Consider the following 71452-nt stretch of genomic DNA (forward strand, 5'->3'; position numbering starts at 1 on the left):
CGTTGAAGCTCTTCTCCTTCACAGCTAAGCTCTTCCAGAAGAGAAAGATGTGGTCGTTTTCTGAAATGATCTTCAGAGATTCTGGTGCCGAGAGTGGGACTAATATCGGAAATACAAAGAGCCATCACCAGACTTGTACAATTACAATTATTCTGCAGTAATTACAATTATATTAAAAAGCAACAAAGAACTCCCCACGTTAACATGTTTACTGTATTTATTCTAAATAACCAAGCAATAAATCACGGGTACAAACACAGAACCATACTATGTAATTGCTTCACTAAGTGGCTGAAAAACGATCGAATGACACACAAATGGATCTGTAATTGATCAATTATACGGTATAATTACAATTCCGCACGTGTGCCAAGGTTGAACTCCATCAGTAATTGCAATTACTTCCGTATTGCACAAGACTGATTGAACACTAAGCTTCATATAAAGAAGCAATCCTCGCTGGCTGGCTGTGCGTTTGCTCTTAGTTTTATTGAGGATGACGCTGGCCTCTTTGCTCATACCTACATTGGAGGATGACGCTGGCCTCTTTGCTCTTACCTGCATTGAGGATGACGCTGGCCTCTTTGCTCATGTTTGACAGGCGTACAGAGATGCTGTACCTGCCTCCTGGCTCCAGTGATTTCACACAGTACTCCACTGTGTTGTTGCTCGTAGTCACCTTGTAGCTGCGCTCCTGCATCCTGATGGTGTCCCTCACCTGAACAGCGTAGGTCTGGACAGAGAACACAAGCAGGGTTCAATCAATCAAACAAGGTCGTTCAGTCAGGATCTGATTTCACCTCCGTGAGCATGGCTGGGTTTCATGGCTAAGACTGGGGGAGATTAGGAAACGCATCACAGCTAGCGAGCAGCAATGAAGAGTTAAAAACTCTGACAAAAAATAAGTTTGAAAGAGAATAGGTGTCAATTGTTTTTGAGTATTAAAAAGTTTGATCCTAGAAATAACCACAACACCTGCTTTCCCGTCCATTTGTGGATATCATAAATAAAGACCTGACTCCAGAGAATTTATCCAGGTATATTTTTGTTAAATTTTTATTTATTTTTTTTTAAACAAGAGCAGAGCTGGTTGTATTTTTGTAACTAAGACACATCTTGTTTAGTTTCTTTACATATTGTACAATAAAATGTGTATTGTCTGAGTGCAAGTATAAAGGTCAATACAGCTCTCCCTGTGGGCATCAGGGCGCTAATGGCATTCAAACCAAATCGCATGACTCCCTGCACTCCAAGAAGCAGCAGGGATACAAATAAGACTCCCGCTGCACAGCAGTTTGACCCATTCCTGGTTTCACTAGGAGTTTAACAGTAAGACACACCTGAGCTTGTTACCTGTACTCTGTGGCTAACCAAGCTCGTAGTAAAACCTGGAATGGGTGAAACTGCTCTGCAATGGGAGTCTTATTTTCAACCCAGGCCAGTGCTTTGAATACACGGAGCTGACCTGTATTACTGAAATGTGCACAGCGTGGTCAGATGTTAGCTCAGCGAGTCTTGTCTCTGTGGTGACCTACCAGGCTCTGGTTGGGATAGTCGTATGGGGGCTGCCACTTCAGCACGGCCTGGCTCTTCCCCACACTGACCCAGTGAAGATGGCGGGGGGGCAGCCTGTTGTTGGGAATCATCTTCACCACCACGTATTCTGAGGGGGGCCCCAGGTAGGGGTGGATCACACGCACCTGTGGAAGGAGGAAGAGGAGAGCAACGTCAGCGTTGAGTCTCCTCTCTCTCTCTCCCCTGCTAGTCACCCCAGAGCTCCAGCAGAGACACAGCTGTACTGAGCCATGCTTGGGAGTCACAGCTAGCACCCCTGCTAGTAGCAATAGCAGAAACAGTGTTCCTTGCAGAACCAATAGCATTTGTAATATCACTAGTCGTACTAATAGCACTGTATAATTCTCTATACCGACGCACAATTAACTATGGGAGCTGCTTACCAGAAAGAGGAGCTGCTCGTCGCTCTCCACAGTCACTGTGAGGTTGTGGGAAGACGTAGATTTGGTCTTTGGATTTTTATACAGTTCAAAGAAGGAAGTAGCAAAGAAGACACCATAAACCTGTAGAGAATAAATAAACACGCACCAAACGGAAACGAGTGTTAACGAGAGCGACATTAAACATGGTGTGATAAGCGAGAGTACCAGGAGCTGCTTCCCATTGACTCCTGTGATATTCCACCTGACTGAATGGCATGAGGAAGGCCATGACAAGCACAAAACCAATAATAAATGGAAATGTAAAAAATACCAAAAAAGGCAATTAAAACGACATTTGATGATGCTTTTAAACTGAGACTCACCACGTCCTCAGGGCCGGTCCAGCTGCAGTCCACGGCGCTCTGGTTGACAGCCCTGGCTTTGAGCAGCGGACGGGACGGTTGCTGATTCGTGGTCTGCACTCGGGTGAAGGAGGTGGGGCTGTCACCCAGCCTGGTTATAGCCCATACAGCAACCTCGTAGACTGTTCCTGGGGTCAAATTCTTCACTAGGGAAAACAAAACAGTGCAGCATCTTAGAGAAAAGCCAGCCTGTTTTTAAAAAAAGAACTGTCCAAACATCCTGGAATGTCTGGGACACAACCAGGAACCGCGTGCTGGTTCCAGCCACACTTCCACTGTCACTGTGAGCACTCGCTGCAGTCCGTTTCCATAAATCTTATCCACTTTGCACTTCGCTACGTAGATTTGAAAATGTGTGTTTAATTAATTTTTTTTTATTTTTTTTAAAGAAAGCACGTTATAGCAAACCTGTATTTTCATTTTTAAAACTTGGGTGCTACACAAAGTTCTCGGTTTGCTTGTCTTGCCTTCCAGGAAGTCTTTTGCTGCTCCTTGGTTATTTGACCCCATCAGTATCTTCCGGGTCATGTTATTGGCTGAAAGCATGTCAGGTAACATGGGAAGCAGTGGATTGGTTATCGACAGGAAAGAAGCCAGTGACAGGGTGGAGACCATCTCACCCCCAGGTGAAATGAGCCAGAACGTGCAAAAGAGTCTTCGAGCATGCCTTGTAAACAGTGTGGCAACAGATATCGTATTATAAAACGAAAATACAGGTTTCCAAAAAAAATGTTTTTTTACTCACTTGAAAATCAAAGCTGGATGCATACCTGATAGTGAAATTGTTTGGGGCTCGACCGTTAGAGTTCTGTTCTCTCTGACATGTGCATCGAACACCCAAGAGACATCCACCACATACTGCTCCACCTGGGAAGAAAATATTACAGCTGTGAACATGAGAGGATAAAACAGCAAAACGGCACTCGACTTTTCAATGAGTCATCCCCTTTAGGTGACGCTCCACTCTCAAAGTATGAAACTTAATACAACCTAAAAAATGTCTACAATAGTGTATTGATACCTTGAGTACTGCCTGCAAACAGCAAGTTTGCATCAAAGTCTCGTTGCACATGCGTGTGCAATGTTCAGTTTTGTCATCTCAGATGCTAAGTACTAATTGAACCAGACACTTCACAATCAACATTAATTATCCCCTAACAGTCGATTCCAACACACTTCAAACTAACCTGTATTTTGGAGTCCAGCTTTATACTCAAGGTGACTGAATTTTCTGTGGTGCTGTTGATGTACACCCTTGGACAGGGGAGTGCTGAAAGACAGTAGGCCATACGATACAATTAAGTAGAAGAATTGAAGCTGCAGGAACTCCAAGTATCCATCAGATGGTGCTAATGTGCTAAAAAAAATTGATTCTTGTCCAAATATCACTATAATTGCTGCAGTTTGAAAAAATGACCACTAGGGGGAAGCCTGGTGAACAATGTTCAACAATAGAGAATGCACATTAAAAGGAAAGACTTATAAAATGTAACTGGTATGCAGTGGGGTAGCACAGAGTATTTGATTAGTGGACTAGTCAAATAGAAAAGTGACTGCTGACCTAAGAAACAAACAGCAGTGTTACAAAACAGATCAATATTTAAACTCAGTAAAACATCTAGTCCTTACCAAGTGCTCCTATAGATGCATGACAGACACAACTTACAGACTTGCATTCATTACTGTATAACAAGAATAACAATGCTAAGCATGCTTACCTTTGCAATTTTTGGCCATGATTGATTTGGATTCGCTCCAGTTTCCGATGCCCCTGCTGGTCACGGCAGCCACCTGCGACCGGGGAGACAGAGGGTTGAAATTGCACTGAAGTGGAAGACAGCTCTCTGAATGAATTCAAAAATACAGCGGTGTTCAAGGTGACCTGGGATTGGTGTCCGGTTTAACACAAAGAGGGATCTTTCTGCTTGGAGCAGAATTCGTTCTCAAGCACAAACACAACAGCCAACCCTGACTGATCACTGAAGGATCTGTTGTTTCATTGGATTATTTCTGCAGAGTGCTGCCAAGCTCCTGATAAAGTCCGCTCCGCTTGCTGTCGTCGTGTTTGCTCAGTACGTTTGAAGTGGCACTGAAAGGATTTGACTGGACTAAGCAATCCCTTTACCTGCAATACCACCACAGCAGTTCCCTCGTTACCACATGGCTACTTATGCCCTGCAGTCTAAAGTGCTACCCATGAGATTTCCCTGTGTGCGCACCGGTCAAGCCTCGCCCACTTACTCGCACGCTGTACAGCTCGTTCAGCTGCAGGTTTCTGATCTCCGTGTGGTTGGTGTTCGGGCTCCTCTGGGATGTCCACTCGTTGCTGTCCTTCACACTGTACTCAACCTGGGGGAGCAGAAAGCACAGATGAGCCTCTTTCTTTGATCACACACACTACTCCCTGCCATTCAGTTCTGGGCCTCTGTCAAGTAGATTGAGAATGGTGCTCAGGACAGGAGTGCAACGCTATCAGCTTTAGTCCACTGTGCCACCCTGTGTTCACTTACGCCTAAACCATCCACAGCATGCCTGGGGGAGGAAGGGTACTCACGATGTACTCTCGGACCAGCCCGTGGGTGCAGACAGGAGGCTGCCAGCTCACAATGATGCTCGTGCTCTCTTCAGCATCACAGGTCAGCTGCAGTTTCTGAGGGGGGTCTGGAACTGAACACAAAGATCAGCAGTGACAGGGAGGCACCTGCCTTTGTGAGCTACAGTACTGACAATGCAAAACGGGGCGAGCATTTCATGCCAGCTGGAGATTAACGTTCACTGTGCCTGGGCACTATGAACTGAATCACTGTGACTGGAGACAACAGAAATACAGGCCATGCATGTTGAGAGCTCTCTCACTGATCATCCCATTCGTATTCAGCGTGGACAGGTTTATTTTATTTTGGTATCTAATCCAAGGACAGGATGACCACGTGAATCTTGCTGTTCCATGAATATTCTCATGCCTAATGACACTTTATAACGCTTTTTGTTCTCCGTCCGTAATACCCTAACTCTTTCAGCACTAATTAACCTTGAATAAAAACAACCCTACAAATATAATTCAATAGTACAAGATTGTACAAAAATTCTGTATGAGGCAAGACTGAGACCAGTTAGCCAGTGTTTCATCAAGTCACAGACTGGAAATGTATAGATCTTGCTGTGCTGAAACAGTTGCACCATGCCCTGTTTGAAAGGTAAATGCCCAGCTCTGTAGCACACTGTACAGCTGCGGAGTTACTCACTTCCCTCTGGTGTTCGGAGGGTGATCACGTCATTGCTGTTGTACATTTTATTAATGCTCTTCACCATCACTTTCACCTGGTATGACGAGTCTGGCTTCAGCACCCTCAGCACATAGCTGCTTTTATTGCTGTGGGTTTCCAGCACGTTCCAAGCACTCTGACCCACTAACCTGGGGGTGCGACAGAAATGAATATCAGACAGAAAATACAGCAGTGAGCACAGCAGCTTCTACACCGATCATCAGGAAGGGAAAACAGCTGTCTTAATAGTAGCAAAGACTGCGATGTCCAGTGTGTATGTGCGCCATGTTAAAACACAACGCAAATTTCTTCTTCGTTAGAAGTCGGCCCTTTATACAGAACACGTTATAAGAAGGCATGACCACGGCTCCCATCATTCCTCATAATGCCGTTACACTAGTACTCTCGTTAGAAGGCAGAACAAATTCCTAGTGTCTTACCTCTGGCTCGAGACTGCAACATTATACAGGGGAAGCATCGCATTTGCATTTTGTCTCTCCTTTGCTTTTATCTAAGACTAGCAGTCCACTTCTGTACCAAGAGAGACACACTAGGATGCAGTCTAGAGTTCTGACACCGATCTGGAACTCACCTGTAGTGCACCACATAGGTGTACATGGATCGGGGCAGGTTCTTTGGGCGAGACCAGGTCAGGCTAACATTGCCGGAGAAATCTGCCGTCCACTTCAAATTCTGAACCTTGTACACAAGGGTAGCGTCTTTGACAGAAAAATGAAAACACAAGATTGAACAAAGATCAGCTTCAACACGAAGGGTAAAAGCTCCCCCTCCCCTGCACCCCAACCCATAATATATTTGACATTATTGTGTGTCCACATACAGACAGGCAGTCAGATGAGGCAGCCTCCATACACCCCCATATTACAGTACAGCCAGCAACTTGGGCTAAAGAATTACAATGATGTACTTCTCTAGTTACAGCATATGCAAAAAGTCTGACGTAACTCCGGCAGCACTATAGATATGCTGCAAGGAGGCGGCTACTTTTAAAGGTGAGAATGCACCCATCCAGTTCTAATTTAAATGTCTGAGGAGCAGGAAATAGACTTCAGGCATCTTCTACAGCCATCACAATCCCTGGACCTCAATCCAATTGCCTACCTCTCCGCATCAATTACATGACACGTGACTGTCTCCCTTGAGACGCCTTCCAGTAGCTCGTGGTGTCTCTGCCACGTCGAGGCTGCGATCAGGGTCAGGACTAATATCAGGCAAGTGTCCTGGAAGTGTCAGGGGCAGTGCATGCAAAAGCTCTGAAGGTACATACAGGTGTAACTCCACCCTTCCCACCTGTGCAGTTGCGCTCGTCGCTTCCATCCGAGCAGTCGAGGTAACCGTCACAGCGCTCGTTCTGCAGGATGCAGGTCTCCCTGTCCTCACACAGAGTCCCGTTCACACAGGGCAGGGGGCTGTGCGTCGCTGTGGACACACACACACACAGAAATAAACAGGGAGCACGATTCTCAGCCATTCGCATGAACACAGGGCAGGGGGAAACAAGAAAACCAAGTAAAAATAAAACAAAAAAGATTTAAAACAACAGTAAACCGGACATTTAAATCCTATACGGCTAACATCTTACTAAACATTTAACTGAAAGCGTCCAGGTTGTATGGGGATCTTTCATTGTTTTTTAGCTTGGTGTATATCAATACATTCAGAAATTCTAAAACACATATTCAGTGACAAACGTCTTCATTGAAGATATGAGGACTTCTAGTTCAAAACATGCTACTAAAAATGTATTAAGTTAGTACACTTAGCACCAGTTAGTGTTCTTTTTTACATTAGTTATGGATGATATATTGAAACACGACAGATTTCAACGCAAACTCCACTAAACCATGAATTTTCCACTAGCAAGTTCATACTTATACATTCCAGACCACACTTTGAATTGTTAAAAGACAGAACTCCTTGTTTCCCCATTGTTTCTCTCTGGGGTATAAGACTAAGCCCCCCTCCATCTCGGAGCGTGCATCGGCAAGCCTTGCTAGCTGAACTCCACTCACGGCAGCTGGCCTCATCCGACGCGTCCTGGCAGTCCGTGTGTCCGTCGCAGCGCTTCCAGTACTGGATGCAGTGTCTGTCCCGCTGGCACTGGAACTCCCCCTGCCTGCAGCCTCCCGGGGGCCTCGTTGGGGAGGGAGTGGTGGTCACGTTTACACCTGAGCCAGACAACAACAAAGACATGGTCACTTCATTTCCACATCACAAGCATACAGGGCTGGCTAGAACAGAGACCGGATATGCAGTGCAGCCAGACTCTAGGAGCCAGTAGCCAGTGTTATTAAAAGAGTCCCAACCAAGATTTTAAAACCCAATTTCTTACTACTATTAATATTATTACTGGCCCTATTCTGTTGAAGACATGTTGGTTCTTTGTGCTCAGTTTGAGATATGCAGATCACTCTACTGATGGAAGGTTTCTTGTGCTTCCTGGTTCCATGTCTCCATGTGAAAAGAACATGTGATCTGCGGCACTGATGCAGCAGCAATCTAGAGCAACTGAAAATACTCTCATCACAATGAAAAGCAGCAAGCAGTTACAACGTGAAGTAGTAAGGAAAACTGATTTTGAAAGCGTCTGTTAGCACCCCTTTTAAATGTCTTGGTTTACAAGACATTAATTCACATTTTAAAAAGCATGAAAAAAAAAAAAGTAGGATTTTACATACAGTATGTGTGTGCGGCTGGGCAGAATGCCCTCCGTTTATCCAAGGGCCAATATAGCCTGTGGTAAAGAATAGCAAAACCAGCCTGACATGCCAACTGGGGAAGCAGCTATATCTCTGCAAAACTATGTATGAAATGTGAATTGAATGCAGACAGGAATCACTGAACACCCCCAGACTCTGATAACCTAGATTTATCCCCCACTCATCTTCTACCTGTCTCAGTGTGCACGAAGTTCAAGCATTTTAGTTCAATAGACCCCCTCACCAGTGGGACAGCCCTCCTCGTCTGCCCCGTCTGGACAGTCTGCATAGCGGTCACACACCCAGCTGTTGATGATGCAGGCCCCCGAATTACAGAGGAATCGATTAGGGGGGCAGGTGGTGGGGCGGCTGGTTGTGTGGGGGATCAGCCCCGAATCTGCAATGGGAACAACCCTGCATGTCAGCAACAAGGGTACAAAAGGTATTACAGGGCCTGTACGTTACTCTTAAAATCCCACACAGCCAGTCAGTTTAATTAAAGAGGGATCCACGAAACAAAGTAGACACACACACACACACTTAACATCATCCATTCTCACACACAGTCCTCACTGGTCAGTAATAACATTTACTTTGAACAATAAAATCAGATCTGAAATGTGCACAGTTAAGCTGCACTTCGACCGTCAAATGGTAACCGATTACTGAACTCGGGAGCGAGAGGAATTTTCAGTTTGCATTCAGTGTTCCTTAAAATAGAAGAGTCCTTTATTCGACTTGCTAACACGGATCGCAAATATCTTGGACCATCACCGTGCAAAACTGCAATGGTAACAGAACCATTTTAGTATATACATCAGGCAGTGATGAGCTGGACCACCAGAGACAAGTGTGGGTACCATATCAGAACAGCCCTACATACAGCTGCTTTGTAATTTGATATTTTTACAATAGTAGTTGTTTCGACAATAGATCCCCAATCTAAAAAGGCATTAATACATATGTGATTAAACTGAGTAGGACCTCCTATTTCTATTATTATTCCCAACACTGGATTAAAAAAAAAAAATGCAGTTATGGTACATTATGTTGTAGACAATTAATAAATTTCACTGAATACTGGAAGCAAGTGATGCAAATCTAACTGCAGGTTTACAACGTGTGTGTGTGTGTGTGTGTTTCACATGTAACCAGTGCTGATCATACAGACATTGTGTGTCCTGTATCACACTGTGTTACAGCGAGCTCTGCGTTACCTCCACACTCTGCCTCATCAGACCAGTCTCCGCAGTCATTCTCCCTGTCGCACTTCCACCAGGACGGGATGCAGCGCCCGTTCTTGCACTGGAACTGGAAGTACAGAGAGCAGCCAGACACCTCCGTCGGGGTCTCTGAAACACAGGGCCAGGGACCCACTCAATATTATTCCCGCACTGCTTGTTCAGTTACCTTAGCGCTAACCACAAGTCATTTTAACAGTGTGTGGTACGCAGCAGACTCCGGTAACACTCTGAACAAGACAGTAGTTTATAGTTTGTCTACTTGAGTTTTGTAACCTTTAAAAAAAGGTATGTAACATGCATGAGACTGCCAACGACAGCACATTATCTACTCTGTCCTGCAATCAAGTTCAGGGTATTGCAGGTTTATTCCTGACCTGGAAAATATAAAAAGGGGCTTTTTGTATCATGCATGTATTTCTGCCCACAAAACAAATAAGCAGGTCCCAGTTTTAAAGCAAAGAAAACCTAAAAGCCCAAATTAAAAACTGAGCAATACCTGTAAACAAATCTATATAGTGTTTGTTTTGCCAGTTCTCTTTCTTTTTAAAAGGGCAAACAGCACAAACAGGCTCAATAGAATAGCCGACTCTTAACATCTTGTATTTCACCGCACTGATAAGTACGTGTTAAATCGGCTGGCATCATAACTCACCACAGTTGGCTTCATCAGAGTAATCTCCACAGTCATCCATGCCATCACACTTCCACTCCATGCTGACGCACATCCCGTTGAGACACTGGAAACTGGACGAGTCGCACGTCTTCTCAAACTCCGGCCGGGTGGCTGAAGATACACGATTAGAGTACTGATCAGCTAAACACCCAACAAGATCTCGTGCTATTCACCCTCGCCTCCAGCAGCTAGCAGGTTAACGGCACAGACAGATGTGGATTTTCTGGGCAGAGGAGGAAGTGAGAGACTGGGACTTACAGCAGCCAGCATAGGCAGAGTCCTCATCGGATCCATCTTCACACTGCCGAACCCCGTCACACACCATGGACTGGAACAGACACTGCCGGCGATTCTTGCACACAAAGTCCATGTACCTCGTGCACAGGGGGTCTGGACAAGGAGCCACAGGCACATGTGAGAGCAAGCAATACTCGGGTCAGAGACAAGCTTGTACTGTTGTTTAAATACATACCACTCCATAAGGGACTACAATGGAAAGCCCAACCTGGAGAGGCAGCTGATAAGTTTTCACTGAAGATGAGCGGGAGATTGTTGAATTTTAATTGAAAGAAATTTGATTTCCATTAGGATATTTATTTTGATTTAAAAAGTAAAAATTAGACTACACTAGATCCCTCATCTTTAAGATGACTTTGTTTTTGGGACAAAATGTGAATGTTTGATAGAAGGGAGTCCACTGAATTTGGTAAAACAAGAGGACTTCTCTAACAGTGTGTGTGTGTGTGTGTGAGAGAGTCTTAAATATATTTCTTTGTCCTTAAAATGAAGTACACGGAACAATAAGAGTGATGTTGACATTGACATGAAAGTGTTTTGCTGTGAACCCTGCAGTCTACCGAGTCACACCCAGCCCCAATGGAGGCCCACTGTTTAGGCTTTGTGGATGCCCTGGTTGTACCCACCACAGTGTTTCTCGTCCTCCCCCTCTGGACAGTCGCTGACCCCGTTGCAGTGCTTGCTGGCTGAGATGCAGGTCTGGTTGCTGCACTGGAACCCATTACAGCTTCCCCTGGTATCTGAGAGGAAGAAGAAGAACAAGCCAGCTCAGCCCCAGGGAGAGGAAGACTTACCCAGAATATCCACACTGAAATCCCACAGTGCGCTCCCAACGCTTAGGAGTTCACTACAGCTAGCATACCAATATACCAAGCTTTTCAGAACTGCAGCAACGAGCACGAAGAGGCAACTCCTCAGCCAGAAATAATCTGAAAAAAAATACCTGAGTAGCTGAAATAACACCCACTGATAGAAAACAAAGGATTTCACTGATAAACAATTAACCATTAACTGAAGTTCAGTTACATTCAAATAAACAATCAGGTGAGCCTATAAAAAAGGACAAGCTATCCGCACTAAACAGGTTTTACACAGACGTCATTTACGTCTCTAGAAAAACGAACAATTCTCAACATGCACACATGTGTGTAAGCGCTAAATCACAGTGCTCATGCACTGCAAGATACACACGGGAGCGGTTTTATACACGCATTGTGTTATGCATATTACTGAACTCTCCACTGAACCGCGTCATTTTCCAGGAGGATTCTGAGAAGGAAGCACTCATTTGGGCAGGGAGACTCCTGTTTCCAGGGCTTCTCACCACACTGTTTTTTGTCCTCGTCCGAGCCGTCCCGACAGTCGTCATCCCCGTCACACACCCAGCGCTGTGGGATACAATGACCCGTCAAGCACAGGAAACTGGACGCCTCGCACGTGCGATGACCGACTGGAAAACAGAGACGGGAAGAGGAGGGAGAGAGAGAGAGCGGAGAGGCGAGAGGAGCGAGAGAAGAGAGAGAGAGAGAGAGAGAGGTTATTCAGGGTACTCTGAAGAGCAGCTCATTAGTCACAGGCTCGCTTTGTATATCATTTTCAGTCATCAGCTATTTTTAAATGCAAACCTGTGGCATCAAAGCTCACAAACATGTCTTCTCTATGACTAGAGTGTAACCATTTGCATGTGCAACACTCTGCCCCCAGCGGATGCAAGAAGTGCATCATAAACCAATGGATCACAGCCACAGCGATGGGTGTCAGGGCAGAGTGTTGCAGGGGGGGCTGGATAATGGTTACACTGTGCTTACATTACTCTTGGATCACATCCTTACCAAATAATTTTATAGCTAGCCAGTACAAAATAATAATTCTTTTTTATGAAGGAAAATTAGAATTTGTAAGTTTTTGAAAACGTTGAAAATGCTGAACGACCCCGTAACTATGAACGGCTTCTCATTGGTTGAAGCAGAGGGGGGAAGAAAGGGAGGACTCTGGATGTGAACCCTGGCTCTCTCAGGTCTCTTCAGAACGCACTGACCAGTCAATAGCCCCCTGGATCACCTGTGCAGTTGGCTTCGTCTGACCAATCCCTGCAGTCGTTGTCTCCGTCGCAACTCCACGCTAATCGGATACACACCCCTGAGGCACAAGTGAACTCGTTCTCCCCACACTTGTGATCATCTGCAAACAACACACACAAACTCAAGGAGGCAGTATAAACAGCATGCTGGTCCATAGATTCAATTTTAAAACGTGATATCTGGTACTACACAAAGTCAAAGAAAGTTCTTAAGGCAAGCAAACTGGGACCTTTCTTTAGCCTAGTGTAGCACCAGATGTCTGTTTTAAAATGAAAAACATATGTTTGCTCCAATGTGTGTTTCTTTCAAAACTGCACGTCTGAGATCTTTGAAGCTAAGTGCGAAATGAGCAAGATGTCTGGAATGATTGTTAGCTGCAATTACTCCAGCCAAAAAAAAAAAAAAAGTAACAGATTTGTTTCCTAACAGTTTGAATGTGTTTTAAAGAGTACAGCTGTGCTGCTCCTGTTCTACTATCTTACTGCAGTGTTCTTCGTCGCTGTTGTCCCCGCAGTCATCCTCACGATCGCATTTGAAGGCCAGGGGGATGCAAGAGCCTGAGACCACACAGCGGAACTGAACTTCGGGGTCACACACGGTGGTGGCTGTGAGAGACAGGGGGGGAGACGGGGGTCACGTTTCAGTCTACACTGTTAATCCACTCTGTAAAACTCTTCTCATTCAAATATCTGACTGGGGCTGCTGGCAGTTTATCTGCGTGTTATTCAAATGTATACATTTCTGCGTTTGTTTCACGTGCACTACATCACAAAGCAGAGCTTCACGTACGGCACTCCTGTTCATCACTCATGTCTCCACAGTCGTTGTCGCTGTCGCACTGCCAGATGCTGCTGATGCAGTTCCCATTGGAGCAGCGGTACTGATTCGGCAAGCAGGTGCTTTCTGCATGAGGACACAAACACAGCAAATCACCAACATGTAGTAGATAAGTGCTGGACACTGCAATTCAGAGCAGGGCAGACTACCTGAATCCCCCCCTCAAGTTCAAATCTTAGAGCTTATTAAAGCAAATCCAGCTCTCCCTGTCTGCTCTGTGCTACAACAGCGCTCTGCAGTTCCGTGCGGGATTCTATTTGAGACCTGCATCGAGCCTGCTGTGTTGGAAGAGCTGCAGCCTACAGTAGATGCACTGCTATTTTTTTCTACTGGGAGTGTCTGAGGCCAGGGCCCCTGCCTCTCACCTCGTTTGACGCAGGTGTGGTTTTGGAGCTGGTAGCCAGCGGGACAGTCGCACTGCAGATCGCCGGAGGGCAGCGTGGTGCTGGTCACTCCCTCCGGACACACACACACATGTCCGTGGTCGGGTCTGGGCAGACACAACAGTCTGCAGGGATTGTGAGCACATGAGTTGTGGCCTGAGGAGAAAATAAATAGATAAAAAAGGTTACGACTTTGCGAAAGCCTTTATAGAAGCATGCTCTCATCCTTTGCTAGTGCTGCATGCAATCATTCAGACTGAAATCAGGTGGTGTTGATTGTGAACGTAAGACCTTTCAACTCGGACAGCCCCTCCTGTATACAGGCAGTAGTGCTGCACGAAACGATCACTGGATTATTCGGATGATCTCTCCACACGCAAGGGTCGTTGCCGTCGACTGGGTTAATTTAGCATTCCAGCAACAGCTGCTTGGACTTAGTCAAGAAGCTAGCAAAGTCGAGACTTCACCTTCTATTTTGCCTTTGTAGAAGATTTTCAAGTCCATGACTCCGGTCAATCTCCCGACCAGCAGTTCGCTGCCCGAGGAGACGGTCTTCAATGCCTTGAAAATACCCATTCGGGACCAGTCATCCCAGTAGATCTCGTTCTGAAAATGGGTTAGGATTAATACCATGGTAGAGGTTTCCACATGTACAGATAGAGACTACCATTTAGGAGGAGTGAGAAATGCGCAGTTTGATCAGCTGTTAGCTCATCTTTAAATACGCAGATGTGAGAATGCATCCGGCGCGACTATCAAACCAGTGTTTCATGCCTGCTTGCATATTAAATAGCATCTCTGAAATATTATCGATGTCTCTTGAAATGTTTGCAAATTATTTCAAATAACCCGCCTCATTTTAGGAATGTAAAACTCCAATCAAATGTTTTACCCTTGACGTCATTATGTATTTCTACAAACAGTATGTTTAGGAATACTAAGCCTCATATGCCTCCATTATGATAACACAAGTCAGGGCATGCTCTCTGTAACATAAGTGTAACAAAGCAGCCGTTGTCCGAGTCCCGCACCTTGAACACTGCGATGGCATAGGGGTGTGGCAGGTCCTGCTGCAGCACGGTCCTCTGCCCCCCGCTGAAGTCGGCTCGTTCAATCCGGTCCCCGAAGGCCTCGGTCCAGTAGATCCAGCGCTCATCCACGGTGATCCCGTTCGGCCACCTGACCCCGTCGGACACGATGCGGGAGACACTGGAGCCGTCCATAGCACTGCGGTAGATCCCAGCCGCGCTGTCCCCCCAGTCTGTCCAGAACATCAGACTGAGTGTGGAGAGAGAGAGAGAGAGAGAGAGAGAGAGAGAGAGAGAGAGAGAGAGAGAGAGAGAGAGAGAGGGAGGGAGGAGACGGAGAGTCAGACTTGACATGGCCTCGACAAACCTTGTATGTACCGATCTCAAGCACACACCTTCGTCTCAGTGCTGGGTTAAGAAATATGAAAAATAACCTTTGCCCAGGTATTAGCACCAGAGCCCTGGGGTGCTCCAGTACTGTGGAGTTCAGCAGTGTATGGCGGAAGTCCCCATCTGGATTAGATACCTACAAAACAGGAAATAACAGATGACGTTGTGTGCTGTTGACAAGGAGCTAGATACTGAAATCAGATGACAAAGTTTCTGCAAACTATATCATTGGCAGATATGAACAAACTAGGAGGATAATTCCTGGACTGCACCAGAACAGTTTAGAGGAAAACCATATATTTCATTAAAACTCCTCATGTCTGAAATCAACAAAAAAGCTGAATAGCAAATGGAAAGCTGGGGAGTAACAACAGTACCTGCCGATCCTCTCTCTATTTCTCTCTCCCCTCCCTCCATGCCTCACCTCGATTTTCTGGGCTTCAGCATCCACCCAGTAGAGCAGCTGGCTGACCGGGTCGAAGGCCAGAGCCTCCACATTCTGCAGGTCACTACGGACAATCACCTCCTGACCACTGGTTCCGTTGAGACACAAGCGCTGCAGAAACACAAACAAAACTGACTGCTTCATCTGCCTTTAGGCAAAACAGAATCCACTTTTATACTCCTTGATGAATTACTCCCCAGAAGAGAAAGTGAAACAAAGAGAACTTGTTACAGGGAGGAAACGTGTTGCTGTATACATCGTCTTGTTGAGATACACTGTGGATCATTTTCTGATTCAGCCATCACATCATGGTCAAGGCGACTTTAAAAGTTAAAGCAGGAGTTCAAATTGAGATGAGACTGAATCAGTGATGACTAAAGTCCAGGTAATGGACCCCGGGCGTGGCTCCAGACAGGCTCACCTGTATGGTGTCCAGCGCGATGTCAGCCCAGTACAAGCAGTTGCGCTGGAAGTCGAAGTCGAGGGCAACAGCGCTGCGTAAGCCTGTTAGAGGCAGGGTCTCGTCAGCCCCGGTGGACAGGTCATAGCGGTGAATCGCGTTGCGCAGGGCATACAAAATGAACTCATTCGCCTCTGTGATAAAAAAAAAAAACAGGACGGGCAACCACATTCAGCAGGGTTTAACCATGCAAAGACACAAGCTCAGAAATGTAAGCCTCTGTACGGGGATAAACAAATACTGCGAGCACACTTGGGAACACTGCACTCAAGCTCAGCTGCAAGGAGGGAGGATGTTTCTCAAATGGAACAGCATTGTAACTCACGCCACGACATTGATAGTGTTAGGAAACCAGAGTGTAAGCGGAGGTCACAAAGTCCTGCTTCACACACACACGCAGTTAGGTAGGATATGTAAGACAGACACTTGAGAGTGTTCGTTGGCTCTTGGCATTTAAGGGGTTATAGCGAACGAAATAATTCCCCACACTGTTAGCTCTGTGCTCTTCCCAGTTCATTTTATTCTTACCTCCCACAGGACAGGGCAGCGTCTGTCCATCCAGGCGCAGCTCCACATCTCCTCCACTGCAGGTGTCTCCCGAGACCTTGCGATACCTGAAGATATTGGGGACAGATTTAACAAACGGCACCAAACCAGAGACTGAGAGCACAGTAGTACAGGGTGATGGCAGCAGTTCCCCTCTCAATACTTTGCTAGATTTCAGATTATTTTAGATGGCTTCACTTAACCGAAGGCTTTCGTAGTAAAGGTTTTAATTTAATTTGCAAATCCTTAATGTTTGCATCCTCACTGAGCAAATCAGTCCAAAAGCAGGTAAAGGCAGAGCCCAGAACAATAAAGCATAATAATAAAGCAAATGTAGAAAAAATAATTATATTTAAAGCCATTTAATAAAATTGTTATTGTATTAAAAACGACAAATAAAAATGGACAAGACAATTATTGTGGAAATCGAACCAAATTCTTGGGTGGAAAATAGAAGCTTCCAAAAAAACAAACAAAAAAAAAAAAAAAAACAAACAAACACACACAAACCGAAAGTGTCATTCATGCCTACTATTTAAGGAGGCTAATAGATACCACTAGACGCGTATTCTCTTTCAGACACACGGTGGCACTGTTGCACAGGCCAAGGAAACACTACAGGCAAAAAAAACATGGGCTCAGAAACTCTTCAGTAGTGACTTCACCAATGAATAGTGGAATGGTCCAACTTGGGGGCGGGTGGGGGGAGCCGTGCTGCCCTGAGCTGGTGACTCACCCTGTGCTCCTCCGGTATGTGGAGCCCACAGGGCAGGGCACGGGCGGGGCGTACAGCTTCCCTGTGAACTCTGGATCTGGGATACACACCTCCATGAACAGGTCCTCGCTCAGCTTGAAGCCATAATCACTGTGGGGGGGGGAGGGAAGAAGCGGGGTGATTCAACATGCACTGGAAAAGCAATGGAGAGGACTCCCCCCCCAATTCGAGCTCCTGCTAGTCTCACCCATGCTACAGCCACGCAACGCAATGCATGCGGAGAGCAGCCGAAAGAAAATGAACAGGGCTTTCAGAGTTTCAACCACTTTTGGGGGGCGCATCTGTTTGAAAAGAGCAAGTTATACATCATGTTTCTGTATTCGTGCCTGTGATTACTGCTTGGGTTAATTAGAATAGAGGAAACATGTTCAATGTGTGTAGTTACTTTTCAGTGTAATCATTATTGGAATGACTGCAGCATCACTGCAGCTGAACACAACGGCACTGTAACTAATTTCAGCAGAGAGTTCGGATGTAATTGGCCCCAGGGCTGGTATACAGGGAAGTACCATTCGTAGTCCTGCCGCGTGCAGGAGCAGTTGCTGACAGTGATTGGCCGGTCGAAGTCCTCTCCGTTAAAGCAGGTGGCGTGAGCGGTTCTCCTCTTGAACACAGCCTTGCGCCCCAGCAGACAGTCATTGCCGTGCTCGTCGGAAGGGGACCAGGTCTTGTAATCGTTCTCCGTGCACGGCACTCCTGCAAGTGGAAACCAAGAGCATCACCCTGCGCACTTGGTAACAGCGCTCGCTGTTTCAGAGTCTGTGCCAAGTCATCTCTACAGGCCTTATTCGCTTGAAGGCGCAGCCGTGTCTAATCTTAAAAGCTTCCAGTCTCATGTGCAATCCGGATCCAGATGTTTTCTTCATAAAAAGGTATCATATTTTCAAAATCATCTTTGGAGATATAACTTGCAGTTAACTTTTTCAGTCGTATGAAACCGCATTATCTTCAGGTCGCTTTTAAACACATTACTGAATTCTGAAGCTGCTTATCGAAACTTAAACTAAATGGCAAACGTTTTAAATGTCTTGCATTGGTCTATTAACCCGTCCCCTTGTCACTGATCCTGCTCCCAGCATTCCGTCTCCAGCGCTGGCTCACCTAGTGCGTCGGAGGTGTTGAGCTGCAGGAGGAGCCAGCTGTGCCCCTGGTCCGCGTAGGAACCGAAGATGGTGAAGACTGTGCTCTTCTCTCCCGGCTCGGTCAGCAGGCCGTACACATACACGTTCTTATCAGTGAAAGTGAAGCTCGTCCATGTCTCCCCTTCATTGGTGCTGTACCTGAGCAGAGGAAGGGGGAACACACACAGAATCAGACAGCCCTTTCAAAAGTGTGGTGCAGACAGACAGGCAGAGAAAGACACAGACTAAAAGTGAAAAAAATACAAAAAGGTAAATTTTTATAATGGCTACTGCCAAACAAAAACCTGTATGTCAGATCACCGGTAATGAGCTTCAGAAAACTAATATAAAAGCAAGATATTGCAGAACAAAAAAAAAAACGCATCCGATCTTCCAACCGAACTGCAGTGGAAGACTGCTCCCCTTTTCAGGGACTCACTTGAGTTGTTTGGTGGGTCCTCCCTGAGCGATGGCCACCAAGATGCCCCCGTGGTCTCCCCAGCTGTAGTAGTGAGGACCTTCTAAAGCCTGGAAAACAAACCGCATGTGGCATTTAGGATTCTCCAGGCAAGCTGAACAGGAGCTCAGCGGCAGGTAAAAGCAGATCCAGCTACAAGAGCTCGGTATTGGAGAACCTGGGAACCACTCAGAATTACCACTGGCCCCTTTTCTACTCCTGAAGATGGCTGACTGAATCTCTCCTTCAATTTGGAATATGCCGACAGTAATGGAAAGCTGGTCCTTGGTTCCTAATCTGTTCATGTGTTGTGGTTCAAACTCACTCACAATGGTCTCGCCACTAACAGCATCACCTACAGCAAAGGTGCCAGGATGTAGCACTTTATCTAGATTTGAAATATTTGTAGATCTGAAAAAACATACAATGACCTAAAAAGAACCAGATGATTCCTAGTACAATAAAAAAAAGGGGCCATAAATAAATGTTAATAAAAATAATAAGCAGCAACTAAATTGATTTTAAACACACGCTGTAGGAAACTATAGGTTCCTCAAGTTAAGCAGTAGTTCTTCAGTACTATCTTTGTGCGCGCACAACCAGTAGGAACACAGGCCTCAGTGTTCAGTTTTGAGCCAGTGTTGAGGCAGCAGGCTCACCTCCCTCCAGCGGGCTCCGGCGCTGCTCGAGATGTAAACGTTAGGTTTGTTTGCCAGGTTTCTCCCCACAGAACCTGAAACAAAAATCGAGGAAGAAAAACAAGGAGACACTGAGCTGGGAGCTCAAGGCAGCTTCCCTTCCCCTTCATGCATTCAGAGATCACTTCAGTGCTTTCAAACAAGGCTTTATTTCAGCTCATAACACAGCGCGCCAGACCTCACTACTGCTTGTAATTCCGCAATCCGTAATTAACTGCAATTGCAATGCAATTGTAATTGAACCAGCTGCTTCCTATAATAACTGACATGCTTTGCAGCCAGTAAAAGAGGCTTGACCTGAAGAAGTTCGATTTCCTGGATAACAGCAGCAAGCAAACCGGGAACTTTCTTTTGCAAATGGTAGCAGCAACTGTCTGGGTTTTTAAAATGAATACAGAACCTCGCAGTATCAGATCTCCTTTCGAAAGTACGCATTTGGGAGACATATAGAGGATGGACAGGCACAAGAGGAAACATCTACTTTGCGATTAGACTAATACACAGACAGCACCACAAAGCCTGCTTTAACCAATGAATACAAAAGGAATTTCTTCTAAAAGACAGTACACACGACAGGAGAAAAGAATGGCGCTTAACAAGTGTAAAAGCTTAATGATACCGTAGCTAGATTAGATCTGTAACGCTGCCATCCCCGCGGTGCACAGAACTGACTTTTAATATCGTCTGCAATGCCCTCTGGGTGTTTGAGGGAACACAGCAGCTGGGAAGAGCTTTAATTAGAGCCTCTGTAGCAGAACTGCAATCCTCTATCCCACAGACAGGAATGCGGTTTTGATTTTGGGCATGGAAAATGTTTTGTCTGCCTCTTTTCTCTAATAAATTATTCTTTCATTTAAAATTAAACTGTGTGGCGTGCACCTTGAGATTGTGATGTCTAAGCAGAGAATTCAACTGGACAGATCATCCTGAACTGTTTTCACACCCAAAACCAAAAAAGACAAAAAAAATAAAGCTGCGTACACAATTGATTTTCAAAACATAAAACAACAATAATAAAAATAATAATAATAATAATCAGATCTCCTACCCTACTACCAAGCTCAATGCACATAGAAGTTTATATAGGTTCAACTAGCCCCTCCCTAATATATGACTGGCCAATCACACTTGAAGATAAAAATGTAGCACTGACGAACACTCTTGATTGGCAGCAGCCACTGAATTGTATGAGGTCACAGTATCCGGTATTTAATGCAATCCCTGGTGCTGTAAAATGCTCTAATTCAATCCAGCTGTGCCTTACACAACGGTGTTCAAACCCTGACAACCCGACCACAGCAAAAACGCTCCAATTCCTTCTGAAAATCTGATGAGAACGAAGAAGAATTCACGGCGTACCTGTGGCCAGGATGAGGCCAGGCGCTGACTCCTTGGACAGGATGGGCACTCTGCGAAGCTGGATGTTGAGGAGTTGACTCCAGCGCTGGGCGAGGTGCAGAGAGCAGCCTTCGGAGAGCTGGCATGAAGAAGCAGCCACTTGTATTATCCACAGAATGCTTACATTCTCAACAGCATGTGCGTCCGCTACAAACTGTATTACCTGAGATACTGACTGGAGTTGAGGCTCACAGTTAAAAATTACTGGTAGTTTCCACTATAATCTAATCTCACAGGTTTAATAAAACCGGATTTTGACAGCGGTGTTCAATTTATAGTGGGAAACTGTTCCCCAGTTTAGCACAGCCAGGGAATACTTCTCTGTCAGACCGAGGCAATAGTTTCTGACCAAGACTCAACTCCAGTCAATATTGGTGTAATATCCCGTTCCGAGTTATTCTGTACTGGAAGTAGACGGATGTTATTAGGTGTGTCATTGTAGTTTCTGATTAAAATCTCTAGTTACAGTACACTATATTGAAGAGAGGGCAGTTATCTATGTCAGGGTAATAAAGAGATTTAGCGAGCAAGAGTTTTGAGTGACAAAAAACAAGCCACAAATACCCAACCGTAAATCATTCTGCATTTATGTCTCTACACATGTCGGCAGAAAAATGTCACAATAATCCTGCCATCAGGAACGATCCAAACTATAGATTGGCTGTGAACTTGTGTGGTTTTGTGTACAGCGTTATGCACAGCAACCACATCCTTCCTTAGAATTAACACCCAAAACACGGTGTGCTTTCTGCACTGCAGGAAAACAACTTGTTTTTCTGTTTTTGAGTTGTTTCAAGGTTATTCTTGAAGGATACAAATGATATCCTATTACAGTATACAACTACAATAAACACACACACAGTGTTCAAGAACTCTTGTAACTGCAGTAGCTCAACTTATTTGCAGACTGTACACTGCTAATGAAAAATGGGGAAGGGCATATCGGATTGAGTGGTTTGTAAAATGAAGTAAAAAGAAGAACAATAGGTTTTATACGTATCTGCTTGTCTCACTGTGATGAGGACATTCTTCTGCATAAGCTGTTCAGAGTAGCACAATTTGGGGGTATATACAATTCTGTCAATATTTTATGTGTGCATATGACTGATATACAGCAGGTCACGGTTTTACAACTGGGATGGATGATGTAAAGACACAAAGAAAATTAAATTAAAAAGAGAAGACTGCAAGGGCTTATTAACACCACAGGCAAAAATCAACAGCCTCACAGGTAAACATTTCAAGCAGAAATCTCAATGTATTCTAGTCGACACTCAATTGGGTGCACCCCATTTGCAAGGTAACTGCACTGAGAGTCACAGCTCTGGTTACTATGCTGCAGCCCCCCTACCTCACAGTTGACTGTGCCCCCCAGGCTGTCGTAGGCAGGGGGCTGCAGGAGCTCCCAAGTGCCCCCCTTGTCGAAGGTGATGACGGAGCGCATGCTTTCCTCTGTGAAGGAGCCATTTATCAGCGTGGCGATGAACACGCCCCTCAGCCCCTCCACGCGGTGCAGGTCAGCGAAGGGCTCGTTCGCAAAATACCTGGAGAATCACAGGGAGGGATCAAATGTGGAAGAATACAAAACTGCAAATACAACCACCAAAAAAAAAAAGAAAAAAAAGGGAGAAGCCATTGATATTCAGTAGTGGTGTGCTGATATGAGGCTTTCATTGTCAGTTTATGACCTCGCTATGCTTTTCATGCTGAAAGTTAATTTCCATCAACTGGTACTGAAATGTATAAGGCAAGGGAAGGACGGCGTCTCTTGTTTTGAAATCAGCAATGAATGGATGTATTTAACACCTGAAGATAAATACTTCTTAAAAAGCATGCCAGACATAAAAAAGGTCTACAGTCAAGGGGTCAATAGTGCCCTCTGACATCACCCTATAACCAAACAGACCGGACCAGCCACACCATTACAGATTTCTCTGGAAGAAAAACATCAGAAGAGATTAACAAGTAACAGCCTAAATAAAAAAAAACGGACTGCACCATTCAGCTTATAGTAGAACACTGTGGCCTTACAGCTACATGGAGGTCATTTCTTCAACCGATCTTTTCTGCAGCCTTAACCTGGCTGATGGAGAATAGATCATTCTTCACCTGTCACTGCGATCAATGCACAGGCAGCAGCGTGCAGTGCTAGCCCCGCTAGAACAAGCGAAGCCAGTAACTGGAGGGTAATGGATTGAGGTGATCCTCCAGTGAACCAGAGACAGACAGTCATTTCACGCAGTTCGATCTGCCCACACTGCAGGAGACTATGTCTCCCACACAATGACAGAAGCCCTTACGTGCGATTATAAAATGACGCTGATGAACGGAGTACCTCACAAGGGTGTCACTGCCAGACCCGGCTGGGCTGTAGTACAGCATGTTCTCCAGGGACAGGGAGAAGGACAGCCCCTCGGCGTCCGAGATGTACAGGTGGGTCACGCTGTTGTTGTGGTTCACGCACACGAACACCTGGTCCTCGGAGGCGTCTGCAATGTAATATTCCTAAAGAGCAGGCAAGCAAGAGGGGTCAGAGGCTGGGACAGGGGATTAGGAGCAGCAGCACTTGCCACTATGCGGCTTGAAACACTGCACCCAGTCCTCGGTTTAAGAACTACCTCCAGTATATTACTAAAGCGATCAAGAACCAGGAGTTTGATGTTAAACTGTTGTATAGCATGGGTGAAACTGCTATGCAATAGCAGCCTTATGAATAAAATATATTTTGCATGAAAGCAGTACTTCGGGTTAAAGGAACGGTTAACAGGACCCATAGCTGTTACTATGATAGACATTCATTAATGCACAGGGAGACTCCTCACATGAAGCTGGCAGATAGTACTCACAGTGATGGGGTGCCTGGTCATGAACTGGGCTGCTCTCATGGGCTTGCGGTTGTAGGAGACCCAGAGCTGCACAGAGGACTGCTGCTGGCTCCCCAGGAGCGGCTGTGGAGGAAACACAAGGATTAGAGGAGTTTAACATGGGGAACAGACACCAGGGCAGCGACGTCTAGGTGCACACGACAGCCACTGCCCAAACGCAGGGGAACAAGCAAGACAAAAACTAAAAAACACATCAACAACCCAACATGAACATGGCTTTTGAGTTTCCAATATAACAGAGCTACAAGTTCTGTTGCATTCGTGTGCGTTTGGTGGTACTGGCTATAGTCACGCACTGTGTCCGCAGGTACGCACCACGTGAGACACAGACAGAGCACCTTCATCTCAGTCTGCCCTGCAGTCCTGGGCCTCTCTCAAGCGCAGACTGACAGCTGTGTTGAGCTGTGCTTTTACGACGTGTGATAATGTCCACTGGAGGCTTGCCAGAGTGATTGAGAGCACTGCAGCACTGTGGCAGGGGCTTCACAAATCTTTTCTAGCACTCAAGGAGCCAATCTGCTTGCTTCACAGTGTAAAAAATAAATAAATAAACAAATACAAAAACGTGTAAGCAGTCTTAAACAGATCATTACACTTCTATATATAAACAAACTCGCACCACTTCAGCTTCCCTGTAGTTTGTTCAATGATGTGTTCGGCACCCACTGTGTTCCTTCAAAGCTGTTTTAATCTTATTCATGTTTAATTAGAGGAAGTGGCCCTGCGTGTTCTTGCTGTGCTCCGATTCCTCTTATGAATTCCGCTGTGTGTCGTCAGACTGGCAGCGATTTCACAGGAAAGGCTACAAAGCGTGACCACTTTCTTCAGGAAAGCTGGGGTGCCAAAAACCAAACACCACGTTCACCCAGTTATACAAGAACGGAAACCGATTCAACATCAATGTGAGATTTCTAGTTGAAATATTCGTCTTTAAAAGTTTCTTTCAGCAGATAGATAAAACTGAACTACTTTAGCAGCAGCTAGGATAAGTTATTGTTCGAGGCTACTTCTTGCTGGTTTTATACTGCCAAATGTTATAAACTATCTGAATAATGGTACTGTTTAAATCTGTTACTCATACCGTGTGCAGTAAAGGGTACTACATTTTTTATTCAGTACTGGCCAGTTATTAAATTTAAAAGTTTAGTAACTTTTTTATATATTGCAGTTCAATTGTATAATACAATGGACACCGAATCTGAATTATTTGATGGCCTCTATATATGTAAAATGATACACAGCGCTACCTTTAAAAATAAATCAATTCCAAAAGACATAGAACACCCTGCAAGATATCCCTTCACTCAACAAAACCCGCCTGCACAGCTGTGAAGAGGCAGCACACTCAGCTCTGCCGAAACAAGGACCAGAGCTGCTCTCATTTTAAACATGCACGCAGCTAAAAGCCATTGAGAGAGAGCGTGTGTGTGCGGGAGTGAGAACGGGTAGCCTGTCAAAGCACCATGTCTTTGAAAAGACTGGAATTGCTCGAACATTGAAAATGTCCGTCCGTCAGCAGCACTGCTAAATCCCCACTGCCGGGTAATGGATGCGTGACATTTATTAATTAGGCTCGGGCTAATGGAGAGCCTCTGAACTGTGCTGGTGGGGAAGCTGCTTTGAGTTTATTCATTTGGCTCAGATTGCACAGGTTTGCAATGACTTGAGACCAGTCAACATTCGCCAAGCAATCCTCTCGTTAATTACAAACGCCAGTGGTTATTCTATCCTGGCCAATGGCTGAAGAAAAATAAGTTGGTATATGCGATTACGCTACGACTTACTAAAACGACTTGGTGCATTACAATACCTGTAGCTTGATCCAGACCAGGCAGTTAAGTTGGTCTCTTGAAACTCAATTTGAATTCCTGCCTAGCGGATCATTTATCTTTTTATCATGATGATAAAAGTGCAGTGTAATACATTTGGCCTGTTCTCACCACAGGGACCCAAGAGGATTACGAGAGTCGTAGTCTTGGACAGACCCAACCGTCAACTGTTGGTAGTAATTTTACAGAAGCACCTGCCAACCGAGCACCGACATTTAAACCTCTAATCAAAGTTAAATACACGTCCTTCAATTCAACTTCTAGCTTCCTATCCGACTGTCTTTCATGTGGCTATAACCCGATAAAAACTCAGACTGTGAAATAAGTCAGACAAAACAAGAGTCACGCTTCCCAAGTTCAGTGCGAGTCATCTGCTCAGCAAGCACAGAAACACAGACGCAGCACAGATCCCTGAACACGGGCCTTCCTGTTTACATGGGGGGATCAGCAGTGTTATGTTCAGTCTGCAGCTTTCTAAACACCCTCAAGGGATGAATACAACATGTGTAAATATTTACAGTATGTTTTCAAGTATCATGGATATAAATAAACCAGGACTGCAGTGAAATAACTGAAACAGAAAAAAAACCTCAAACTGTCTGGATTAGTGTCTCCAATATATACTCGATTGTCGGGTCAAGAATTGGTGATGCCATAGTAAGAGGGGTTATGTTAACAGATCTTCAGTATTAAGAGCATCCTCTACTGAGGTCACACACGCAGACAGGTTTCCCGATGTAGCCACAGATCCTCATTTCTTGTGTTTAATTTTTTCTACATCGTTTGGAATATTTCACAAGACATGGATTAAAAGTGGCTACTGCTTCCTGGTATAGACAGACAGTAACATCATGTGCTGAAGAGCAAACTCGTGCCTCCTGTCCAGCTGAGACCATGTGACCTGCTGTCGTGGTACGAGGATGCGTCACTTTATCTACAGCGTTGCTTTTGAAATATTTGCCTATTCAAGAGAACAGCCGCTGTTTAAATTTACCAGGAAGCTAATGCTAACATGACTGAATAGACTCTATCTCCTGAACACACAGACAGACACACACACACTCCTCTTCACCACACTGCACACCCAGTGGGATTGTTATTAGGGGGCCTTCAGAAACACAAAGGACAGTGATTCTCCTCCTGTGCCTGAAGACTCATGATAAAGCTGCTCCAATGAAATTTACTGTAGTGGCATTTAAAGCGATGCCGCTGAACGACGGCTATGGGGCTTTGTTAAACACACAGAAGATGCTGGCAGTTACCCAGCACCCCACAAACTTTAACTGAGTGTTCTGTTGATATGAGAAACGGAATAAAAATCTAAATTGAGATTGAGCTTCACAGATGTTTAGCAACGCTGTGGAACCTGAAACAGTGCGACTCGCTCGGTCGTTGGACTTGAATGAATGCAAGACAGCTTCCAAAATCAATCTGTCGGGTCGATGACTGTGAAATATTTGATCAAAAGCTTACTGCAACACTTGCTATACAGTACAGCGACCTTTATTCAAATTCATGTTGGGTTAGGTTTAACGATAATGATGATTGCTCCTTTATTCAAATGCATGTTGGGTTAGGTTTAACGATAGTGATGATTGCTCCCTTTTGCAGTTTCGGTTTGATGTGGCAGCCTTCAGTGCCAGCGACAGACACAGAAGTATGCCTAATCACCAGGAGTCACATAGTTGTTTCTTTTATGTGTTTATTGTACCAACCTGACAAGGAACTGCCAAAACGCTTGCTAATGATTAACAAGAAGCCAGGAGCACCCAGCACTTTGGACTCAACTGAAAACACCTATTTTTCACTGATACAATCTCATAATGACTGCAACTATGAGACACCAAAACACCAAGACACCACTGGAATGCAGACAGGTTGATCCTGCAATGCAGGGCGCTTTCACGGTGCTATAAAATGCTTGATCAAATCAACCCTTGGGGTAAGGAACACTTTTACAGAGAGAGCGGTCAGGGTACATAATGGGCAGCTATATTGTTGATGCCGAATCATGGGGGTCCTTCAAGACCCAACCTGACAGTTCGGAGATCACTCCGCTACTAGGAACCGGATGAGCCTTGATGGGCTGAACGGCCTCCTGTCGTTGCCGCACGCTGTGCAGAGATACAGGCTGCAGTGTATTCCCAACATTGGATATCTATAGATATGAAGCTGCTGCAGAAGGCATGCTCTTACCACAGTCTTGGTGGCGAACATGTACTTGTCCCGCAGCTGGAAGCTGTCCACTCTCTCCAGGAGCAGGTGGCGGTTCTCCTCGCTCTGAAAGAAGTCAGTGCTGGTCAGGATGCTGGAGGAGCCTGTGGGCTCATGTCGTTCCACAAACACAGTGGTGGAGCTGTCATATGGCTCCACTCCCCTGTGAAGAGCAATACACGGAAGTTTAACACCACCACTCCACATGCAACAGTGAAGTAACTGCTGCAAATTTACTTCAAAATTAGGAAGCCAAAAAAAGCCTTCAAGTGCAGGTGTACCAGGGCGACTAATCGATCAGTGCTTCACTGCAAAAGAAAAGCTGTGGTGATCAATAATCTATTTCCGCAGGCTAGACTTATTTCCCCTCTCCCCCCACACCCCCCTTAAACAGAAGTCCCTCTCGCCCCATTCCTGATCTGCAGCCAGATGGACTGCAAGCCGTAAACAAACACACAGAGCACAAACACAACTAGTGGGACTATGTTCTGGAAGCACTTTAAATACTTTTCTGAAAGCGGGATTATCACACGAGAAACAAAGCAAGCAGATTCTACAGCGTTCCACCCAACACAAAACATAACACTGTGTAGCCAATCGGGTGCGATTAGTACACAAGCCCAAAGGGATAAATGTTGCAAATCCGGATAACGTGACTCTGAGTACCGTTCCAAGGACTTCCTACAGAGCATGAAGGGAGTTTCTCATTGCGAGAGAACTGCAAAGGGAAGGTACGAGGTTCTGGCTGCTCAAGCTATGTGAAATGCCATCTTTCATAAGACGATAATAATAGTCACAAGCGAGAGGAAGCCACTTGGCTCCACGGCGCTCACCCGGTTCCTATTAGCTGATTGAGGGAAAAAGTGCCTCTCTAACACAAACGCACCATCCTCAATAATACGCTTTCAGCATCAAGAACCAAAGCAAGCATCATTGCCATCTCAATGTTACATCCATTTCAAGAATGCATGAATGAACGAAAGTGATTACTTCCAGTGTCCCACGTTTATTTGAATAATCTCTTCTTGTTTTATTTATATATTAAGCTTGTTTATGGTTGTATGTTAAAGGGAAGCATACAGCTATTATATAGGACTATAGGATTATATTATTAAATCCTGTGGTAATACAGCATGGTGCGAGACTCTCTCAAATGTTCTCTCATCTTTCCCCAACACTAACTGGGGCATTTGAATAAGCAATGCTGCTACATCAGATGAACGTGGCTTGATTGGAGCACCACGCAGTCTAGATTACAGAGGAAGTAACAGTAACATTTTGACTGGATTTGTTTTATGTACCATTTCTGGGTTCTGGAGAAATCGTTTTTCTTTAAATCTGCCATCATCAGGTTTTAAGCTCGTCTGAAGAATCCTAAATGCCAGGACTGAACTCACTACCTGGTTCCATTAAAATCACGCCGAAAACCTTCTAACTCCGCCAGTCTCACCTTGTCACCGTCCCTCTCTATGAAGAGCTGGTGGTTCATACTGTCACATGATTAGAATCAAAGGAACTCTGAGCTTGTCTGGCGATCCAGACTGGACAGAGTCAGGCGACCAAGAAGAGCAATAATACTGGATCAACAGACCCCAAAATCATAGCAGTAAAACAAAAATATACTTGAATGAATTATTTTAAAAACTTCACTCCACTTACCAAAAGTACGATTTCACGTGCTCCTGGATCATCACCCAAGTCTGGCCAAAATTATCGGACTTCCACAACTAGGGCAGGAAGAAAGGTAGACAAGCAGAAAATAACCCTTAGTTGAGAGGGTGGGTCAGACAGTCCCCCCGCCACCCTTATGCTTAAAAATACAATATGAACTATACAAAACATAAGATTATGCTACATAAGATTAACTACAGCATAAGATTGGGAGGTGGCTGGCAGGCCCATCAAGGCTAATTCTTTGCACACCTTTGTCAACACGAAGGAGATCTAATTCAACAGGAAGGAGATCTAATTGTTTTCTTAACGTTCCTCGTGCATCTGACTTTACTACTTCCATGCACGTATGCATCTCTGTGGAAAGTCCATACTGCTCTGAAGTTATTTACACAGCTTCTATTTACGTCCTCTTGTTCTACCCCTCAGCGCATTATAAAATCCCCTCCTTCCTGTCTATTCCAGGTTGAAGACGTAATTCCTTTAGCCTGTCCTCATAGCTTCTGTCATTAATTCCTGGGATCAGCCAGGTTACCCAGCCTAGTATCTGTTTTGTAGCAAGGTGACGAAAGCTAGACAGAATTGTAGGTAGAGCATTAGTAGTCTTAACATCACTTCCCTAGCCTTGTACCTCACATAATGACAAAGAGGTGTAGCACTCATCAAGAACTGCTGAGGTGCACAGTTATAAAAAACAAAAAAACAAAACAGATACATTCAGAAAATAAAGGTTGATTGACGGCACTCTCTCAGATTAAGTCCAGAAATGTGTCTACTAAATACACGAGTAACAAAAGACAACCTTGTCAGCAAACCTTTAATATCTGCAAAAGTCATGGCCGGTGTGTGGGTACTACAATCCCAGTCTGTATCTAGCAGGGTTTAGGACCCAGGGGAGCCCTGTGCAGGCAAGCATTCAGTGTGCCAGGCAAGTTCACTGCAGTACTTAGCAATGCACCTGCAGGTCTGCTGGGAGGGACTGCCTTCTGTTTCACTAAACTTACCATCTGTTGCAATAAAAAATGAAAAAATTACAAAAAAAAATACCCAAATCTCACCCTCACAATGGGGAGGACTCGACTTTTACACAAGCGAATGTGGTCGAATGACAACATTCTAATAAACATCTCTTTAATAACTAAAAGCAAATAAGCATTTTCTATTAGTTAATTCTACATGGATGAGGTGTTCCGAACAGCTTTTTCCAAGTCATTTCAAAGCCCAGACCTGTGGGATTTGAGAGCTGTTTGGCGTGTCAGACTCGTCCTCGTGGAACAGCTCACCTGCTTGTCAGAGCTGGAGCCGTCGTAGCCCAGGACCAGGTCAGGCTCCTTGCTGTGAAGCAGCAGGTCGGTGGCTTTGAAGGGCACAGGGATTGCCTGGATAGTTTCACAGAAGTCAAAAGTGATCCAGAGGAAGGAGTTGCTGGGGTCTGCAAAGATGTACTGCAAAGAGAAAGAGTGTCAAACTCCTTGTACAGTAACACCAACATGGGTAAGAAAAAACTGTTTGGAAGACTAGATTCAATTTCAGTTTGAAGCAGGCTTCGTATTGGTGCAGCTTTAGTTCAGTTTCACATTTTACAAATGACCCAAGAGTGTATTTCTGTTGATATGCCTAGAGTTTAAGCTTCGTTCTAGACTGATGCGGAAATGGTAGTAAGTCATCACAACAGTAGCAGCTGACAGGAGGAGGGTAAAGGAGCTGCTTTTCTTACCCGCTTGTTGTCTGCCGGGCTGTGGTAGAACTGAGCGATAGCCTGCTGACCACCGGAGTCTTTTGGGAGCTGAAATTTGTCCGATATTTGTTCGAATTTCGTTCCATAGTCGTAAGAGACGTACACCTGAAAACGAACAAAACAAAAGTCTTATTGTCAAACACAAAAAGCCAGCGGAACGCTTGTGCAGTAAAAAATACTTTGAGGTACAGCAGGCAAATTCACTTGCCTCTAGAGAGCTGGGTTCGAATCCAGCTATGAACTTGAGGTCCGGCACTGTGCCTTACTGTAACCAGAGCAACAGTCGCTAAGCAATAAACGTTCAAGCACCAAAGAGAAAAAAAAATGCAATTGGTAACCACTGTCTACTCTTCCCATATTTGACAGCAGACCCTTTCCTGGTTAGACACTTAGACACACAGCACTGTGGATCACTTCAAAAGACCCTCGGAGCCTGTGGAAGTAAATGGAGAAAACTTGTTTTCGACTCAAGCGTGAGCTTGCAGTCAAGTGGAAGTATTTCCCAAAAGTCAATTTCAGTATACTGTTTTCACACTGGCACTTTAGAGCAGAGCTGAGTGTGCATTCAAGCAAGACCTTCAACCTGCTCCTTTCAACCTTCCTTAATGCATCTTTCAGTGAGGCCGAGGACTGGATGAACTAACCCACCTCCCGGGGTAGTTTCCTGCAAACAAACTAAACCACATGTGCAGATCACAGAAGTGCACTGAACTGCAGAGTCAACACTGAAGAAAAACAAACCGCACCCAAACCCAAGATCTGGTGTGAACAGAACAGGTAGAAAAACTGCATGAACTACTCCTGGATTAGACTAACAGATTCAGTGAGACACTCCAGCACAGCTTTGGTTGTCTCAGTGTTCAAATGACCTGAATTCAGCTGGGTCCGAGATGGGTTTGTGCTGCTTGACCTGCTGAAAAAGTACATTTACTCACAGCACTACAGACACAGTACAGTTATGGAGAGTGATGTGCATTTAACCGTTTACCTATGAAACACTACAAAGAAATGCACAGCAATGCATCGTGCCCAGTACGCAGCGAGAATGTAAAATAAGCAGTCAACAGCTGAAGCAAACAAAGCAGCACAAGGTCGCTGGTGAGAACATAAACTACACTTGCTCGCTTGCTCAGCATAATGCCAGCACATGCAATGACACACTCCCATCAATCTGCACAGCAACTGCTCCTTTAACAGATCACAATGGATGCAGAACGAGACGGCTGTGCTCATCTGTTTCTGCATAACCTTTCAGCACTGAATATACATTTTACTGAAATGTTGCTACTTTGACTTCCTAGGACTTTGATTTTCCCAGTAACTGCAATGCAAAAGCACGTCCTTAACACAACCCTGTTCCTCACTGCCTCACCAAAGCAGGCTTGGCATATCTTGCAATGAAAGCAGGACTCGTTTCTCAGCAATGTTATTTAAGGGTATTCCCATGAAACGTAGAAATGGAGCAAAGGCAATTAGTTTCCTACAGCACTGGAGAAATCTCGAAGAGCAGGTTCAAAAATCATTAATAGATTTTATTTATTTATTTATTTATTTTTTTTAACTGTTTCTAACTTCACGTTTGCATTCCTCGAAATACTTAAAACATAATAAATTAAATGACACACGTTTGACTTCAAGGTCTTAAAACATTTGCCCTTCAATGGATTACTTTTCTTTTCGGATTTCTAAAATGTACCACTCTCTCCCTTGACGTGTATGAGCTTGTCCAGTCCATTCAAGTCATGTGACAAACGACCTTTCAGCTCTGCTGGCCCTTACCTTATATACCGAGCGATAAAACAGCCGAGGCCTGTTAAAAGATCACATTGTCACATGAATAATAAGGAGGTCTGTTCCACACTGGCAGGCAGGACCTAAAGACTAATGAAGAGCCAGGTAAAGACAGACACAGTAGAGACAAATTATAACTGTACTGGAGCAACAGAGCCTGGAAGCGCTCTGAAGAACTGCACAAAATAGTATATAAAAAGCAAGGACAATGTACCAAAAAAATATTAAAATAAAGCCGCTTATTATAGAACGAATATCAAAAACTTTTACTGAACTCGCTTAACCAGTATCACCAAGCTAAACCAGTGCTTGTAACCACTGCTGAGATATCCGAATGCTTAACCAACCGTGCCCCTGGGTGTGCCTGAAAAACGAAAAGGATAAAAACCCATTAAGAGTGTTTACAAAAGCCATTACTCTCGTCCCAGAGCAGTTTCAAATGAAAGGCAGAGGCTGTGAAGATTAGGAACCCCCAGGGGAGACGAATCAGCAGAAAGACACCTGCAGGAGGGCAAGAGCAGAGAAGAACGTGTGTGGCTGCAGCTCAGGGATCCACATCCAGCTGCACCCAGGAGGTGATGCTGCACTCCTGGGCAGAGAATAATGAAATCACACTCCCCCACTGCAGAATCGCAGGATGCATTTATCTGTTACATCTTCATCTAGTTCTTCATAATCGTATTACGGGGAGCACAGACCAAGGTCACGTGTGGGTTTTATAGAAGCATACCGAAGGCAGCACATGTGTTTACTTGAATTAAGTCAGTCTCTCTCTGTCTCTCTCTCTCTCTCTCTAAAACAGAATTACATTGGAATACAGTTTTATCAAATGCTACAGAATTTTAGACAGAGCAGTAGATTAGAACACTTGTATTGGGATCAAATGGACTAGGCATACGAGGGGATAAAGAGCCATACAAATAAGAGATAGGAACATCACGCAAGTCACTGGATTGATTGAATACGCACCGAGCTTCGCTTTGCCCCCGGCGCTCCAACGCTGTCCCTGGCAAGCGCCACGATGACTTTGCTCCTCTCCCCAGCCCAGTGGACCACCATCTGATTGTGGGAGTCATTCAGATTGGCCTGCAAGGGAGGAAAGAGCTGGTGAAGGACGGAACATTCATCATTCATCATTCATCCATCCTGTCAATGCTAATAATTCTGAAGCAAGTGCGACGGCAGAGGAGCGTACTCCTGAGCCAAACAAAGTGATTGTAATGACAGCAAAGGAGCTGCAAATACATCCCTTGATTCTGTCACTCTCTCTATCCTCTAGTAAGCAACCTCTGAACTTTAGAGCTTTCAAACTCAGTTTAAAAACAAATACCACAGGCAGGCAAAACACTTTAAAACAGACGAATGTACTGTCGTGCATTTACCAACGGTGCGGGAGCTGCGTAAGAAAGGAGGAGTCAACGAGGCAGACAGAGAACCAACAATTAAACATTTTATTACAGCTCTAAACAGCTCTCCATGTGTCTTCAGTTCTGCAGCGTTTGCCCTATTTTAATCTCTACAACCAATCAGGGGCGTGCATTACATTCACAACGTCTTGCACAGCTGAATTACATGCATTCCATTGCAAACATATGCACCACAGAAATAGGTATCTATTTAGGTGAAGAATGCATTAAAGATGACGCATACAAAACCTGTTTGCTCCATTACCCTACTGCACATTATGTGAAGACATGTGATTTTAATGTTAACTGAAACTCTTTGTGTTTGCAATAAATCAGTTCTCCAATGCAGCACTATGAAGAGCAGAAGAAAGAGCCTTGTAGAAAGAAGAGCTCAGAGGAATGAATGGGCTTGTTCTGTATGTAGTGAGCATGACAACTGCCTTGATTTTGAGCTTCAAACGTTGAATCATACACTCCAAACTTCCTACGTACATTTCAGACCGCACGTGGCTGTAATCCGATTCTGCAAATATGTTTAACTACCCGGTACGGTGTGATTATCACGGCATACAGCAAGTCACTTGGACGACAATACAAAGACGACAACGTTGGACAGCCCCTGCAGATTGATCTTTAAGCTGCCAGAATTGTTTTGTGTCGATATTAAATTAAAACCCATTTCCTTGATTCTCAGCCTTTTTTTTTTTTTTTTAGCTGGAAGTCATAAAGTATTTATGCAAGATCTTACAACATGTGACAAGTGAGAAATTATTTAACACAGACAGCAGATGTAGCAGGTTAGAAACGATCTTTTTTTTTTTTTTTTTTTTTTTAGCTGGCATGGAAAGATTGTTGACAGTGAACGGAAGCCAAGCCCACAGCCTTGGCAGAGTCACCAGCCACACAAACCACATTCACCGTCAGCCTCGTGAACTGCCTGCCAAGAGCCCGGATTGGTGGTGAAGGTCAGAACTCGTAAGACCTGTCCGTGGGGGCTCAGTGAAGACAGACACACCACAATGAGGTTTACTGGTTTCAGTGTGGTTTTATATCCCTGAATGTTTGCCTGAGCTGTTAACCCACCAGTGGCCCCCACACTAGAGGCGCAATCAGCAACCAGTTTCCTGATGTAATATCATATACTTGATCACGATTCACTGATACAGGACAAATCGTTATTCGCTGCTAGACTGTATCCAGTTCTGCTGTGCCTCGCCTTTCAATTAAACCAGCTCAAAAAAAATCAATGCATTGAGAAAATGCCTGAACTCTTCAAAAAAGCCTTCCAATACAATTGAAAATGTGCTCCCCCCCCCACCCCCCAAACGTATTTTAACATAAAATACACACAGCACTTGTCGCTCCTGTTCATCAGATTAGTCTGCGCCCCACTGGCATTGTTCAGAGATGAAAATTATGTGAAAACAAGGTTAGGAAAAGGTCAGCATGCAGCTACCAGCATCGACAACAAAATACAAAACCCATAAGCAGATGAGAAGCACATACTGTATGGAAGCTACTGCAAATACTGGTGATACTGGGTAGTTACAGTATGTGAGCCTCAAAGAGGGCAGCAGGGCAATTACCTGATCAATGAATGTTTAATTGAGGTTTGCAAAATAAAAACACCTATAGCTACAATTGATCTATAACCCACACTGTTGTGTAATCAACACGATTTAAGATAATCGTGATAATCATTAAACACTTCATAAAATCGTCTGAAATTCACATGTAACTAAAATCAGAATTGTCGTTCAGTCCGGTTTCAAAGAGGAATTGGTGGGCAGTGATAGACACACCTCCTTTCTGCTCACGGCACAGACAGACACAGCAGAAAACCACAGCGTTCCCCTCCTACTCAGCGCGGCCTTGACTGCTTCTTCACTTGTCATTCTGTCTCTTCAATTGACAAGAAAACGAGAAACTGAACAAAAACAAAGCCTTCCCGTGGGCGTGATATCAGAGGCAAGGCATCAAACTAAAAACCTCACTCAAAAAAATTAGGAAGCTCCCATACAGGGCACAGGGAATATTAGGAGTAAAACATCTCGTTTTTTAAAAAAGCATTTTAAAAAAATGGAACAAAAGCTACAGGTTAATGTTTAAATAAATTTTAAAATCTGAGAGGCAATTTTCTTGCTCGTTCATCTTGTCTGTATAACCCTGGAACAAACGGAGAGAAAAGACGATACTGTAAAATAAGCAAACCAAAATGTTTTTAAAATGACTGCCACAGAAAGGTTAACATCTCTCTGAATGGGCTGGCTTAATAATGCTCTTTTCAATCTGGGTGCTTTTTTAATTGTCTTGGAAATGCAATTAGCCTGGTGCCATGTATAAAATCGTATATTATGATATAGCAGATAAAGAAAAATAAATAAACAGCAAGCAAATTGGATTTCCATTATCAACACCATCAGGAATAACTACAACAGCATGTAATTCCTTCAATGAATTAGGAGGTTATGATGAACACTACCGTATCAAACTCCCAGAATCCTTTCTGAAAACAACATCTATACATCTGTTTAACAGCATATACTGGCATTGCATCGTTGCTAAAAAAATTATAGAAGTGAAGCCAATGTTTATTCTAATGAACTGAACCGAAGGTTTTGAAAGCCTTAACAAGCAAAGCTGTATGTCGGCTACAGCAGCTGACACAAGAGGACCTAGTGAAATCTAAATCAGCTTGAGTAGGTGTCAGGAGGGGGACTAACTCAAGCTTTTCATCCCTTTCACCTCAGGAGCTGGGGTTCGAATCCAGCTTGGGTCGCCGGTAGAATTAACCTCCATGTACCAATGCGTCAGTGTCTTTACAATGCATCGTATCGTGAGCACAGCTCATTGTAGTTCAACTAACGCTCCTCAATGAAGAACACATGTTTTGTCTTTTAACAAAATACTCTATTATTAAAATAATCATTTGAATTCAGTACGTTTCATACTGCACAAGAAGGTCATCAGGACCACCATGTGTGTCGTGACACATCTTGTTAATCATCTAGATATCGCGATATATCGTGACATCTATGTACCATTACAGCCCTATCATTCAGCCATTATTCCCATTAAACACCATTTCACTATTGACCCAACAAAATTCTAACATTGCAACTGTCTCCTGGGGAGGGCTGTAGGTAACTGATTGACAGTTATTTAAAAAAACCACACAGCCAAAACAAAACAGCACACCAGGGCAAAAGGTTTACTTCTATAAGTTTGCAAAAAGTTACAGGGATTGTTAAAGTTGTTGCAGCTAAAAAAAAGTTACAAATACTCCTGTTGCATAGCAGTTGCAACACCCATTCCAGGTTTTACTACAAGCTTGATTAGCCAGTGTGTAGGTGTGTCTTATTAAACTCGCAGCAAAACCAAGGATGGATCAGACTGCTATGCAATGGGAGTCTTATTCACATCCCTGTTACTTGTCGTGCACTTTCATTCATTCTTTCAAAACATGATCTCTGGTACGATACCAGGTTAAAGAAATCTGTGCTTTTTCAAGCCTTGCTTCACGGTTGCACTTCACTGGAGAGCGAAATTGTCCCCACACTCTGAACACCTGTCATGAACTAACAAGCTGCTTCCCTTATTGGCGAATGTGCGTTGAACCTGTGGGAAGTGAAGCAATTGCAGACTTCCTGAGAGGAAAGCATAGAGAGTGAACTTCCTTTAACATAGTGCTCTACCAGACCAGATGTCATGTTTTAAAATGAAAACACTTTTTTTCTGTAACACGTGTTTCTTTCAAAACCACACATTTGAGGCCGAGATGCAGCTAATGAAAGACAGGCAGTTTAGGGATTTATTTTGTTGGCTACAACCGCTTAACAGAGAGGATGCGACATGCAAACAGTCAAAAGAGAGCGGTAGCTAACATAAGACTATCATAATTCACTGTAATTGCAATGCAGCTAATTTTAATTATAGCAGAACCTTGGCACGTCTGCACAGTTGTATTTGTACCATATAACTGATCAATTACATCTATTTGTTATTCAATCATTCTTGTGTATTTTCAACCACTTTCGGTGACCCCATTTGTTTGAAAAAAAAAAACTGTTTCTTTATTTTCTGTTCTGCGATTACTCAGAATGAATAATATGTTAAATATGAGTAGCAGTTTGTTACCTTGTGTAACTAATTATAATTGAAATTACTGCATCATAATTGTAATTGAACCGCGCTGCAGCTTCAGCAAACACCTGTGCTGTTGCGATTGCAGCTCTAACGGACCTCAGGTTTGATGTCAGCATGGTGGCGTGCCCCTGTTCACTTTGCATCCACAGCACGTACCACAGCACAGCAAGCCTATAAAGTGTGTCTAGCTTTCCTACTGTTTATATCCCTGCGCTTGATTCCTAGCTGCGCTGCTGTATCGGTATATCACGCTACAGTGTAGCAGGCAGCTCCAGACCCTGCACTGGAGATCAGCTCCATGACTGCAATTAGAATAAACAGCGGCACAACATCGACCGGAGAGCCAGGGACATAAAAACAGGGCGATAAATCCAAGGAGCTGCCGAATCCTTACCAGATTTAATAGACTAAAAGCTAATCAATCAAGGTCTTTCCTTGAAATCCACTGCCACTCCGCAGAACTAAAACAAAAAAAATAATAAATTCATAACACACACAAGGGGCGGTGTGCTGCTATGTCCTTCAGCTCTGAATCTCTCTTCAGTGTGACTATTTCGGTTTAATGAGTACTTCCATTGCAATTCAATATATTGGTCTCAAACCTGCAGTTTTTTCACATGTACAGTAGGTCGTCCTAGGTGATGAGTGGTCCTTTTTTTTTTTTTTTTTTTTTTTTTTTTTAAATAACTGTCTGTCCTCCTTATTGCATAGTTGCATGCATGTTGCCTCTACTTCCTAGTTCCCTTTCCATCATGTGTCAACGCAAAGTTTTCACCTCTACTGATCTCTTCACTCTAATAAAAGACCAGCAGTGTTGAAGTCACATTGCAATTGGATCAGACAAGCACGCGGCTATTTTAAGTAACGCACAGTGTTACTTTTGAACACTGGGGGAGTGTATCAGTAAGCAAACGATACAGTATTTGCTTGCATTGATACAGAAGACAGTAACGTCTGCTTATGGTGGCTCTAATGTGCTGCGTCTCGGATATCCCATCACTGTGCTGTGCGACGCAGGGTCTGCTATGAACCTAAACACCAGATGAATGATGCTGCCTTTAATGCAGGCTTCTGTTTTCCAGCCAAAAAGTCCCTCCGGGAGTAGCGGCTTACACCACAGGACTATCCTTAACACACAGTCTCATGTAAATCAATGGAGCTGCTGCTGTGTGTGCTGCATTGTGACTCCAGCGTGCTTTTAAAAAGACTGATCCCATTACAATACAAGCAGGAGAGACACTCAAAACAATAACCACAAAGCAAACTCGAAATGGGAGTTGTCAAGATAAACCATATTGCTTGTGCCAGCAGCAAAATCATACAAGAACCCCCCCTCACACGCACAGGTCAATAAGCTGTTTGAGGAACACTACAGTTCTGTAGCTAGTGGGATAAACTTTCTTATCCTCAATACCACAGGGAGTCAATGGGGGAAAAGGTTATCAGCACGCTAATATCATTTGATGAGCGGTCACAGTGGGTTTCCACCCCACTTAATATCACATTAGTAAAAGTTTAAGGACGTTGCTGTGCAGTATTGAAATGTTCTGCCATTTACTGTGAGTAGCACGATACAGGAGGCCCTGCGATGTGTATGGTAGCAGACTATCTGTTTTACTATTACGAGGGGTATAATGGTTCAATCTGCATTGAGAAGTGATGCTTTCTTCTCATGAGATATCGTATCGTGACAGAGGTATCGTCAAGTGTGTTGCACAGTCGGTATGGATACATCCTCTCCCTTTCATTTCATTTGTGTCTTGCAGCAATGCACAGCCCAGAGGTCTGCCACAGAGACTGAAGGGGGAACTGGTTCTTCTGCTTTTACACAGAGCGCAAAACAAAATGAATCATGCATTTCAAAATCCAAAGTACAGGAAAGGCAGATTCTGAGAGAAGTGCCAGAGCAACAGAACCCTGAACCATTTCCAAAACACAAGAGAAGCAGAAAAATACAATAAAATATGCTGATAGCTTTGGTTTATCACTCCTTAAAAAACAGAAAAACATTCTAAGTCCACCGCTTGTGCAAGGCACCCAGTACACGCTGGACTAACGGAGGTACCGAGCCAGAGAATGGGGCCGGATCTCAGGCACAGATCCACGTCACTGCAGCCGGTCTCTTGCCCCCCTCGTTTTCGAATGCACAGCCCTGGGGCTTACCCACAGTAAACAGGTGCCACCGGCTGTGCAAACAGTTAAACCCTTCCTACTGCAATAGTTGACAAACAGTAAATAATTCACTTTTGGTCATTCCAGTTTTTCCTCCATATTACAATCAAAACAGGGACTGACTGTATACGCTTGGGTTAAATATACAAATGGACTTCCTCAAGTCAATTCTGTCTATAGGAGAAAACCTCTCATATTTATCATATCGACGTGTTCTTTTCTGATCTCAAATCAGGGGTAATCTTGTCAAGCTATCCGACCGTTTTTTTTTTGTTTTCTCTATCCTTCCAAGCGGAAGTCTTGCTTTTCTACTTTCACCTGAAGAGACCTTTGAGGTCTTGAAAGCTTGCTTGTTGTTTATTTAGCCCAGTAAATGGTATCACATCTCCTTCTCTCTGTCTGGTTCTTTGTCCAAGATGAACTCTGAATGACTGCAGAATGAAAAAACAAACAAACAAACAAACAAACAAACGCATCGCTTGTGAAGCGTGCCATAGTTTCCACATACAAATGGGTTAAACATGTTTGCAAGGCATGAAAAATGCAGCAGTGCACAGATCCACCTTTTCACTTCCCTTATTTTTAACACCATATGGGGTGCTACAATACAACGCCACTGCTGCAGCAGCTTGTTCCTTTGCAGACATACAGGGATGTGTCAGAGAGAGATTAAATCATAGGAGACCTGAAATTAAATGAAAGGAAAAAAAACATGGTGCAGTAGCAGGGATCCAGGCTGTGTCCTCCTCCTCCTTTGTGCTTTGATTCTCATAAGCCCTGTAGACCGTAATCTCCAGGTAACGGCTCTATAAATAATCAGATTGCCAAGTGGCAGGGGGATCAGAGGTGAATCATTCACCCCACGAGACAGCTGCTTTACAGAGACTGGCCTTGATGCAGAAGCCAGGCAGGCAGAGCTGACAAACACAACAGAGAACAACAAACACAGCATAAACCACTAGCAAGTACGTTGCCACGGCTGCAGTTTCAAAATCAGAGCTATCACTATGACTAAGAAGCTAATGACTAGGCTGCATTATCACTATGTGCATAACAATACGACAATGAAAAGTTTCGTGAAAATCAGTTTTAGACCTAGATTTACAGTAATCAGGTATAAAGCAAATGAGGTGTTCTTATCACGGCACATCAAAATGACTTGCAGGATGCCAAGTGTAGCAAACAGACAGCTGTACAGACAGACAGTTCCATATAGGCTAGCCCCACTATCTGATGCACCCAATAACTTCTGCATGACAATGCTGATATCAGGTTTCACCAACAGTTTCCCAGATACATGGAAAAATGTAAAGCGAGAATGCAGGTCGTTTCAGCTGAGTAAAATGAAGAGGTGTTATTAATAAGACATGACTGTGTGTGTGTGCTAACTCCCAACGCTCCGGCCCTGCTGCCTGTCACTGCGCGCTTACCAAGAAACTCGTGATCTCGACAACACAGCTCTCAAGCCACAGCAGGAAGAGATACAACTGCCTGACATGCAACACAAACGACTAGTTACTGGGTCTTTAGACACATTAACATTTATCAACTGCAATCTGAAATTGCAGCAGTGTAGAGCGTGTGTGCGCCATAGCTGTAAAGAGAGCTAAATTAGCTGGTATACTTTAACAGTAGTCAGGGTCACACAATATAATCATTATCAAATATATTAGCAGCTTTGTCAACAGGGGTCATAAACAGTTTTGTTGTGTACGATCTTATCTGGCCCATTGTGACATAAAAGGCCTAATCTGTAGACTGAAGATAGGGCCACCCATGTAAAGCTGTGTGTTGATGCACAAGAAGATTCACACGAAAGGTTAAAAGCGAATTCCATATTTGATCAGGAGTTATCAAAAGTGGGAACAAGAAAGAAATCACGCAGTCAAGCATTAGAAATGGTGTAGCCTACATATTTATAGACAGGGGAGCCTCCTCTGCTTTAGTAAAATATTTTGGTCCAAGTTAAAGTTTTACAAGCAATGCTCCAAACTAAAACCAGAGACTTGTCTACAGTAGACCAATTTGCATGAAGTGAAAAACAGCTAACTGAACGCCAAGAGTTTCCCTCTAGACAGAGCAATATGCGCAACCCTTTTAAATATCAAGGGCACTGCTGCTGTCAACCACGATCTGTTCGTCACAAACATATAATGAGTTTGCACTTCACTAAGGTGCGTGTATTCCCAGTGTAGTTTAGATTGGATCTGAAAGCAGCAACGCCAAAGGTGCGACTCTGCTTGTAACCTGTGAGCAAACGCAGGCCCCTGCATTAGACTCAAACGTTAAGGTTAATGATAAATGTCCTTTTCCCTTATGGGAACTGCTCCATACACGTAGTAGCATCTTAAAAAATACTAATAATAATAATAATAATAATACAGTAGCTACACTCGTATCCATAGGAATTATTCAATAACGAGTCAATAAACTAAGTACACGGAAAGACGAATTTACTTCTAGGTTGCTTTGTAAACACGACACACTGGCTGTGCCTTTTAAAAACACTGTCAAACGCAGGGCAGTGTTTAACAACTCCCTTTTCTAAAGCTCGCTTGTTTTAAATAAGTCATTTAAATATAAATAAATAAAATGAAATAGTGCCGGGCTGCATGTGGTAGTTTTCTGTCCGCAAAGGAGCGGCACTTTCAATATTTCCAATACACAGGATTATAAAGTGACATGACATTTTGTTTGCAGGTTTGTTCATGAATATCGCTTTTAAAATAAAAACGTTCAGTGGGGCATAAAAACACTACTTGAACGTGCATTTCTTATTTATAATCGGTTTCTTAATTATAAGCGCTTTATTAAAAAATATTACATTCATAACGTAAATGTTTGTTCTGTTTTAATCCTATATCTAACCCATGCATATTGCATTTTAAGTTACGCTGGGTCTCACTTGCCTCCCCGTACACCTTTATCAGCTGCGGTTCCGCGGCGCTCCTCCGGCTGCGGTGCGGCTGCTGCCTCGACTCCGCTCTGCGCTCACGGTCTCCCCGCACAGCTCGGGTCCAGCCCCCGCTCCCGGCTCCGAGGTGCCCACTCTCCGCGTTCACCCGGGCAAAACCCTTCTCCTGCGGCAGGGATAAGCGCAGATCTCTGTGCAGGTGTAGCGTCTCAGTAAAGGACCCGGGAATTATATTCAGTATGAAATACAGCGTTAGCACTACCGGGACTCGCACCCTCAACGCCTGCCGTGTCGCCATGTTTGTTAGGCGCCCCGGTTGATGCGTGGACTCGCCCCCCGGCGGAGACAATTTGAACTGCGGCCGCCGGGACCGATGCAGCGGAGGAGGTGCAGGCAATCGGAAAGATAAACGAAAACGCATTCTCAAATTAAACTGAGCAATGCTTAACACACCGCGTACATCAGTTTGAATAAAGTCGTGTTATCGCATCCAAATGCGCAGTAACATTATAAGGTAACTGCTGTGAAAATAACGCACAACATATAGACATGAAATCGATTTGAACTGGATATCACATTGAATAAGAAGCAACATACATGTAGGCTGGGTTCTGTTCTTTTGCATTATTTTACAGCTAATCAACGTTTGTTTTTTTCCCCCACTATATTATTATTATTGTTATTAGCATTGCTTTAGTATAACCCCATGGTGCTACTGGCATTAATATAAAGACCCTTTGGCTAATCTGGCCTATATTACATTATGTTTGAGGCCAGCAACGGGAACTGAAGAGACTCATAGTCCAAGAAGCTACCCCAGTGTTATCTATTAATAAATAACCCTTCCACTTCTGCATTTTAACCCCCTGTCTGGACTTCACAATGACACAGACTACATGCTTTGATTTATAGTTGGTTCTCAGCTGTATTCTATGATTCTCTCAATAAAGGTGCCGCCCTGTAGAAATTAACCTTTTCACCACCAGGTAGCTTTTAACCTGTGACTTCATGTTCACAGCATGTTACAATGTGATATCACAACCTTGGATTGTGTTACTGGGGATACCTGTGTTATTCACAAAAACTCTCATTTCTAGTTTTGAGTTTCGTACAAAGTGTAGCTCTTCTCCATACAAAAAATATTACCCTCATCCCTTTAAAGCCCTAAGCTGTCTCTACTTTTGCGATAAGACTTGCAAAGCACCGTCTTTAGCTTCATTTATTGAGTGTATCATAATATGTATGTCACATGTTAACAAAGGTTATTTAGCAAAGGTTTGGGAGTGCTTTTCACGTTTTTCATTCCTTGCACCAATGTGTTGATCAGTAATTAATACAGTGTGTGTGTGTGTGTTGTTGCTAAGCTGTAGCTTTTAAAATATCTGTCTATTCACACGAAGGCCTAAGGAGAATGAAGAGTGTTCATGCTCTGCGATGTCTGAGTTCACTTGCCTCATTGTGAAATGAATGGACTGCATGTATTTCTGCTTCAAAACCACTCTGCCCACAGAGGAATAGAGGGCTGTTTCTGCTCCTTTGTTCCCATTACAGGAGGTGAAAGCAGATTCATGTGGGATCAATGGACCACAATAGGAAATGTTTAACCCTTCACCATCAAATTATAAAGATAAACATAGCATTTGCGGATTTAAGGTCATAGCCCAAACGTTCAAGCGAAGCCTTTGAAATCGAATTCTCCTGATACTACCTGCAGCAGGAGGAGGTTATAAAAAACTCTTCATCTTCAGATTATGAAGCAAAATGAACATTTTAAAATAAATTACCTCTTTTATGTACTCTTGTATTTACCATACACAAATAATACTGTATTTTAAACATGGATAACATAGTAATATTACTAAATATGTATAAACTATTGCCATCTGCACCAGTCTGTAAAACTCAGTCTCATCCTCAATATCACACTGGGGCTGCAGCCAGTTCATTCTGCAGACTGCAATCCCATCTGAAAAACCAAACATTACACAAGAGTCAAGGATCCTCTGCCTGGATCATGTTGTGGAATTACTATTTTAAAATTCATTCCCCAACCTCCAATATTCCCCTGACTGGGTTTTATTCCACAGAGTTCAAGTTCTGCTGACATATTGTCTGCAGTCCGAGATTTCAAGCTGTATTCCTTACCGGTGTATTTCTTCCATTGACTGAAGGCAGCGTGTTGCAGGGGGAGACAGTTTAATGGTTACACACTGGTGTGCCAGCAGCACTAAGAGAGAAGACTTGTTTTTAGAGCTCTGCTGAGGCCGCTGCTTTCAACTCGTTCTTCTCAAACAGAAAATGATATCCAAACTAAACAAGGAGACTAATCCATTAGTTAACTTTGATATTTCCTACTCTTGCCAAGTTGGTCAACTACCCAGTTTCTATCAGAGCGATCAGACATTGGACTCCAGTTCCTGAACAAAGAAGCGGTTCACCATGAGGCTTCATTATGCAGCTTGAGAAGCAGTAAAGGGCTCCTGGAAAGGGCTGTCATTGTGCAGGCTCTACAAAAAGAGTTCCCCTTAATGGATTGGTGCACAGGCGGGCAAATCGGAACAAGCTTCCCTTGTCCAGCGAACAAAAAGCAGGAAAGGCTTTATACAAAAAAAATATATAATTTAATAATGGCCATCTCCGAGTATTCTAATATGAATTACACATTGCCAATAACACAGGTTATATTTGATTTACAGAAACAGAACCAGATTTGAATCATTCAGATGTTACCCCTGCTGTTTTACTTTTTAAACAGACTTGCATGCAAGGTTAGAGGTTCACTTCCATCTACCACCGAGACTTGAAATCAGACCTGTTCGTTGCCATCAGCAACAGCTCGAGATCAAATTTATTTCAACTGGGACTCTGTCAGTTTGTCTGTCAGTCCCGGTTAGGATTGCTGGCAGAACTCCGTCTCTCCATGCTGACTGTGGAAGTTACCTAAAGTTCAATGCAAAGGATGCAAGAGGGGAGTTTTAAAACCACTGCAGAAAAAGAAAAATTTGCAGACAGAAGAGAAGGCATGTGAATATTCTGTCGGAAATATTGGAGAATGGTGAATTCATTTTTAAACAGTAAATGTGTAGTGTCTGTTTGGAAATTGGATTGCTGTCCTAGTCTGATATTGGAATGAGAGAAGATTGAGTTCCATAGACTACAGGGACTTTCTCCCATCAATGCTTGTTGGAGAGGTGTAAATGTAGGCTGCCTGATCCTAACTAGGGCTGACAAAGACTTAACTGAAATGTGATCTCAGCCTGATGCCAATTGAAACAACACAGGACTGATTTGAACCAGACCCAAGTCAGCGATGGAAATGACACGAGTTAAACCAGACACAAGACTGGGCTAGCTTGGTCCATTCCTTTTTTTTTTTTAAGTCCATGTCACTTCTAAGTTTTTAAGAGCTGCTAGGTTTAAGATAATGAACAGACGCTACCCTACTTCCTCAAATATTGTTTCAAAGGGAAGCAATCGGAGACCTGAACGGTGCAGATCAAGCTAATACAGTTTCATGCATGTAACAGTATTGCACAATATTAGAGGGCTATTACAGCTCTGTATAGGGTTACATTTTTATTCAGCACATGCTTATTCAGAAAGCCATTCATTCAGACAGCAAGTAGAAACATCCGTTGTCTTGACCGAATGCCCAGCATTGATTCTTCACTGTTGTGGACAGTGGCAGTCCGAGACTGCTGGCTCATTTTGCATCTGAGAGAGTAATTAGATTGTGAACAGTGACTCACCCTGAATGAGACAAAACATTACCCAATATTGTGAAAGAAGTTTACTCAAATGAAAGAATGGGCAAGAAGCTTTCTGTTTGGAACACATCCATGCATGATATCCCAATCATGAAGCACAGGAGTGAACAAGAACAATTCAGTGGGCTCTGGGTTGCTCCGACACAGAGCGATTTTAACTGGTTTTGAAAAGTCTGCAGAATTCAAAAGGACTGACTAGCTTGCTTCTGTCTGTTCTAAACACAGTGCCCACCCCCCACCCCCACAGAGAGAGTAGGTGGGGCTGACAGCTGAATGACCCCCTTGGTTTGAATGCAATAAGGAAGCCTATTTAGTCCTGGTAGTTAGAATACTCCAGACAAGATCAAAGCCACTGTGAGAGAAAATAAATATATTTCATACTTTGTGCATGAAAATCAACAGCCATACACTTGATTGGGAGGTTTCCCCTTTGCATGAAGATATTCCTTGAGACCATCAGTACCTTATTGTGCTGCCATAGCTATTCTTTACAATATCAGCCATACTTCTGCTTTAATCTAATCACACTCACTAGTACCTGCTAGAAGGTGTTCAAGTTGGTTTCCACAAATAGCTTAAGGTGACCTAATAATTATTTTAATTCTCCCTGTATGGCCCTGTACTCCTTCACAGCTGCTCTAGGTTAGCAGGAGTGGTTTTGCCTTATCATAGAAATGTGTCCTGCTCTAGAGTTGCTGCAGTAGCTCTCTTATTTCCTTTCAGTCTTCCTCTCCGCTCATGGGTTTACTGTCAATAAGAAGATTATTTATTCATTCTAGAAGGGGAACACACACTACTCTCAGCAGCAGAGAATGAATAGATCTTAAAATAATATATTTCAACAGACGAGGGAATTGGGCCAACTCCAGGCCCCAGCGGCCTTAGGATCAGCAACGTGGGGGTAATTGAGTTCTACATTGTTTTAAGGTACCATTTTAGAAGGTTGTATATAGGTCTCTACTATATGTATTGGGGGGGGGGGGGATAATAACCTCCACAGCTATTTTCAATCAAGCAAAAGACACAAGCCAAAATAAAGCTAAACAAAAGCCAGGATATTTGGCAATAGATAGTGAAATTATACCATTTCCTTCAGAAGTAGAAGCTAAGTTTTTAAATAAGTACACTTGTGGGTTTACTGTACAAAGAGTATTTAGTAGAGTATTTTGTATTGGGAGGGAAACACACCTCAACATGTAAAAACAAAGCTAGTTTATTTTTTTAGACATGCCATGAAGTGCAGTTTGTTAAAGACACTGGTGTTAAGTACTCAGACTTTATTTGAGTTTCTTTTTTTCAATTTAAGTCTCCAGTACGCATAGACCATGAAGGCTAAGCAAGCTAGGAGGCCGGTCACCGACACTATGATGAGCCAGGAAGGGGTGTCAGGATCTGTGGAGAGAGAGAGAGTGTAGCCACAGTCAGTTTTGATAAACAGACCCAAGAAAATTTGTCTGACCACAACTAATCCAAAAAAAACTTGACTGAAGACACATCAGCAGCAATTACCCCAGAACTATAAAATCTACACTAAATAAAACCAGCAACTACAGATCAGATACAGGAAAACCACAGGCCAGATCTGGTCATTTCAGAACTCAAATTGTGCCAGACAGACAGATGCTTGAATAGTGCAAGGCAAGCCAACTCAACTAAACATGGATGAGGAACAGCTGCATTATAAAAGTGTGGAGGAGGCTTGACCGTTTGCATAAACTTAAATTGCTTTATATATTAGAGCAATTAGAACACAAACTTGAACAGGGAGTAAGAGAGAGATACTTACTCAGTATCTTAAGAGATCTCAATCAGAACTTGCAGTGCATGTATATTCTAGACAAGGGCAGGTTTCTTTCTTGAGATTACCTAACAGACTGGTGGCTGCATCAGCAGGACTCTGCAGACTGATTCCCCCAGAGGACACTATACCGTGCTGCACTCCCCGAGGCCAGGCACCTCTCCCTGAAACAAAAGGGATTGCACATGAGCACTCCAAACAAACCACTGCCAATACAAATGCCCTGCTGGTTACATTAAAAAAGGGGCTTTATTTCTACATTAACATTTTAATGACATATCCTCTCAGGGGTGTTCTGCATGATTCTGTAGGACTCCCAAGTTCATTGGCCACACTTACCTACTCCAGCAAAACGTACTTCTGAAAAGACTCCAAGAGAATGTTACAGTAGCAGTGTTGTGCAGGGTTTTGAGTGATTTTTATTGGAATAGTTACGAGTAGCAAAATATCTAAGTAGAGACAAACGCATCATCCAGCAAAAACACACAAGAACTTAAACAGGCAGTCAATTAGGATAATGTAGACTACATAAACACAGCGCTTTAATAAAGTTCTGTTACTGAAAACTATTTCAGGGATAGCAAGTGCAGCACAGCAGGGAGGGGGTTAATACTAACTTGTTTTTTGTTTTATTAAAAAGTGCGCACAAGCACTAAAAAACAAGTGTCCTGGGTCTCTGGGGCAAACGAATGACCAGGTGTACGGTAGCATTACACAAGATATTCCACACACCAGGGGTTCAAGTAGGGTTAAATGTGCAAAAAAAAAGGTCACCAGCCAGGAAGGGCCAATGTTTTTGTAATATTTAATTCAATGTTTTCTGTAAGTGTCATTATCTTTGTTGAGAAATCCCCAAGCTGGTTTATGACCCATGTGTGAAATGCAAAACACCTCAGGGCATTGCACAACCTTCTGTAATAGAGCAGTGTTTCCTTCACGTTAGGACAAGCTTGGACAAGAACCAGCCCAGCAAACCATGAGCTCCAAGCACCATGCCTCCCACACAGTCCCAGGAGAACAGCCACTCCATGTTGCCTGTGACAGAGAACCGTCTCCAGACAGACTGACCAATAACAGCACTCATTAGAACCAATGACCCACATGCATGGCATTTCAGCACCTCACTGCGACCTACTGTAAAATGTACAGAGAGGGGTACATTGTGTGAAAGCACTTTGTATACAGTGGTGACCTTGGAAAGGGATCACATTCATAATCAAAGTGGAGAGTCAATTGTCAAAGTGTTGAGTAAATACTTGTATACCACTCACGTGACTACATTTCCACAAGTTGTTTTTATTCTACAAAACATGGTTCAATGAGCGCTGGCATTGGACTCCCATGATGCATCAGTGCAGTCATGTGACTTTGCTCAGTCAGAATATGCATCCCACAGAAGGCCTCTATCACATGATCTTTGCCCAGGACTCGCACACATGAGCGCCAAGTCCATCAACACTGCATGAACTTGCAATCTCCATAAAAATCACATCAGTAGAGCTCAGGAAAAGTGTCAGGGAAGAAACTGCAACCTATATCCAAATATACATCAAGCACAGAGTGGGTAAGCCTATGGCGATCCTCCACGAGTCATGCCAAACTCACCTCTCCTCTGCTTGCCAGGTATACAGGCTCCCGAGCAAGCCTGGTCAGAACTCAATGCTTGGGCATCACAAATGATCACAGCACAATGGAAATAGATCTGAAATATCAAATATAAAATTGTCATTTTATTGGGTTGAAAAATTGATGAACCAGTTAACTTAATAAATGGATATTTAAACATTCCACAAATTCAGATTTAAAACTACTTCTTTATGGTAGCTCAGACATTACAAGACTTGACGCATACTACAGTGTGCTCTAGGATGGAGTACCCAAGCTGTACGCAGCTCCGAGTCAGAGCACACCTCTCCTCTAACTCTACTGACCTCCCTGTCCAGGAGCTGTTTGGACTGCATGTCTACGAAGGTGAACATCTTCACATCGAAGCGCTTGTAGTGTCCCGGGAGCTGCACTCTCCTTGTGGGCTTCACCTGATGGAACACAGTGTTGTACTTGTCTCCTTTAAACTCACAGCTGAAAAGAAAAACAGGTTGTATGAAAACCACTAGAGAAATAGCGTTCCATTAGAAGTAAAAAATTCTTCCAGCAAATCTTACCCGATACGAATTACCGACTTTGTACAGTTTCAAACTGCACTCAATATGGTAAAGGCATACTGCATGCAATGATATTTAGAAGGAACTAACAAATTTCCTAAAGTTAGTCACGTGACAAACACATGTAACACTGTATGCACTGTTTCAAATGTCAACACTGAAGACTAATTAGACAATGCACAAGTGTTGCAGGAGTCACCCTGTGGATCTTGGACCGACAACGCCGCTCTCGGTACCTGTCCTTGATCACCGGCCACATGAGGGTGCTTGAAGGATCAGCTCCCAGGGTCCCCCAGCAGTCCTTGAGAAAGAGCTCAATCCCAGGGTCATCACTGAGCACAGAGACCTCCACAAACAGGGGGTCCCGCAGGAGCTTGGTGATGGGGAACTCCTCTTTGGGGTATGGCGTAGTGTAGCCAGGGTCTGGAGAGAAGCAGTGAAACACCTCAGGAGGTGCACAGAGATCCAGGGCTCCACTTCAGAAAGTTGTATACACTCTTATTGTGAGTAACTATTTAATCCAAAAGGCTGGTTTCTCGCATCAGGACGTTTGGTTTGTAATCCCAACCCCCAGGAGAATGCGGGGAGAGCGGATTCACCTTACCTCTCATAATATCCAGGGAGAGCGTGAGCTGCCCCTGTCCCAGGGCTGGTTTAGGGGGGCTGAGAGCGTGTTTATTGATCAGCTCCAGAGACCGCTGGTCTGTCCGCAGATACTGGCACAGCAGAGTCACCCTGCAGTAAAGGAAAGAAAGAAGACTCCCGTTACATAGCAGTTTGATCCATTCCTGGTTTCACTGTTTAACAAAACACGCACAAGCTGGTTACTTAAACAGTGGCTTACTTACTTATACAGAGTGGGTCTGGTGATATTGTCATTCACCGTTACTTTATTTGAAATTTCGTTCTCATAGACAACATAATCCCCAAGAACCTAAATGAAAGAGAAATCTCATTAGGAAAATATTTTTGTCCTTGGCAAAAACTAGCAGACCGCCTGTTTTGTTTACAACCCTGTGGCTACCAGTAAAGTCAAGGGTAAATGTAGATAAAGCGAGTTCACCCACTTATTGAGGGAACATAGTTTACTCACTCCTGCTCTATTGCGATAAGAAAATCCTAGCTATACCAAGGATTAAAGCCAAGACACATTCCAGCGCATTATAAAAAAGTAACTGTGCACCAGATGGGCAGAATCTTTACTAATTAACCTTTAACACCCAACTGACATGCAATCTACCAAGGGCATCTCGGCACACCCTTCGCGCAGAACACGAGCGCCAGCAAGGTTAGTTTACTCGCTTCTGTTGCTGAAGGTGGAGGCCAGTGGTGCAGCAGTAAAAATAGAAGGGACAGTAGAATTGTCATATTCAAGTCCAAGTTCCATCTAGCAACAGAACATTTAAATGATAGGATTATTATATGTATAGTACATGTAATAGAATAACCAAGCCCTGTTTGCAAAGCTTGGTGAATAAAACACATTAGGGGTGTTAAGTTTATGGCAAGTGTTAGTTGTAATTATCAAAGATGCATGTCAAGTACAGTAGGATGTGTACAATGTACAGCTATGTATTCAGTATTGAGTCTTTACCCATTCATGTTGTAGTCATCCACATTCTGTTGCAGTATATATCATGAACTGCACCCAAATTGGGAGTTTGCTGGGTAGTGCCAAACATTCCCAGTATGTTCAGATATAAAAACAGGCTAATCCGAATTGTTTAAGGTTTAGTAAATTCAACAGAATCCCTTTTGCCCAATGAGATGAAGGGATCACTGCAGGCGTGTCCCCTTCAGTGCCTCTCCTCACCTCCTTGGTGGTCCCGCAGGTATTGACTGCGAACTCAAAGGAGGTCAGGTTGTCCGTGACCTCGGAGGGTCCGCAGCGAGGGTCCCTGAGAGACAGGCTGTGCAGATCCACTGCTGGAGACGCAGCGATCCGGAGAGCGTGCGCCTTCATTTCACCCGTCGCTGTGCAAACTGGAAATACACACGAGCACAGCCCATATCAAGCACTCATCAGAAAAAGGATTCCTCCTTCCACTGCACATTTTACTAGAACTGTGTGTCCAAGACTATGGCATTGTTTCTCAACATTAGGGGTGTTTATTTAGTAGGACACAATTCTAAAAAGGATCAGCACCACTCCAATAAGATACCTCTGTCTCCCTTTCCTATATAAAAAGGAATCCGTTTCCCCTTTGATAGTGCTGAAAAGGCACTAGAGGGGGGTGAATTGTTCATACCCAGCTCTCCCCCGGTGAGGAAGGTGCAGAGCTGCTCTGCCTCCACAACAGCCTTCCCCGTCACGGAGTCACGAAAAGAAACTCCCAGCGCCATCACCCTGGAATCTTCAGTAACACTCTGCAACAAACACACCATTCATTGGAATGCAGGCTGCCACCCACACTTCAATGCCCCTTCACAGTTGTCCATTAATCAAGGAGAGAATGGCTAGGTTACCCGGTGCAGGATGTCAGGGGACTGGATGCCCACACAGAGCCAGAAGTAGGGGCCATGGTCTCTGTAGAAGTAGCCCCTCTGTGTGCCAATGAGAGGGAACTCCCACACATAGAAACTCCAGAACTCCTCCGCGTTCCCTTTGCTCACATTGAAGCAAATCCGCTTGTCACCACAGCTCCCATGCAGAACAGGAAACACTGGTAAAAACACAGAAACCGGGTTTACCACCGAGCCTGCTAAACCTTCCAATGAGAATCCAGTAAAGAGCGCATCTACAGCACAAGTTTAAAGTACTTTGTTTCCTCCAATGTACTTCCAAGGTCCTTGTACCGTCTGCACAGGACATGGACTTGCGTCAAAGCACATCACAATTAGGGAATTGTGAAAGATCAAAATTCCTTGAGGTGTGAAAAGTATCAAGTGGTTCTTACCAACATCCGAGCGGTTGTAGGTATGAGTCTTCGTTTCTTTCACAGTCTCCTCTGTCCTCTCGGAATTGAGAAATTGAAATGCAGGAGTGGTCGAGTACTGAGAGCTGGTCCCTCCAATGTACTGTCAACATTGAGACACAAAAAAAGCAGTTTAACAAGAACAAAGAAAACCACATGCAGAGAGAACGCGTCATACAAATAGAGATTACCTTGCGTGGCACCACTGGAGTGCCGTACTTGGCAAAGACACTGACATACTGGAAGTGAACATCTTTTATAATGGCAACATTGGCACCCTGCTCTGCGATGTCTGTGAGCGAATAGCTGACGTTGCCATCGATGGAAATGCTGGAGACAATATAATCCAGAGGGATCGGGCCATAGGTGACGTTGAATCCCATCTCATTAGTGGTTACTAGAAGTAAAGAAGTGGAAGATCAATTCCAGCAGTGTGGTCGGTTGAGCTTGCAGGGCCCTTCCTGGTTACTTTAAAGATTCTTACACAGCATAGAAGGGATTTTTTCTGACAGTATCATGGTTTAACCCCCTCACACAAGACTGTGCTTAATTGTGTTCCCTTTACTGCAGAAAGTCTCCATAACAGCTCAGGTGAACCTAAGGTAAGGTGGAATCCTCTGATCCCACAACCAAACCAACTGCTTCTTTACACCCAGGAGGTGGAGTGGAAGTTGGAGAGCTACCAGCTTCTGGAGGACAACTGCCAGAGCTACAGTGGAGCTCCCTGGTGAATCCCAAGCAAATAACTAACTTTGAACAGCCCAGACAGGAACCCACACTCCCCTGACTGCAGGACTCCCCCTGCACACCATGCAGCCGTGCTTTTACTAGGGGAGACATGGTCTTCGCAGTTCAAAGAAGTTATAACATTTGGTAGTGCAATATTAATGCTTATTGCAAATAACAGAACTCTATTGCAATCATAAGTTAAGGAAATAACTATTAAATGGCATTTCTCATCCATTATGCTCTAAATGGGAGTTGACCTTGTGGAGACAATCCCATTTTACATGAACCACAATGTGCATCTCAAACCCAACGTTCACAAAGAGCCATGCACATTATCAAACAGCACAAGAGCCATCTGCAAGCCTCACTTCTCCCTGTGCATTTTAATGAGTGCTCTCCATCCCTGCAGGAACACAAGCTGATTAGAGGCATTCATCTCCTGCCCCAGTTATCAGACCAGCCATCACGCCTCCTGCAATTACAAGCACGGAGAAATCCAAGAGATTGCAAAGCCAGCCAAGGTCAGCAGAGACCGATCAAAATCATTTATTGCAACGGTGGAAAAATTATTCTGCCGATGGGGGAAGAGACCATTCCCCAGGATACTGCAGTTTTGAAAGAAATAGGCAACATCTGAATAGAGGCAATCTTAATTTTATATCAAACCTTTACTTCCAGGCAGCCCATTACACTTGCACTTCCAAGTCAGTTCACCTGTAGAGCGAGCTCACTTTGTAATCCAACCCGTTACCTGCTGGACTTGCTTTGACCCTGAAGTCATTGCGGAGGGGAATTAAGCTTGTGCACATCTAACAGACTACATGAAAGTAAGGCATGCAAATAAAACAAAGAAATGCATTGTTTGATCTACCAGGTGTTTTTCAAAAATTGTCAAATGCAAGACCTACAATGCAAACATGCAGGAAGGATTAATTGAATTTTCACAATCTAACCACCGATTGAAAACGAGAAGATGTATGGAGGAGGCATTTGGCAGATCTAAGCTCATCTCAAAGTGCTGTCAAGCTGGGTCTTAATATCCAAGTGACTGCCTCAACAGGACTAGGTAACCCTCTCCACACCCGAAGAAAACGTGATTAAAAGCACTGGATACAGTCTTATTTAGCAGAACGAGCTGCACTAGGAGTCACATTCAATGGAGCTCATTCTGCCACTTTCAAAGTTATATTTTGATCCAGGTACATTATCAATATGAATTATTGTATGAATACATTAACATTCAAAAAAAGAAGCCTTTACGATAAGGGGATGAGCCAAGATAGATCAATTCAGCTGGTTTGCACACGGTAAAACTAGAGCAGGGATTACCTTGATCAAAATATTACGCTTCTATAAAATTTCTCAATTATCTTTGATAAACAGTAGAATTGTTCAACACTCGCACTAGTTCAGGGTTCCAGAACAGTTAAGGTGTATTACTGAAATGATAGTGCCAGGAATGTGTGCAAATCAAGCCCCTGCTAAATGATATCAACACACAGGTGAACATGCTACAGCAACCCAACTTTCAAATAGTTTTAAAAAGGCTTAGGATTACAAAACATAATTCTCTTCACGCAGCTGTAGGAAACATTAGCAGGTTTGCTCAAACGTTTGGCTCCTGATCATTAATAGAACGGACTGGGATCTCAGAAGGCTGAAGCGTTCTTGCCTGTGAACTCTGGATTTAGATCGTCCAGGTGGCATGTCTCCACTGGAAGGTAGATCACCACAAGGCTATTGCTCCGATCAGCCTGATCCCTCCACATATGCACCAAATTCAGCTGGTTTCTGTAGACAGCTTCCTCCCCCTGTGATCAAGAACAATGGAAGCCCAGTTAGCAGAGGGGGTTTATCCTTTATAGCCACCTTTCCACACTACAGTACCTATAGAAATCACAGTAAACCCTGACATTGAGGAGATACAGGCACCTGAAAGGTTTGATGGAAATGTTACAAGCTATACTGTATATAATTAATATACAGTACAGCTATAATACACTACAAGGCTGTGAGGACTCTCACCCCACTCAAGGCTCTTGTGGATCAGCTTGCAAGGTAAAGCACTCTACCAGTCGCTGCAACTTAGGGTTTCATTTTGAATGGAGAGAAAATGGCATGGTTAATATGTATTGATTGCAATTCAGTTAAGGTTGATTGGGTTTTGTAGTTAAAAGGAAACTTCAGTAGGTGTAGACTTTAAAACAGATCCCTCCCCTCCTCACCAGTTTGTATTCCACGTTGTTCTTTTTGGGGTAGGTCACAGTGACCTCTTGGGCACTGTGCTGCAACAGAAAGCCTCTCTCGTCCATGTCCTGCTGAGAAACAGCAATCCCGTTGACCTGAATGCCGAAGAAGAGGTCCATCGTTTCTCCGCTGGCGGGGGTCCGCATGATGGGCACAGACACAGCAACATCGTCTCCTGCACAGCGGACCTGAACTGAACACAATGGCGCCAGAGAGTCAATGACAACTGCTAGGCATCAAGCAAGCACAGTCAGCCAGGGGTAAAACAGAGGATTAAAAATCTGTACCCTTAGTTAAGTTCAAGATCATTGTTGGACCAACACAGAACTTCTCCACAGCATTATATCTTCTGGACACCAAGAAAGGCACCTTTACATTCCCTGCAAGAGCAGGAAGCATCACAGCAGCCCCTACAATCACATACCTTCTGGACAGACAACGCTCAAGTCGTAGACCAGCCCAATGAGAAGTTCCTCATGCTTTGCCTTCATGGTGTACACCAAGGATGGATAGTTAAAGACATCCTGAAGAGGAGACAGCCGTGTTTCAAACCCAAATCAATACAGGCTGGCTACGACTTCTAACAAGCAAGGAAGGCCCAGGGATTCTTTTTTTTATATAAAATGAATTGAGGCCACATTTTTCTAGGTGACACACCATTACAACATTTATGATCAACAAGATATTTAAAAGGAACTGTGAGGAGACCTCTTCATAGGCATTGAAAGTCATTTCTTTGGAGCAGTGTATTCATCTAGGACAATCTGTTTAACTATTCCGAAATGTAAAAGAAAATGACCTTAACACACAAATAAACAGTACATAACAGAAGATTGAGTGCAGAGTAGCACACGTGACTAATTCCTCTACTGCTGCATAAGGGTTAGAAGTCACTGCAGTCCTGCACAGTCTGAGGTTTCACAATTCTCCAGGCATAGTATTGAAGTGATCAGGTGACCAGGATTTGCTCAAGTCAGGCCTTTTTTAAAAATGTAGCTATAGGAGGGAGGCAATTTATTTAATAGGAGCTCCTGATTAATATACAGATTTGAATCACACCCCTGTGCAGGACTAGGGAGAGTTTCTAACCCTGTACAGATTGGGTCAGCTGGCACAGTTCTCCACACTCTTCAGGTCTTGCCTTTTTCCCGACGATCGGGCTGCTGTGGGGAACTCTGAGGGTGATCCAGCCGTAATAACTGCTGATGTTCAGACCAAGGCCATTACTCAATATCCAAGGCTGGTCCACGTTGATCATACTGCCGTCCGGATAGTGGACTTCAAAAAACCAAGGGCTCTCCTTGTCCCGAGCGTGATGCTGAGTCACAAGAAGAAAGAAGCACTCTGCTAGCCTTGGGCACAAAGCTCTGCCTGTGTGTTCAGGGCTAAGCTACACCCACTAGGGGCAGAGTGGTGCAGGTTAATAGTTACACTGTGGTGTACCAGATAGATTTAGGAGAGACATGTTTTAGAGCTCTACTGATGCCACAGGAGTTCTTTAAAACACCAGGATGCAAGGACCTAGAGTGAGCTATAAAATTAGGAATAAAGCTTTAGCCAAGTTAATTTCATTAAAACTTGCTCCTTCAAGACAGCTCAACCACATAGATGTGCAAAGTGATGTGTGCAACTGCACCCCCTTGTGGAATACAAGGCTACATGAGGTGCAAGATACAGGAGTTGCAATTGCAGGCAGTTGTGTCCAATGGTTAGACCAATTTAGTTAATACTTAGTTTCATGTTAATTAGAACAAAACTCTTAGCACCCTAGCCCTTCTGAAACATTCAGGAATTACTGCAATGGTTAACTGGGGTACAGTATGGAAATAAGTCATGCAACTGGAGCTCAAGTGTACATACCAGACCAGCCTGGAAAGGAATATCAACCTTTAGGGACACCTGCAAAAAGCAATGGACAGTTTAGAAGGTACGGGGCATACAGTCACAGAACCCCTCCTGTATAACGTGCAACACTGGGAACAGAATACTGGGGAGGTCATGATCTTTGCATGAACAGGAAAGAACATTCCCACACGACAGGGATGGAAACAGTAGAATAAATCTCATTACTGCAATAAAACGACCCCGATTACTAGCAAGACCAGGCTCATTTCTCAGATCCCATTAGCACTGATCTTGAACTACGAAACATCAGGTTTGCCTTTAAAAACAGGACCAGTTGACCATTAGGATAATCTGAAGCCGATAATTCAAACATCTCTCATCTCCTTGGTAACCTACTTTGGTCAAAGGCAGCGTGTTATTCAGCCCTCAGCTTCACAGGTACATTACATCTTTTAAAATGAGTTTGACTGGGAAAGTAAAACCAACTGTAATCCTTTAATTAGTTCAGAAAATGTGTTTTACTTTGTTCTGCCGCCACCTGCTGGTTATGATGCATAATTCACCCACATACTCAACGCATTGAGCACTGAACCCCATCTGGACACTAATGCACAAATCAAAGTGATTGAGCTCTTCACAGAAAGCATGTGCAGGCAGGTGAGGGTCATTGCTGTTCATTGAGCAGATTTACCATTGAGAAAAAAAAGCTGCTTGGAATGGCGACAATTACAGAACAGCAATCCACACAAACCCAAGCAGCCATTTCTTCACTTAGAATGATAAATTTACTCTGTGAACCTCACCACAATCCGAGTAACCATCATGAAAGCACCAGCGTCCAAGCCTACCTCAATATAGTCCTCTTCGCAGAACACTTTCCTCTTCACCGTCAGCTCCTTGTGCACACAGGTGAAGGTGAACACATCAGCCCCCGACACGGAGGAGTTCCCCCGCAGCTCGTACTCCACTTCGATCGTCAGCAGCACCCGCTCACCCTGCAAGAGCAGTTCAAATACTCTGCATCAGCTGGGGCTCAAACACAGCGGGCACGGCTCTGCTGTAAACTTCTGCAACAACCAATGCTTTGTCTGCACATAGGTTAAGGATGTTAGAATAACGTGCTATAGACGCACTTGAATATAATGCACTATTCTTAGCAGGGTTCCTCTGGAGTAGCTATGGAAGCAATTCCATTTCTGAGGTCAAATAAACGGGGATCACTGGTTTACACATTGGACTAAGCATCTTGACGGCTTCAGAATTCTTGTACCATTCTCGATAGTCTTATTGTGTAGTTTTGAAAGAAACACCTGAAGTAATTTAACATCATTTGTGGTACACACTCAGATTAAAAGTAGCTATTATAAATCCATGCTTTCAGACTGCGTTGCACTTCTGTTAACTACATAGCTGCTAAAGTGCAACACAGCCAAGATTCATTAAATGACATCAGCAGCCATTGTTCAAACATGTCAAAGGGAACTCAGGAAATGCAGCTGGTATAATCTAGTGTTAAACATGAACTGGATGGACACAGTTAATCCTTTCATGCATGCCGACCTCAGTGATGGATAAAAACAAAATAAAGCACACATACTGCTAGTCTCTAAGGGGGGGGGATGGACACGTGGAAGAACAAATGCATGCTGACCTCATAAGGATCCCCCACCCCCACCAAAAAAAGCAATGGAAAAAAAAAATAACGAAAGCATGAAAGGATTCACACACGTCTTACCTCCAAATATAGATGGCAGGCCATGAGTGAAGCGAGGAGGGTTAGATCCCCTTTGTAGTTCTTGAGCTTGTAACCACACCTGGCATTCAAGGAGGGCTCCAACAGATGAGCCAAACCTTGGTCATCTGAAAGAGGAACCCGACACACCCCGAATCAGAGAAACCAGGGCTGCCAAAAACTACTGCATAAGCACATAGTTTGTTTTGCTGGTTAACAGTTAAATGCAGCAAGAAGCTTTAGCTTATTAGGATTGATTATCTAAAAGTGGTTCTTATTGCAATATTAGTCATTTGAGATGCTCTGCCACAGGTTCAGGAGCTCTTCAGCTCCAGTTGCCTGCCAGATGTATGTAATGCAGGCTATAGACCCAAAGAGTCTCTCTTATTGGCTTAGTCAAGATTAACAGGTGTTCCAGATCTTCAGCCACTGATGATGTAAAGACACCTATAAACCCTGCTGGATAGGGGCTCTCCAGGGCTGGAGACCCTGGATCTAGTGCTTAGTGTGTATTCCCAGCAAACCAAAGCAAACTTGTGCCAGATCACTAGATGGCACCATAGGTGAGATCAGTCAGTCTTTATAGACATCAGTGCCATCTAGCGAGCTGCTATACAAGCTTTGCTCAGCTGGCACCAAGGTATTGGCATCTAATAAAGATACTGTTTAATCAAGCTATAAAAATACATCTCAGATCATGAACTCATAAAATACTGCAACAGATCTATAAAATACAACATTTGTGTAATTGAGCGATGTTTTGATGCTGCTTTTAAACGTTAACGGTATTTGTGTCCAATCACTTGATTGCATAGTATAGACCAATGCGTGCTGCTGCACCCAATCTGAACAGAGATCCGTCGATTCAATGGGGAGTTATGGGATGATTTTCCCTTGATAGGAGTGGGCCAATAGCTACCAGCCTCCAAACAGGTAGAGTCGGTCCAGATCAAGCGCTGTAATGTTTGTCGGATGTAGTAGCCGCTAGAGGGTGCTAAAAAGCAGTGTTGAAATATTAAAAAATACTTAGTACAGTTACATTTAGGGGTAGAGATTAGGTTAGCTGTAGATATTGGGGGTAGGGGGTAGATTTAGGGGTTAGTAGTTATCCTCTGGCCCATTCCTGTGGGATGATTTTTGATTGATAACGTCCCATTCAATGGACTGATCTAAAATCAGAGCGGCTGTATGTTCACACACTAGCCTGGACGGCACTCACCTCTAACAGAAATGTCCACGCTGTAAAGATCTAGGAATGTTTTTGTGATCTGGATCAGGAGGGTGTCAGTCAGGCATTGTCCTTGAATGTTTTCTGAAACACAACACATAATGTTGAAGGAGTGTGGTGACGCGCCCTCGGGTTGAAGAGAACCAGACCTTCCCGGTACTCATCCGTGCTGCACCTTCATTAGCTGCACAGCAGGTCTGGCATGAGCAGTGAACGATGCAGATATCCAAGATCTTAGTTTGCTTGCTTTCAAAACTATACATTTCCGACATGAGCGGCTGTGCATGGCAGAGAACTATGTAGTATTTTAGAAGCTGCATTACTTAAGTGCAGTCCCTTCAGCCCGCAGGTAAGCACGCTTCTCAAGCAGCACGTTATGGTTTTATTATTCAGACGCATGGACTAGTTCAATCTCCCCCTTAAATTTAATTTGGGATTCTAAAGCATGGGATATTGAACATCTAAAACATGTAAAAAACATGTTTTATTAAGATTGGTCTGAATTAAAGTGGCCTTTTTCATTACTTATTTGACAATGAAATAATATTTGTCTACATTAAATTTTAAAATAACCACATTAATAAGGTTTACGACTAGCTGGAACTAACATTAAATTTACCTACCAGAAAGGTTAACGGCGTCATTGAAACCAGGTAGGCAGCCAAGAATTAAAAAAAACCTGCAAACGCAAGTAGTTAATGTATCAATAAATAATTACACAGGTTAAAACTCACTTTAATGTCGTGCAATTATTTTTAAGACGCGAATACATTACCAGTATCGTATCAATAAAGAATACATGTTGAACTCCATCTGCCCGTTCATAATCTCACGCACTCACGGAAAAAGCAGAAGCAACAAATAATGAAAGAAGTCTCCTCACACCTGCAGGTACGAACCCAATCAATTAGCGAGCCGACAGGTGTCGGGAAGTGCGGTTCTATAAGCAGTTCAACTCTGCACGTGGTGTTAATTAAACAAATGGCCCGGGATTATCAATTAAACCGTTTTGGGTTGTTTTTTTTTTTTTTTTTTCCCAAAAGCAAACTCTTAAACCTTAGTTCCATTTTACAGTGCTGTGAAACGTCATCGCACTAACCGGTGGTCCTCAAAGTAATTTGGGCACGGGCATAAACTGATCTTACTTGGCTGTTTGCGGGCACGCTGACTATTGCTTCTTATTTTACAATTATTATTATCTGAGTACTTGCATAGTCTATATATATATATATATATATATATATATATATATATATATATATATATATATATATATATATATATATGTGTGTGTGTGTGTGTGTGTGTGTAAGAATGAGAGGAGGCCATTCAGCCCACTAATGGTTCCGAGAAGCACATTGATTTGTAATTTTCCATCCAAGCCCTGCTTGTCTTTACATTTAAAAAAAAAACCCCTACGACAACAGCAAGCTGATTCCTTTGTGAAAGGAGTTGTTTGTATGACGTGACGATGGGAGCTTGTGAGTGAGAGTTTTCTGGAAAGGTTGCATTGCTCAACTCGGCCAGAGGGGATTCAGAGAAAGCACCTGTAACTTGAGATTTATACTGTTAGCAAATAATGTTTGTGCCAGTCTGCTGCTTAGCAATCAAACCACACTGCTCAAGACAAATGCACACAATACAGGCCAAAAGTGTGGAACCAACACATGTTACACAACCACTAGGGATTTTATTGCCCCTTTTCCATCACTCAGACCCTGTGCTTATTAAATATGTTGGTATCGCTGAATAGATAATGGGCCTCCTCTATAAAAAGATGCAAAAGATTGAAACCAGCAGGACATCTCACAGGTTGAATGGTCCCCTGAAATGTTCTCACGAAGTGTAAAGGTGAAGCTTGTTTTGAATATCAGAGGTATTTGTAAAGACAACTGCATTGCCATTGTATTAAACTCCACGATGGAAAAAATGGAAACAAAGCCCCTTGCAAAAGCTCCGTCTCAGGTTTACACAAATAACCCTCCCACCCCCCACCCCACCCGACAGGGCTATGCGTGTGTTTCAAAACAACAGCACAATAAGAATTAACAATCAAATGTTTTTAACATCAAGCAACTATTGTACACTGGCTTCAGCAACACATTACAAAAGCGGTTCTTTATCTTCTGGGGTTTCCTGCACACCATGAAAGGGAAAGCTAACACTAACAGTAAATCTTACTTTAACACCGCTCAAGAGAAATCTAGCCTCTCTTTAATTACTGTGTTTTAATTCAGAAAGCAGGAGCCAGCTACACACACACACAATACACTTTGCAATCTCAGTAGCCAAGGGCTCTGGGTCCCTGCATATAGGTCTTGAATGTGATACATATGTAAGTACACTGTTTATACACACACACACACACACACACACACACACACACACACACACACACACACACACACACACACTTGAATGGGATAACAATGTATACACACAGTAGAGTCAGCATCGCCCTGGTATGGGGTCTATTCTCCTGGTATTCCCTTGTTAACTCTTGAGCTCCACTGCAGATCAGGTCCCTTCATCAATGCTGGCTGCACTTGCACCCTGATGGTGTTGATAGCTTTCAAGACGACAATGCACCCCTCCGCCATGAAAGGATTCTATTTTTGAAAGCAGAAAAACCAAAACATTTCAAAACGAGGCGCAAAACACCCTAAGAGTGTTGAAGACCCTTATGGAACAAAATATATATTTAAATATACTGGCATATATTGCATGATACATTTTGTAACGTACGTATGCTACATTATATATGTCAATATATTGAAATCTATTTTCATTGCGTAAGGGGAGATCTTGGGTTATAGTGTTTGTTTGTTTGAGGCTAGTTTTGTAAAATGAACAAACTTTTAAAAAGTAACCTAGCAATCATTCATGAATAAGCAAAGAATGTGTTGGAAGCTCAACCCTTTTTTTTGTTGTTAGAAACCATTGTAGTTTTCATCACAGCTTATAATTACACACTCACACACTTTATACCGTTTCTGTACAGCTTTAAGTATGTTAAGATGAGTTGTTACTAACAATGAAGTTGACTTGACAACTTCAAATGAATGCTAGCGATACCAGTTAGTCTTTGGCACCTGTTGCCACGATCCCTAATATACAGTACAGCTGCGCACCCAAAGAAATAAAAAAAGGAAATCCTTATCAACCCTTAACTGAATGTATTTCAGAGCTAGCACTGAGCACCTGTAGCAGAGAGTAAACTATAAAAGGACAAGGACAGACCGATTGCAAGGACAACATTAATTGAACAATGCCTGGACTCCTTATTCAGGGACATATTCTTCTACCCAACGTGGCAAGGAGCCTCATGGCTTTCTATCAGGCCCTTGGCATTCAGTGTGAAAGGTGCTTTGGCAGTCACTGTTATACAAATCCAGTTCTGCAGACCCCAGCCTTCATCTTGCGTTGGTTGTAGATAGATGGCGTATGGGGTAGCACTGCGCTTAGGGACTGATCGCTCATTTAAATCATGTTCACTTATTTTTCATGACATCCATGTTTCCCGTTTACAAAACATATTCAAATTCAAGAAAACGCAATGAGAAATTAAAGTTGAAGTGATCTGCAAATTTGACATGAATGGATTTACCTTTATTTTACAGAGAAGTCACTTGATATTAAGAATCTCTTTTTTTTCTTTTGGGGGCGATTTATTGTTTACTTCCTTTTTTTTCCCATTTTTAAATAAGTTATCTCTTTTACAAGTCAGAAAGTGGAAAAAAACTGGAGAAAATCATTAGAATCAGCATTAACAACGGATGGAATTCCAGAATTAGCATGTGCAGTTGAGTGTGCATTAATCCTTCTGTTATTATTTGGGGTTATTTCTGATTGCAGGCTGTTAGTTACAGTCACGTCATAGATACAATGCTGTTTTGCTGGCCTCTTTGTTATGAAAAAACAAAGTGAGGGGTCAAGGATCCAGGTTACAGTCGCCAGGCCTCCCTCACAGAGATGCTTCCCATATTGTTGAGGCATGCCGCATGGACCAGAGAGGGAGGAGTACGCTCCTCCTCATGGGTTTATATACAGAAGCAGAATGCAGGGAAGAGATCTGTTCCATCATTCTGCAGGTGCTCAGGTGGCACAGGTACAGACCGTCTACTGCCTTCTACCTGAAGACTTCAGTACCTGAGCTGAATTGCTGGTCTACAGTAAGTTCTACCATAGATTACTTACAACTGATTGTTTTCATGTGGGTTCAAAAACTTCCAGTTAATTAAAGACATGTCACAACTGTGATGAGGACTATAATTTACAAAGGGAAATACAGGATAGAAAGGTGCAGTGTCGCTCAGTCCTATTCAGTATCGCACTGAAGCATAACTCCATGGTTGTAATTATTGCAGTGGATAAGTGTGATTGGTATTAATCATTAGATATGTAAATCAATGTTTAACAGGGACCATGAAGTAAACTACACACATTGTAGACAAGGAGCCATGTCATATTTACTGCAGTAAACACCACAGATAGGGCGTGTATCAGTATTGTGGGAGGACCGATTATTACAGAAACAAGCCATTTGAATGTTTACCCCGTTATATTTAATAATTCTAACCGTGTCTGCAGATTTTCAAGACTGCCTGACCCTTTTTCTATTGCTTTCTCTTTCGAAATCCTCTTGTTTCTTAGGAGGAGAGTTGTGTCAGACTGGGACTGCAGTAATGGGCCAGGCCGCTCTCTTTGGGCTCTTCTTTGGGCTCATTTTCTGTCTTTGCCTGATGATATCATCAGCTGGTAAATGCAGTCCTTTATTTGATCCTACTTCATTAGTTTTGAATGGATTTTTATATATATATATATATATATATAGAAAAGCAAGCTGTCTCGCTCCCAGGATAACCTTTATGCTGCGTTTCTTTCTGCCACCAAAACTGAATCGAAAACGATTTGAAATAAAACTGTTTTGTTTCCATAGTGACCAATTTCCACCAAGTTTAAAGTGATTCTCAGTCAGCCCCAGTTAGGCTTTCAGGCTGGCCCAGTCGCTTTCCACCGTGTCTCTCTCTCTCTGTTACCTAAAGAGAAGGATGCTAGAATATGCTTTCCGATGGTAAATTTCACAAAACCCGCACATATAGAGGCGATGTTTTATTAATCTACTGAGTATAGGCTGCAGGTCGCAACTCCAATGCATTCGAATTAGATATGGCGCATTTCAAAAGTGCTCCCCAATAAAGTTATTGAAATGTATTTTGTTTCTCTCCATTATCAGAAATAACTACTGCTGACCCTGCAACTACTGATGCAGCTGCTACTCCTTCAGCAACTGCAGACGCTAACCCTGCAACTACAGTGAATGCTAACCCTGCAACTACAGTGAATGCTAACCCTGCAACTACAGTGAATGCTAACCCTGCAACTACAGTGAATGCTAACCCTGCAAATACAGTGAATGCTAACCCTGCAACTACAGTGAATGCTAACCCTGCAACTACAGTGAATGCTAACCCTGCAAATACAGTGAATGCTAACCCTGCAAATACAGTGAATGCTAACCCTGCAACTACAGTGAATGCTAACCCTGCAACTACAGTGAATGCTAACCCTGCAAATACAGTGAATGCTAACCCTGCAAATACATCCAACGCTAAACCTGCAACTACAGTGAATGCTAACCCTGCAACTACAGTGAATGCTAACCCTGCAAATACATCCAACGCTAAACCTGCATCTACATCCAACGCTACATCTACACCTGCTGCTACCTCTAACCCTAAACCCAGCACTACCACTGCAATACCTGGTAAGAGATCAATTCTTCAGCCTGTTTGCCCTTTTCTTTTAAGACCCTGCCTCCCTCTTTTGTATAAGTTCAGTACAATAGAGTTTGCATTACAATGTCAGCCTAGCCTGGGACTTAAATTGACAACCAACCCCCACCCCAGTGAGACCTGTTATAAACTTTTTGAATGTTGTTGAAAGATGATCTTGTTCATTTAGGTAGTGAACGCTGGATGCCAGCAAAGGGGAATGTAAAAAAAAAAAAAAACCTCATAATTTCCACTCAGCTGCCTTTTTAAATTGACAATCGATTTTCAGTTACAAATGAAGAGCATTTTTCTCACCACAACCAGACGTTACATTGTTCTTTTTTTTTTGTCGATTTCCAGGGCCAAAAAAATGTACAGAATGGGAAGCTGATCTAGCAACCAAGCTGGCAGCATCAGCAGATATCACGCCTTTCCTCTTGGCCAACACAGACAAGCTCCCCTCCCTCTCTGAATCCTGTGTGAAGACATTCAGCAATGCAACCAGCAAGGCCAATTTAAAGAAACTGTAAGTAGATCATGCAAGAGCTCAACACTGGCTCCCTCTACCTGGCTAGCTAAAGGAGCATCTACTGCAGTCTGCTCAACAGGGGCTTTATATATTAACCTGCTTGTCACAAGACCCTCCCCCCATTGCAGTATCACAGCCACGTACACCTCAAGAAACAAAAGCATGCATCACACCAAACAGAGTCAGTTTAAACTCTCGCTCCGAAATCAGGTCAGGCTAATCCTTCAAGTGTGCAAGTTTAAAACCTTATTTCTGGGCCAGGTTCAGCTAATAAAGATGAGCATGTGTTATAGCATTGGGACTTGGCTGCCAGCCCCTCCTATTGAGGAGAAAAGTTGAGATTAGGGAGGAGGGGGTTAAAGTGACCCGCTAGTGGCAGCTCACGCAGGTGTCTGCTTGACTTTAGGTGATGGTTGCAAAGATCAATCAAAATGCTCATATTTGCAGGTGTATTTAGACTCTGTATTCAACCACAGCTGATTTGTTTGTACTCCCTAGAATGGCTGAACTGGACAAGGTGTATGACAACCTTAACCCTGGCTCCAGACTCGCTCTGTTCCTGTGGATAGAGCAAATGAATCCGAAACCAGGTAACTGCACACTGAAATACAGACAGCACAGCACCTTTGAGTCGCAGCTTAGTGCTGTGAAAAGCTATAAGGCAGAATTCTCATCCCCGGATCTCAAAAGTGGGGCTAGATAGGTTTTTATGGCAAGAGGTTTTAACATTTAATCACCAGTTTCTGGTAACAAAAGTTCTGTTTGTGATTTCAAGAATTCTATTTTTGATATCAGTAATTTTGTCCCATTTTTTTAGCTCAAAAAGCCGATTCTTGATATCAGAACTAGTATTTTGTAGCATGACCCTCTTTTGAAAGGTTCACTCTGGTCGTATTCCAATATATAACTCTGGTCCGGTTGATTTCTCTCTCCACCTGCTTCTTCTCAAAGCAGTCCTATGAGGCACAGCTGTGTTCATTTCATAGTCACCTCGTAGCTTTGTGAGCGCTGCTTCTTTCTTCTCTAATAATTAGCTTTTAGTTGTTTTATGACAGATCAGAGCTGTGGCCACAGACTATGAAAAAAAAAGAAGTTCCATCTCATTGAATTTGCTCAGTTTAAAATAATTCATGCCAGAGCTTTTGAAGAGTAAAAGCGCTTCATTGCCTCTCTGCAGCCAATGGAAGCAGCTGGATGACCGTGGAGCAGTTGACTTTGCTGGACCGCTTTCTGCTGCAGGCCTCTCTTTCCTCCTTGAAGACTCTGGCAGGCATGGAAAGCAGTCCCGTGAGTATTTGCTTCATTGACTCTCTTCCAATCTAAAGACAGCACTGCATATGGAAACAATATCTCGCTCTGCTTCCTAACAAACGGTCTTTGAACCTGAGCAATGCACAGTTCAAGGTAGTTTGCACTGTAACAAAAAAACAGCAAAAGGCAGTTTGGTGACTTTAATGAAGTTCTGGGGATTTGATGGGGATTAGTACTTGAGTTTCCTTGATGAAACCCCTGTAGCATTCTAGTGCTCTGCGTGGATACACACATGGATGCATTGCCATGCTGGCTATTCATTGATCATTCTTATTTTTGGTTTATTCATTGTTATGTCATTTCAACATAGTTTGTGAAAGTCCTGTATTCTCCCCTATAGATGCTGTTTGTTTTATTTATTATTATTATTATTATTATTATTATTATTATTATTATTATTATTATTATTATTATTATTATTAATATCATGTGTATGTCTGATAGATTAATAAACCAGGAGCACTATACACCAACAATGTCAATATATTGCAAGTCTGTGTATCAGAAAAGGGGGTTGACTGTAAGTTGTGAAGACTTTAATTTAAATGTAGCGCTTAATAAAATCAGCTCTAGAGCAGTTTTGCGTGCAGAATTGGCTGCTTGTAATAATCCGTTGAAGACAGTCTGGGTGTTTTCAAAGCTGCACTGATCTCTCTTGTTGTTGTCCACAGCTCTGTGCTTTCTTTAACTCTTCCAATGAAGTCTGGAAAAGTCTCTATGACCTGAACCCTGCACAAGCTAACATCTTTATCACTGGCCTCAAGAAATGCAGCATTGATGTAGCTAAGGCAGAAAATATTGCAAAGTAAGTACAACTATTCATATTTCAATTAATATATATATATATATATATATATATATATATATATATATATATATATATATATACTTTTTTTTACTCAAAAGGTTTCAATGATTTTAAAATCTTGTATTTCAGGAAGTTTCTGGAAAAAAAAAATCCTTCTTCAGCTGTAAACAGTGCAGTAAACTTACAGCTGAAGGTTTCTGTCCTGAAATAAATCATGTTTTAATCATTTAAAATCTTTTGTGTACATCCAAAAAAAAAAAAAAAAAAAAAAAAACCTAGCCCAGTTTTGTCATAGTTGTAGGAATTTAAAAATGGAGAATTTGATTTCATTTTGGAAGATTTCGTTTTTTCACTTTACCAAATCAACTTCTCCTGCTATGCAGATGTTATATAATATCTAGATGTAATGTAATATCTAGATGTAATATAATATCTAGATGTAATATAATATCTTGATGTAATATCCGAGTGGATTGCAGTTATTGCATTGTAACCCAGATCTATGAAACAGGCTGGTAAGCATGTAGAAGACTCTATACTCATCCAGCACAGTTCAAATGAAATCGCTGCTCCTGGGCTTGTTTGCAGTGTTGTTTTGTTCTGATTGCAGGCTTGGGCAGCTGGCTTGTTTCTATCCAGTAGATGACAAACCATTAGAAGATA

General features: G+C 43.3%; 4 protein-coding genes across 5 annotated transcripts in view; 1 reads left to right on the forward strand and 3 right to left on the reverse strand.

The window, feature by feature from the left end:
- Positions 1–4: 4 nt before the first annotated feature.
- On the reverse strand, positions 5–44291 carry LOC121309406 (sortilin-related receptor-like; the record flags this gene model as incomplete). The annotated part of the gene is made up of 45 exons (XM_041242313.1): positions 43940–44291; positions 34276–34392; positions 31495–31620; positions 31061–31222; positions 29766–29833; positions 28089–28269; positions 24025–24126; positions 23514–23683; positions 22530–22722; positions 21140–21257; positions 19742–19815; positions 19065–19153; positions 18606–18784; positions 18014–18200; positions 17466–17594; positions 16712–16797; positions 16145–16317; positions 15703–15834; positions 15323–15414; positions 14892–15138; positions 14328–14466; positions 13843–14016; positions 13430–13543; positions 13123–13245; positions 12621–12740; positions 11884–12009; positions 11186–11299; positions 10521–10652; positions 10242–10373; positions 9563–9697; positions 8590–8742; positions 7659–7814; positions 6937–7065; positions 6218–6344; positions 5605–5774; positions 4914–5026; positions 4601–4708; positions 4078–4150; positions 3547–3629; positions 3130–3226; positions 2321–2505; positions 1959–2078; positions 1536–1700; positions 559–733; positions 5–99 (listed from the first exon to the last, which is right to left on the reverse strand). Coding segments are annotated over exons 1-45 (6186 nt in total), but the record flags the coding sequence as incomplete, so codon positions are not given.
- Positions 44292–48701: 4410 nt separating this feature from the next.
- Positions 48702–54973, reverse strand: LOC121309437 (zona pellucida sperm-binding protein 4-like). Its single transcript, XM_041242362.1, has 12 exons — positions 54778–54973; positions 54569–54689; positions 54138–54334; positions 53921–54038; positions 53485–53654; positions 52520–52605; positions 52276–52406; positions 51908–52094; positions 51441–51588; positions 51115–51211; positions 49578–49673; positions 48702–49103 (listed from the first exon to the last, which is right to left on the reverse strand). The coding sequence occupies exons 1-12, from the start codon at positions 54967–54969 to the stop codon at positions 48982–48984; spliced, it is 1665 nt and encodes a 554-aa protein (XP_041098296.1). The 5' UTR covers positions 54970–54973; the 3' UTR covers positions 48702–48981.
- Positions 54974–58646: 3673 nt separating this feature from the next.
- Positions 58647–63232, reverse strand: LOC121309418. The gene is made up of 7 exons (XM_041242333.1): positions 63143–63232; positions 62991–63046; positions 62359–62451; positions 61143–61267; positions 60256–60402; positions 59423–59461; positions 58647–58880 (listed from the first exon to the last, which is right to left on the reverse strand). Exons 1-7 carry the CDS (start codon positions 63190–63192, stop codon positions 58647–58649), a joined length of 744 nt encoding a protein of 247 aa, XP_041098267.1. The 5' UTR covers positions 63193–63232.
- Positions 63233–66283: 3051 nt separating this feature from the next.
- The window catches only part of LOC121309426 (otoancorin-like), a 13428-nt gene continuing 8259 nt past the window's right edge, over positions 66284–71452 (forward strand). The window contains exons 1-8 of one of the 2 annotated variants that reach the window (XM_041242345.1): positions 66284–66539; positions 67021–67125; positions 67604–68134; positions 68502–68667; positions 69169–69260; positions 69848–69957; positions 70653–70786; positions 71400–71452. The exon at positions 71400–71452 is cut by the window's right edge and continues 56 nt beyond it. In XM_041242345.1, the coding sequence (XP_041098279.1) occupies positions 67053–67125; positions 67604–68134; positions 68502–68667; positions 69169–69260; positions 69848–69957; positions 70653–70786; positions 71400–71452 (1159 nt within the window). In that variant the 5' untranslated portion in view covers positions 66284–66539; positions 67021–67052. Of the gene's footprint in view, positions 66540–66957; positions 67126–67603; positions 68135–68501; positions 68668–69168; positions 69261–69847; positions 69958–70652; positions 70787–71399 lie in introns of those variants that run through there. The other variant, XM_041242346.1, reaches the window with a different exon arrangement.

The sequence above is a fragment of the Polyodon spathula genome, unplaced genomic scaffold (assembly GCF_017654505.1).
Source record: "Polyodon spathula isolate WHYD16114869_AA unplaced genomic scaffold, ASM1765450v1 scaffolds_1271, whole genome shotgun sequence".
Lineage (NCBI taxonomy): Eukaryota > Metazoa > Chordata > Actinopteri > Acipenseriformes > Polyodontidae > Polyodon > Polyodon spathula.

Excerpts from the sequence above, each read along its gene's own strand:
- LOC121309418 (XM_041242333.1), bottom strand. The coding sequence starts at position 63,192 with ATGAACGGGCAGATGGAGTTCAACATGTATTCTTTATTGATACGATAC. Across the intron at positions 62,452-62,990 it reads TGACGCCGTTAACCTTTCTG|AAAACATTCAAGGACAATGC; the intron begins GTAGGTAAATTT and ends GTTGTGTTTCAG. Across the intron at positions 58,881-59,422 it reads TTCCTTTCCAGGCTGGTCTG|CATCACGCTCGGGACAAGGA; the intron begins GTATGTACACTT and ends CTTGTGACTCAG.
- LOC121309437 (XM_041242362.1), bottom strand. The coding sequence starts at position 54,969 with ATGGGATTCAACGTCACCTATGGCCCGATCCCTCTGGATTATATTGTC. Across the intron at positions 51,589-51,907 it reads TGGCCGGTGATCAAGGACAG|CTGTGAGTTTAAAGGAGACA; the intron begins GTACCGAGAGCG and ends TTTTCTTTTCAG. Across the intron at positions 49,104-49,577 it reads TGCAGCCACCAGTCTGTTAG|ATCCTGACACCCCTTCCTGG; the intron begins GTAATCTCAAGA and ends CTCTCTCCACAG.